The 66488-nt window shown below is 40.2% G+C and overlaps 3 protein-coding genes and 1 non-coding gene across 7 annotated transcripts; 2 read left to right on the top strand and 2 right to left on the bottom strand.

Moving 5' to 3' along the window:
• Nucleotides 1–25410: 25410 nt before the first annotated feature.
• On the top strand, nucleotides 25411–39512 carry klf3 (Kruppel like factor 3 (basic)). Its single transcript, XM_087841776.1, has 6 exons — nucleotides 25411–25698; nucleotides 33231–33291; nucleotides 33753–34245; nucleotides 34941–35076; nucleotides 37021–37187; nucleotides 37283–39512. The coding sequence occupies exons 2-6, from the start codon at nucleotides 33250–33252 to the stop codon at nucleotides 37462–37464; spliced, it is 1020 nt and encodes a 339-aa protein (XP_087697902.1). The 5' UTR covers nucleotides 25411–25698; nucleotides 33231–33249; the 3' UTR covers nucleotides 37465–39512.
• Nucleotides 39513–41577: 2065 nt separating this feature from the next.
• On the bottom strand, nucleotides 41578–41649 carry trnap-agg (transfer RNA proline (anticodon AGG)). Its single transcript has one exon. It is a non-coding gene; the product is annotated as a tRNA-Pro (tRNA).
• A 484-nt stretch (nucleotides 41650–42133) lies between these two features.
• On the top strand, nucleotides 42134–56608 carry fam114a1 (family with sequence similarity 114 member A1). 3 transcript variants are annotated; one of them, XM_087841775.1, is made up of 13 exons: nucleotides 42134–42178; nucleotides 44656–44982; nucleotides 45500–45581; nucleotides 46726–46958; nucleotides 48594–48728; nucleotides 48890–49042; nucleotides 49126–49306; nucleotides 50925–51010; nucleotides 52449–52661; nucleotides 52875–53014; nucleotides 54478–54550; nucleotides 55030–55083; nucleotides 55728–56608. In XM_087841775.1, the coding sequence occupies exons 2-13, from the start codon at nucleotides 44662–44664 to the stop codon at nucleotides 55851–55853; spliced, it is 1797 nt and encodes a 598-aa protein (XP_087697901.1). In that variant the 5' UTR covers nucleotides 42134–42178; nucleotides 44656–44661; the 3' UTR covers nucleotides 55854–56608. The 3 variants fall into 3 exon arrangements, with proteins under 3 accessions (XP_087697901.1, XP_006787324.2, XP_087697900.1); XM_006787261.3 differs by having other exon boundaries at nucleotides 45497–45581; nucleotides 49126–49267; XM_087841774.1 differs by having other exon boundaries at nucleotides 45497–45581.
• A 2007-nt stretch (nucleotides 56609–58615) lies between these two features.
• Nucleotides 58616–66095, bottom strand: LOC102789080 (uncharacterized). 2 transcript variants are annotated; one of them, XM_006787259.3, is made up of 10 exons: nucleotides 65708–66095; nucleotides 64853–65149; nucleotides 62787–63083; nucleotides 61918–62028; nucleotides 61613–61666; nucleotides 60122–60157; nucleotides 59999–60040; nucleotides 59866–59898; nucleotides 59733–59780; nucleotides 58616–58755 (listed from the first exon to the last, which is right to left on the bottom strand). In XM_006787259.3, exons 1-10 carry the CDS (start codon nucleotides 65793–65795, stop codon nucleotides 58694–58696), a joined length of 1068 nt encoding a protein of 355 aa, XP_006787322.2. In that variant the 5' UTR covers nucleotides 65796–66095; the 3' UTR covers nucleotides 58616–58693. The 2 variants fall into 2 exon arrangements, with proteins under 2 accessions (XP_006787322.2, XP_006787323.2); XM_006787260.3 differs by having other exon boundaries at nucleotides 59999–60037.
• Between the last annotated feature and the right edge of the window lie 393 nt (nucleotides 66096–66488).

Below are 66488 nucleotides of genomic sequence, written 5' to 3'. Positions count from 1 at the left end.
TGTGTGTTTTTTTTCTCTTTCTTTTGATGTTGTATATTTGTCTGTTTTGTAAGCTTAGAGAAAAAAGGGGCATAAGTTCTGTCAATTTGTAACAACCATGATACTTGCTCCTAATAAAAGATATTTGAAACATAAAATGAGTGTGAGGTCTAAGGATGTGTGCAGATCTATCTTAAGCAAAAGAGGGAAAAATAAAAACTATATGAGGTGAACAAAGAAAGAAAAGGGATGTTATTTTGTTTTGTTTTGTTTTTTGTTTTTTGAGATAAGGAGGTAATAGGGAGGAACTAAAAAGGTTTATCATTCATTATTTTACGAGGTAAAAGTCTCACTGAGGTAAAAATTTCTGACATGGACGAGAGGGCAGGTATCTGCATCTATCACAACCTGGACTTAAATGTAAATGTATGTGCAGTGCTGTGAATAATTATGTGCCCCCTTCTTGATTTCTCCGTTTTTTGTTTATATGTCAGACTTAAATGTTTCACATCATTAAGCAGATTTTTATATTAGAAAAAGCAAATACAGAATGCATTTTTAAAATGATGCTTAAGGGGGAAAACCTATAAAAATTCTACCTGACCCTGTGTGAAATGTCATTTTCCTCGAAACCTAATAAATAGTTGTGTCACCTTTGGCGGTAAGAACTGTTAGTGATAACCAGTGTTGGGTAAGTTACTTTAAATTAGTAACTTAGTTACATTACTAGTTACTTCTATCAAAAGTAACTCAGTTACTTCAAGTTACTCGTTACTTTCAGAGTAACTAGTTACTAGGGAAAGTAACTTTGGTTTTACTCAGAATTCTCTTGTTAATGTGTTGCTTCCGTAACTGGATACCCAGTAAGATTGCCAGTCTTCTAGCTTGCTTACTTGCCACAAGTGCACTGTGCCACCTACCAGTAGAAAGGAAAAAATAATGTGCACATTTCCACGAGAGAAATCCCACGCCTGATTCTATCCTAGCCTGCTTTTTACATCCAACACAAAAACTGCAGTCATGGTGTTTTCAATTGTACTCAGAACTCGGAAATTCTGCCTTCTGAATATGAAGATGTAGGCAACACCAGACTGCAGATGAGCTGCATACAGGGCTGGACTGGGACAAAAAAAATCGTCCCGGGCATTTTGGCTAGAGACCGGCCCACCATTATAGGAAAAATCATAAAGCCTTTGAATGAAAACAAACGCTGTTGTGACAGTGATGTACACTGTTCTGATGGTATATATGTATCAATCTATCAATCGTTTGTTGTAAGACTCAGATAATTATTTTTTTTAAAAGTGAGACATTTTAAATGAGAATAAGAAAAGTATTTCCTTGTGCCCCCCTTTCCCTTTTAATGCCCTACATGGACCCCTGGCAACACTTTGCTAGACCCGCCCCTGCACAGTTACCAGCTGTCATCTCCTGGTTTCATCTTCACGTTTCCCTCTCACCACATATTCAAACCGATATTATGACCAGCAGGTTTACAGCTGTGGCTCCAGCAAACATCAGCTGATACTTAATTAATATTAAATAAATTCTAACAACAGCTGATCAAGCTTAAAAGTGCTGCTGTTGTTTACCGTGACATCCGCTGGTTTCCTCTTTCTGGCGCAAAGTGGGCGATAAATAAACAAGAGAGAAAAGCCGATCAGCTGATCATTGATCAGTTTCATGATTGAAGTAGAAACAGGAGAGGGAGGGTGAGAGGATGAGAGAAGAAGAGGCAGCTGTGCAGCGTAAACACAGAATAACTCCAACTTTGTGTCTTTTTCATTGTAGCTGAAGTCCGGGACAAACTGTGTTCCTTTTCAGCTCACCCACCCAGCTGTATAGAAACTCCGTCATGCTAGCTAGCACGCAGTACGAAAAAGTCAGCATAACGAAAATAAACTCCACCTAAACTTGGTTCATATCTGACCCAGATGGACTGCAGGTTATAACTTCTTACCTGAAGTTCAGTTCACCTGACACTCTCGGACCAGCGGCCGCTTCGGGTCTCTCCTCTTGCCTCCCTTTTCCTTCATCCACCTGCTGCTTCCACCACTTGCTAATGTTATTGAATCTGTGGAAGCTCCGCGATAGCCACCACACGAAGCAACGAATAACGAGCCTATCTAAATCCCAGTAACGAGTAACGCGTTCCTGGTTTTGGCATAATAACTAGTTACCGTGCGCGTTACCACAATAATAACGTAGTTACTGTAACGCGTTACTTAATAACGCGTTAGTCCCAACACTGGTGATAACTGGGAAAGAGTCTTTCACAAATTTTTGCCCACTCTTCTCTTTTGTTTTTAATTTAGCCACACTAGAGGTTTTCCGAGCATTAACGGTCCGTCTAAGGTCACACCGAAGCATCTCCATTTGATTTAAGTCCAGACTTGTTTGCCACTCAGAGGTGGACTTGCTGGTGTGCTTCGGCTCATTGTGCTGCTGTATCACCAGGGTGCTCTTGAACTTCAGGGCCAGAGCTGATTGACGGGCATTCACCTTCAGGATTTTCTGGTACAGAGCAGAATTCATGGTTGTATCAATTACTGCAAGTCGTCTAGGTTCTGAAGCAGCAAAGCAGCCACAGACCATCACATTAAGACCACCATGTTGGACTGGTGCTATGATGTTCTTTTTATGAAATGCTATGCTAGCTTTACATCGGGTGTAACGGGACTCAAACATTCCAAAAAGTTCATGTTTTCCCAAACGTCATGGGAATCATGAAGATGTTTTTTTTTTTTGGCAAATGTGAGACGAGCCTCTTCTGTGGATGGCGTTTTTGCCTAATCTCTTTGTTATGACTGAATCATGAACATGAACTCTTTTGTGACTGTCAAGGCTGATTAAGCCAAGTGTTGCAAGTGGACTCAAATGCAAAGCTAATAAAGATGACAGATTAAGTTTTACAATCTTTATTTAAAGACGAGGAAAGGTTAAGCAACACGAGGAGCACAAGATGATCACAGGTGAGCTTTCCAGTCCTCCAGGGAGTTGACTGATGGGAATAAATCTGTAAATCTGTAAATGTAAAAGCTAATGTCTAATTAGTTAATCCAGGTGAATGATTTTGAAAGTATCCACAGAGACTTGCAGAGATTAAAAACCAAAACAAACCATGACAGTGTTCTTCCGGATGTGTTGTGAATGTGTTGGAGTAACGTTGGTAGGCTTGCCCCACCCAGGAAGGATCGCTATTGTTCCAGGTTTTCTTCTTTTGTGGAAAAATACTATAACTGTGGTTTATTGGAGTCTCGTAGCCTAAGAAATGGCTTTCTAATCCCTTTCATAGTCAATTCTGCAGCAACTCTGGACCAGAATCTTTCAGGAATGTTTCCATCACCTTGTTGAATTTATACAATGAAGAACAGTGAAGGCAGTTCTGAAGGCAAAACACACAGTAAGCTGGTTGCGTAAGCGTCCATATCCTTAAACTAACAGTTTGCTGAAGCACCTTTTAATTTGATCATAGCATTCAGTCTTCTTGTGTAGGAGTCTATCAGCATTGCACATCTTTACTTGGCAATGTTTGATAGCAAGACAGCAAGAGCAGCTCTTGTGCACTGCCGTCTTCAGGTCGCACCATAGACTTTCTATTTGGATGTGCTCTTGGGGTTATTGTCGTGTTTTAAGGTGAAATGATTTTTCTGTATTGTTCTACTTTCTATAAGTTACCTGACGGTTTTGGAATATCAGTGACTTGATATCCCCCCAAATTGAATGAACGTAGGCAAGAAAGCTACTGCAACACCAAACGAGCTACGTTAATTTCTGGCAAGCACTAGTTTTGTATTCTGCATATGTCTGGACTATGGAGTACATTTGCAAGACGGAAGTCTTTTCTAGGAAAAACACCTCCATCCAAGTGCAGCTACAATTTGCAAAAACAAATACACCAAATCTCCCAAAAGCATGTGGGAAATGTGTTATGTTTGGTCCACTTTACAATAAAATAACACCAGTGGTAGCAGTTTCATACTTTTGGGATCCTTTCTTCAGCTGTAACTGGGGCTTTAGTAGCTATTAAGGGAATTATGAATGGTACCAGTCACTTTTTGTCCTGTATCCCTTTCACAATCAGAGCAGATGTGAGGTTTGGTCACAAAAATCAATCATGACAATGTTTGCATGGACGTTTAAGAAATATGGCTTTGTAAAACAGGGGGTAGTGGGACCATGAGTTTATCACTGAGAAATAATGACATTTTATGGGTTTTCTACACTGTTGAATGACGTGGTCAATACATGTGGACTAACTTGTCTGATATTTGGCATGCTATGTTTGAATCATATTCCAAAGACAAGTCATTTATTAGATAAAAGAGCAGAAAACAAGAGGTAAATAAAGAAGGAATGTCTATAAGGTCATGCAAAAATTGAAAGTGAACTGGGTGCACTTGAGGATTTGGATTTTCTAGTGTGTCTTTGAAAACTGCCAAACCGAACCAGGAAAAAATACATGAACAGTCTAATACACACGGAGGCTGTGACTGAGCTCCTACCTCATGTAAATATGTTTTAACAAGGACATTTCCCGTTCCCCAACTCATCTCCTCAGTTCATCCACTTGCATTTTTAGCCCCTCCCCCTTTTTTTAAGCGTGCGCGTGTGTGTGTTTTGTATGCATGGTTACATTCTTTATTTGGGCGGACCGACTTCCCTTCAGGCTGACTTCATATTTCAGTTAGTGATAGTTTGAATGTCTTATGGCCACAAGGCAACCTCACTTTCAAATAACACCCAGACGCACATATACACACCCTCCTGATACACCTGCACCTGAAAAACCTAGACAAAAAGTACATAGGAACAATTACAGTGTTTGTTCCTACAACGGTGTGTGCAATTACGCCATGTCTCCTGGCTGCCTGTAGTGAACACAGAGATGTGATTGTTCCCTAAGTTGCCCAAGGAGACGATATACCATAATATATCTCAAAGTGAGAGTCACCACCTGATGGCACACACACGCGCGCGCGCACACACACACACACAGTATGAGTCTAATATGAGGCTGGAAAACAGACATCATAATGAACGTAGATCAGATAATCATTCAAACACTTATTGTAATTTATGGCAGTTAGAGTGCTACAAAGCCATCTAAGAGCTGGCAGATAAGGCAGAGATTAGATCCATGTGCTCCTTGGTTTGTACTGGAACTTTTTAAAAGATGCTGTAAACAAAAAACTCATAAATGTCTCTTTTACATAGCTGGCAGTCTGTACTTGCATGTCTGCCAGTTTAAATCAGAGGCATCAATATATGTTTTTGTCATAAATCATAATTATCCATATCAGTCTGCAATCAGATATAAATAATAACGCAGGGACAGGTGGAGAACAAAGACAAAGGTGTGTCACGTCGGGTACAATTAATGTGGTGCCTCGTAACATTTTTTGCGTAATGAGAGACAGCGAGCAGGTACACTTGGAGTGTGTTTAAAGTGTGACTTTTGCTGGGTTTGATTTTGAAATGAAAGGCCAGAGGAAAGCAGCAGCTTCGCGCCTCTGCTCTTTCTGTTTTGTGTCATTGCTGCGAAGGGAGCGACTCTTCACAAAGAGAAACCTCAGACATACAAACTGTCTACAAGGATGCCAAAAGAGAAGCATGTAACACAGCAGACTCTCCGAAAATCATTGTTTTCCATAACAACCCCAGTCTGTGTGTGTCTATTGATACAGTAATGAACCCACAGTGAAAGTTCAACAAAGTGATAATTATGGTTTATGTTTTTATTTCTGTCTGAGCATGTCATTGCTTTCCACAGATCACACCCTGCACTAAAATTTTGTGTGTGTGTTTGTGTGTGCGTGTGTGTGTGTGTTTGTGTGTGTGTGTGTGTACTTTTATTGCTCATATTGTGGGGATATAAATCTGTTTAACTACAGTTCCACTGTGGGGATCTGCCTTCATTTTAGGGTATAAAAAGCAAGTTGTGATTATATAAATCATTACAAATTTTTATTTGACTAACAGCTCCACCTCGTTGTAATCACCTTTTTCTAAAGAAAGACAAACAGTGGAGGAGCAAAATGCGGCACGTCTTTGAATAGATCGTTTTTATTATGTGTACTTTCTCCAGAACAAAGAAATACATTTCATTTCAAAAAACTTCTACCGCCCAAACAAATCATTTCATAATGGAGTCAGAACTGATACACATGATGTCTAAATATTTATAATTAAATAGAAAACAAAAGGGCTATATTATGTACTAAACTACATACATTTAGTTAAATTAGTTTGTGAACCATCTATGAACATCTATGAATCTGGATATGAGTGTAAACAAACTGCAGAGCATCTATAAAGGCTATAAAATTTAAATTGGTATTTGTAACATTTGGTTAAAAGAGCAAATAAGAACACTGCTTTGGTGCCTGGTGGTGGAAATCATGAAATTCTAAAAGTTTGATTATTTTTCAACATAATCAAACAGTTTGGTGGCTAAACTGTTTGATTATGTTTAGCCACCAAAACTTCAACATTAACCCAAAATGTTGAAAAATGACACTTAACCCTTTAAAGCCGGTCAGAGCGGGCACGCTCTGTTTTGCGTAACTATTTTTAAATCCCGGTAGCTCTGCAACCATGTGAGCTAGCGCAATAATTTTTTTTGCATATGAAACCGGAGGAGTTGTACTTACATCTTATGCCATCAGCTTGTCCTCGGTCACGGTTTCCTTCCACATATAGTTTTGCAAAAACTGCATAAAAAGCACTTGCAGCAACAAAAACATAATATTCCAGAAACACGCTTTGCTGATCCGATCAGCTGTTCATAACACTTCCTACGGCCATCAGCGTGAACTATCGCATGTCCGCCATGACCTGCCCGAAACCGGAAGTGACGTCATTTTCGCGGAAATGTCGTTTTTTACCGTCCGGGCCTCAATGAGCCTATGCTGGTGTTTTTAAAAGTTATCTTTGACTTTTTGACTTTCTGTGTCGTTTCTGGGATGCTTAGGACTCATATTGCACTGCTGGAAATAGTTTATTTTGATGCATATGCTGCTTTTTTGCAAATTTGCATTATAATATTTATTTCCGTTTTTCCTGCAGTGTATAAAAATTGGTGTATTTCAAAAATAAAACTATGAAGACACTCAAAATAAATTTCCTGTGGTGGGAAACTATTTTGTGCACCTTTTTTGTATTTACAGTTTTGAGGGATAAGCCTCTTAAATTTCTCTAAGTAGAAATATATGTTTAAAAAACATAAACGATTTTCAATTTTTTTGTAGTTTATTGCACTTTTTTGCAATTTATGTAATTACTATGCACTTAATTCATACATATTATTAAAATCTAGGCTGTAATGGTTGTATTGATGTATAGCAACTTGAAATGCTCCCAAAAATGGCTCCACAGCATGTAAAAATATAATATAAGCTCTGGCGGACTTGGTTCTATGGTAGGTCTTAAAGGGTTAAGGGTATCAAGTGCATGAATGTGATAACATAGGGGTTCCTGATCAATTGTGTGCTGCATATGGGTTGGAAATGTGTGCAGAATTAGGATGACTGAGCAGTAGCGAAGCCTTTATCTCTCAAATAATACCGATCTTTGGTAACTGTAAACAAAAACAGAATATAGATTCATTGGCCAGTTTATTAGGTGCGCCTGTTTGAAAATATCAGCCAGTCTCATGGGAGCATTTTAGTACGTAAACATGCTCAAGGCGACGTGCTGATGTTCAAACCAAGCATTAAGTTACTGGGTACCACTGTGTCAGCTAGCAGCAGGAAACTGAGGCTACAGTCAGTTCACAACCAAAGTTGGAAAACAGAAGACTGGAAAATTGGTCTGACGAGTGCCAATTTCTGCTGTGACATTCAGATGGTTCGGACAGAATTTAAAGTAAACAGCATGAACACATGGATCCATCCTGTTGTGTGTCATTGATTTCATGCTGCTGGTGGTGTAACGGGTGGTCAATTTTCTTGGCACACTTTGGATCCTTTTGTACCAACTGAGCATTTTTTAAACACCACAACCTACCTCTGTATTGTTGCTGACCATGTCTGTCCCTTTATGACCACAGTGTACCAGTCTTCTGATGGCTGCTTCCATGTCAAAAAAGCACAAATAATCTCAAACTGGTTCTTGAAAATTTCGTGAGTTAGTTCATTGGCCTCAAATGGCCTCCACTGTCACCAGATCTCTGTCCAACAGAGAACCTTTGAGATGTTGTGTAACTAAGATTCAGTCATGGATGTACAGACAAATCTGCAGCAGCAACATCAATATGGACCAGAATCTCTGAGGAGTTCATACCATGAAATATTATGGCAGTCCAACCCAGTACCAGCAAGTTGTACACAATAAAGTCACTGGTGAGTGGAGTACATCCAGTGTTCTTTGTGCCTGTGCAATTCTTTGATGTAACACATAATGTAATATAGAATTACTAAAATCTCATCAGTAAACATTTTTTATAATTGTATGGCATGTTATGGTAAATTTGTTGAATGACTAAAAAATTGCTGGGGTCTGTTCCAGCTTGCTATTTTACTGCTGAACTAGAGCTGTGACGCTGCAGTGATCCATATCTAAACTGCACGCACCATCCAAGAAAGCAGTCGACAAACTGATTAATGTACTCACCAACAACCAATTGGAGAAGGTGTATGGGTGGCGCCTGGTGACCTCACAACTCCTGTTGTATTTATAACCAAAGATAAGGGAAAAACATGTTGTTCCCCGTCATGTACTGGGATCATAGTCATTATCAATGTCAGGGTGGATTGATGCCACAGCAAGCCAGCAGCAAGTCGGAGCATTTAAACAAGCATGCAACATATGAGGACCAGTGGTGATTGAGCCTGCCAAAGTCTGTTTCATCACAGAGAAAGATATAAAATATAAATCTAAGTTGTTGCATAGCGAATGAACCTATATTTGGCAGTAATGAATATCACACCTAGCAAGAGCTCCATTCGGTTGTTTACTTTGGCAGTGGAGGAATGAAGTATGTATCGCCATGTTTCATCTCACCTGTGTGTTTTGAGAGGCGTGTGATTCCTGTGAAATCTTAACAGCCATCTGCCCACTGTCAGTCTCTGTGCCTCCATCTGCTTCCACAGAACTACCTTTCCTGTTTTTTTTGTTGTTTTTTTTAATCTATTGTGCATTTTTGCCATTGTTTACCTTTCAAGCTCTACCACATTCATACAAGTGATGGTATTGTTATTGCTATGGCACCTGGTTGGGCAAGTAATACAAGGATATTTTCAAGAAAATACTAATAAGGTATTAAAACACATCCCTGCATCCACTCCATGAATTCTAACTCAACATTTGCTCTAGTGAAAAGGCCATTGTGAGATTTGTTATGATTCTGACGGTCTCACGCTTCGATTGCCAAGATGTCTCCAACTACAGATAGTGAAAAAGTTGTTATGACTCTGCGAACTGACTCACCAGCAAAATAAAATAAAATAAAAATTGTAAATGCTTGCTGCTGCATGACAGAAAATGAGCTGGGCGTAAACTACTTTTTAAATTCAGTGCAGCTGTAGGTGTTAAAGATGCTTTCTTATTGTTTCTCTTTGAACCAAAAGAGACATGTTTCCAATCCTGTGCAAACAATGTGCGATCCAAGAGTTGCATCAGAGCTTCTTTTTTTTTTAACTTTGGGTGTGACCTGCACTGGAGGTGGGGGGGGGGGGGGGGGGGGTCAAGTTTTCTTTGAGTTCAACCCAGCCCAGTGTTGGTATGTGTGTCTCTGTGCCTTCAGGAGTCAAATGCTTCATGCATGAACAACTTAGGCTATTTTTTCCTAGAATTCCCCATGTCAAGTGCAAATGATGCCAATAGGAGGATTCAGTTTTACATATAACAGATACACATAGATATAAGTGATGGACAGCATACATTTGTGGTCAGAGGTTTACATCATGGGGACTGTTCTTTTTCCAGGGAGGAATTATTTTACAGCATGCATCTTTAATGACTTTAAAACACAAGAATTCAGTGGACACATTTGATTTTAGTTTGGATTAAAGGATACATACTGTACAGGCTCAAATATATCAGTACACACCCACTAATATTTGGTTAAATGTTCCTTAGCAAGCTGAACTTGAACCAGGTGCTTTTGGTAGCCATCAACAGGTTTCTGGCATAATTCTGAATATGTAATTACTCTTCTTGGCAGAAGTGGTGGAGTTCATTTAAATTGGTAAGTTTTCTGGCACAGACCCGGCTTTTGAGCGTAGACCTCATATTATTAATAAGGTTGAGGTCAGGACTTTGGAAAGGCCATTTCAGAAGTTTAATGGACCATTTTGATCACCAGTTTGAACAACTGTACGTAAGTACAAGATTATTATTATTATTATTTTTTGCCAAGGTCTAGAAGAAAACCCAAACTGTCATCCTCAGATGAAAATAGGCAGTGTTGGGAAGGTTACTTTTAAAATGTATTCCATTACAGAATACAGAATACATGCCCCAAAATGTATTCTGTAACGTATTCTGTTACGTTACTCAATGAGAGTAACGTATTCTGAATACTTTGGATTACTTAATATATTATCATGCTGTTTACAACTACATGAATGTACTGTTGCTGTGATTTATTACTGTAACTGAAGGTCCGCGGCTCCGAACCCTAGTAAAGGGACCTCTGGCTAATACGGTGGGTTCTGTGTCGGGCTTGTAGCCGAAAACTAGCTTTACTTTGTTGTCTGGGTCAACTTTGCTTGAGACAGAGAGAGGCGTTGAAAGGCTGCTCCAACGGAACTTATTGTTTTTGGAGGAAAACACGAACACGGCGTACAGTCGAGTCTTAATAGCTTACTTACAACTGGGCTCGTCAGGCTCTCTTCTTGGCTGCAGTGGTTATTATTATATTTGCATGCTTTCAGCTCCCGTTTTTGCTCGATGACAGCTCGTACTTTTCCTTTTTCTCCCTCCCTCGCTCACAGACACATAACGTGTATGGCAGTCCATTCTCCCTGCAGCACGGACTACACTGCCTATGATGCTACATTCTTTAGAGCTATACCGGTAGCATTCTGCCTATTAGCTTAGCACAACAACAACAAAAAGGCCTCTCTCACCCAGGAAACACGCAGAGAGAGAGCGTCACCCTGTAACCATGGCAACCATAACGCTGCCACCTGGAACAGCAGAACATAGCTATCAAACAAAACCCAAACAGTCCTGACCCGTGACAATATGAAACAGGGAAGTACCACCGTGTAATCCATTTATTTCAACAAAGGAACTGTATTCTAAATACCACCTTTTTAAACGGTAACTGTAATGGAATACAGTTACTCATATTTTGTATTTTAAATACGTAACAGCGGTACATGTATTCCGTTACTCCCCAACACTGAAAATAGGTTAGGGTTTTCAGGCACAACCCAGGAACCACCAAGGCTCAAGCCTGTCATGAGACGGAAACTGCTGGAATACAAGCGTCACTGTCCACAAAGTAAGTTTTACATCACCATAGACTGAGAGGATGGTGATTAAGAAAGACACTCTTGCTTTCCAAATCAGTATCTTCAAGCTCCACTAAGGTTTTTAGCTGCCCACATGGACAGGCCAAATACCTTCTGGAGAAAAGCTTTTTTCAGACGAGACAAAGAATGAGCTATTTGGCCACAATGACAATGTTTGGAGGAGTAAAGGTGAGGCCTTTGAACCCAAGAACACTGTACCAGCTGTCAAGCATGGTGGTTGACAGGTGTGAGCACTGGGGCTGCTTTGCTTCCAGTGATACTGGTACACTGCACAAAGTGTTTCCCACTCATCCCACAGACACAAAAAAGGAAGTTTTTGCATTTGTAACTGTTGCTGATCATTAACATGATAATGAATACATTGTTTAACACGTGATTTGCTCATCGTATCAGCATTCCTGCACTTCAGTTACATCATTTAACGCACATTTAGCCGTGACAAAAGAAAAAGCAAGGTGACGAGTAGATGCCATCTTTTGCCAGCTTTTTTCTAATCTCTGTGTCTTTGCCATGCACAGCCAGGTGTTTAACACGTGTGGACCAAATGCATTTATTCTTGTGCAACTTCTCTCACACCCTCACTAAGTAAATGTAATAAGCATTAAAGAAAGGCAGAGGGTGTTTTTATGGTTTTATGCGTCTTTGCACAGACGTAACCACTCTTTTTCTATTGCAGCTGCAGTTTTGTCAGTCTTGTGTATCCATAGGGATGCAACCACTGGCAGCCTTTGAAAATGGGAGCTGTGATGTTGTTTGGATTTGTGGGATGAGGGGTGGCTGATAAAAAAGCAATGAGGCCACACATAAAGCAGAACACCTAAACACCTTAGACAGAACTATCCTTCCGGTAACAAAAAGGGAAATAACAGTAACACTCATTCCTCTGTAAATGTGTGCCCAACAGGGTTAAACACAATCTATGATCAAACTGGCATTCCTGGAAACAAGCATTCATATGAGTGTAGCCAGTTCAGACCCTCTAGGGGCATGATGGTCCTCCTCATAGCTGCATTACTTATAAGTTTTTCTATGGTCACAGTCATGGTTTAGTTCCAGCTCTGGACAAACGTGGTAAAAACATTGCTGGAGAGCAATGGATTGACAATGTTACTGATTAGATGTTTGATTTAAATAGCTGGCTGACAAATTTGATAATAATCTCTCATCTGTGTACAAATCTTTTTATTGTTTGAATGACAGATAGATCAAACTGTTTCAAAGGAGCAGGCTGTCGTTGTGTTGCAATGATAAGTGGTTTTCCTGGCCTCATACAGGCTTCTGCTTTTAATGTGTGTGTCTTGTTGCTGGAATTATTTGTTATGGCTTTTGGCACGGGATGGGCTTTCAGAATGAGCAGTGAGCAAAACAGCATATTGTTTAGTTTCTGACACCTATTAATGACACTTTGTTGAGGCACAGGGTTACATTTATCTGCAGGAGTAAACTAAACTAGCCTGAGGTGTCAACATCAGGACAGTTGGGGTTTTGCAAGGTACTTCTGTCTAGTCCTCTGGTTTTAGTTTCCTCTCTGCTTTCTCTCTCTCTCTCGCATCCATTAGCTTAGATACAACTGGGAACTTTATGTTGTAAAATTTATGTTGCAACCAGCTATTAATAGAAGGCCCCAGTCACACAGGTGCAGAAACCAGTCAGCATCCATCAGGCAACCATGTTGAGGGAAAATGTGTGTTCCTTGATCTGTTAGTGAGAGGCTGTTGGAGGTTGTTTGTGGCCACTTGAACTGGTAAAATTAGTCACAAAGAAGTATACGATGCTGCACCAAAAATCTGCTTATGATTTATGGTGGCCCATAGTTCCCATGGAAGATTGTCCATAACCACTAAAACAACTCACTATTTGAGATGGAGAGCATTCACCTTAATAGTAAAAGTTGCCCCTATGCCTTGCCAGCATAGTGTTGACTATGCTGGCAAGGCATGTCTTTTACTTTGAAGGTGAACCTTCTCCATTTCCAGTTTGATTTGCTCTTTTTCGAGATTTTGAAGCCAGTATCTGCTGAGTATTTGCAGTCAAGTCGGCTTCCGTGCAAACCACAGGCAACCACAGCAATCTGCTAGCAGAAGTTGGTTTTAGTTTTAGTTGCAGAGCTTGTTAAGGAAGCCCATTTTAGTAACAGTAAATTTATTATTAGCTAATTTCACAACTCCAGAAAGTTGGCATAATTTAATATTTTGCCAATCATGTGTGGCAGCTGCTAAAATGGCATCACAAGGCTAGATTAGCTTCAACTAATTATTATTATTATTATCATCATCATCATCATCATCAGTATTATTCAGTTTGTTTTCTTTTATTTGATTTTATTACCCTGAAATCCAGTGACTGTCTCTTTGTGAGCTGTCCTGTGAAATTGAATGTTGAAAAAGAAAAAGAAAATATTTTTACTTTATTAATCAGGGAAGTGTGTTGCAGCCCTTCAAGTCAGGACTAAATATGTTATCAGTGATTAAGTTGATGGAGTATTTTTGCACACACTGGAATAAAGGACCAAACTTTATTTATTAATTTTATCGATCAACTTATGTTTCCATCACTTTACACTGACTCAGCCTAACCATACCTACCCCTTATCTTATCTTACGCTAACCTTACACCAAGTCTGGACACTGAAATGTAATCATTTTGAGGATTTCTTTACTTTTTGTAACTAAACGGAAGAGGACTAGACTGCCCACAATCATAAAGAGACTTGTTTTTCCGCTCTATGAATAATGACTATGTGCACTTTTGCTTTCTCTTCTTATTCTTGGGAAAGAGATGTTAGGTAATAGAATAGCCCTTTATTTTTGTACATCTGTAGCGAAACTGTGAGTGAGATCAGTTGTGGTGCTTTAGTAAAGAGATTCATGGTCCTGAGCTGATGAACCTTTACCGCTAATCCTCTGAATTTATTTTTAGTGTAACACTTGAGATGGAAAGTGCGTTCATGTTTTTGCACTGATTTTTCTAAACTCTTCCACACTAACTAAATACAAACATTTTTAAATAGGAAAAAAGTCTTTCTTTTCAACAGGGGAAAGGAAAATGTTTTCTTCTCTTTTGGTCTAATTAGACTTTGTCCATCCATGCAATTCATGTTTTGGTGATTCAAAACTCAACTACAGTCAGCTCAAAATAAAGGAGTACATTATGTCACTTTCTATTCAACTATTCATGTCAGAAAACATATATACAGCTATAGTACCTGTAGACATCTGATATAGATGTGTCATATGGTATTCCAAACGCCAAAAAACAGGAACAAAAAAATGACATTTCAGAATGAGTTACCTTTCAATATATATTAATATTAAATTTAGGCAGTTTTTTTAAGGTAACATGCAAAGCAATATTGCTCAACAAAACAAATGTGTGTTTAAACATATAAAGACCCAGCACACCCCTGCGGGCGGTTTATCCTTCAAGCTCGGGTCCTCTACCAGAGGCCTGGGAGCTTGAGGGTCCTGCGCAGTATCTTAGCTGTTCCCAGGACTGAGCTCTTTTGGACAGAGATCTCCGATGTTGTTCCCGGGATCTGCTGGAGCCACTCGCCTAGCTTGGGAGTCACCGCACCTAGTGCTCCGATTACCATGGGGACCACCGTTACCTTCACCCTCCACATCCTCTCGAGCTCTTCTCTGAGCCCTTGGTATTTCTCCAGCTTCTTGTGTTCCTTCTTCCTGATATTGCTGTCATTCGGAACTTCTTCTGTTTGTCTACCACCACTATGTCCGGTTGGTTAGCCACCACCATATATATATATATATATATATATATATATATATATATATATATATATATATATATATATAAATATATATATATTAGGGGTGCAACGATACACAAAATTCACGGTTCGATATTTTTTCGATACAAAAAAAATGTTCATGCCTTTTTAATTTGTCATTTATTAAATTTTCACAGCACATTCTGCACCACATCTCTGTGCGTTCATCATTTGTTTGAAGCCAGCTCACCTCCTGCAACCACTTTTCCGAGAATACGAGCTTCTTTTGTGGTTCGGACTCCTTCTGACATTTCTTTGGAGGTGGAGGAACATCAAAGTAATTACTTAAAGGAGCTTGCTTCTTCGACATCTTTAAGAGTTCTAAACAAATGTCTGTCCTCCTCCTTAAAATCTTATGTACGCAAACACGCGTTGCAACGTCTTATCTTGTGCGTGTTTTTTATTTTGACAGCGAATGCGCACCTGCGGACCACTTATGTGCAGCCCTGGTTATTTAGCTCGTCATATTGCAGCCACAGAAATTCTTTTGTCCATGAAACCATAAAGCTGCACTTTCTTTTTGCCTTATAGTCTGATTTGTCATAACTTTTCCGTTTTGTGGTAAGCTTTTCTTTGGTTGTCACTTCTTCACCCTGACCTGTCTTATTTGGCTCAGCAGAACTAAAATATATATCCTGCTGCTTTTACACACGCACTCACATAACGCTCAGCGATTCTCTGCACGATCAACCTCTCACATGTTTAAGCTTGCTGCGGGAGATTTCACTTGTCATGTTTGCATAGTAAGCTAACGATTGATAAGATGATGTCAGAGGAATTGGTGCGCAAATTATCATCACTCACCAATCAGTGCTGTCGCTCTCTATACACAGTTCGCGCGATTGAAGCATTGACATATATTTTTCCTTCCTACGATAGGCTGACGGGCAGGGCAGAGATAGATTTTGGTAGTCCGACTGGAACGCTAGCCCGGGGACGTCGGGCTAGCGATTTTGCGAGTCCTGTATCTGATTGAGGAATCACTCATCTTTGGAAAAGACAGTTTATTACAGAGAAATGGCTCTTTCCAAAATAAAAGCTATACTATACGCTTCTTCTGGGCTATATTCTCAGCAGCATATTAAACATATCAGGTCCCCATAAGGAGAATCATGTGCTAATGGCTGTCTAAATGACTCCGGTAAAGTTTGTAGCATGCGTGCTTGTTGTTTTTGTCTGCTTCCACTTGTCTTTGCACTAGGATGATGTCGGCGTAAATGTGCAGTCATATTTGTTGTGTTCCCACTAGTGCTGTCAGCGTAAATCTCGTTGAAATGACGTTAACGCCACAACACGGCAAATCTCCGTTAACGAGCTACCGCGGATCACCCCGTGCGTGGGGCTGGACGGCCAACACGTTAACGAGCTAACTGTGCTAACACACTAGTTCCCACCAATGTAATTGAGCATTGCTGGCACATCCAACATACTGTTTTATTTTAGTCCATGATGCACTTACCTTCAGGGTCATACGTCACATGAAAACCAAAATAGTTCCAAACGCCACATCTGAATGAGGGTAGGGGAGGTTCAATTTGCCATGTTGCAAGGAGAGCTTAGCTTCTGTCTCGCTAGCTTGCCCTGCGCTCAGTGAATCTGCGTTCGACTACTCCGCCTAGGCTGCACTGTCGAGCGCAGATCCACTGAGCGCTCAACACAGACAGCACCGTCAGAAGGAAAGTTGATAAAATAAATTAAAAATTTTGTATTGTTCGATATATTCGACATATGCGTACCGAACCGAAAGCACTGTATCGAACGGTTCAATATCGATACGAGTATCGTTGCACCCCTAATATATATATATATATATATATATATATATATATATATATATATATATATATATATATATATATATATATATATATATGTAACGCAACAAAGATCACAGACAATATATACACAGGTGAAATGAAAACACAGCTGAGCTTAATCATAGCTAATTAAACAAAGCAGCATTTGACCAGGGCAAAAAATCGGCCCTGCCATTTTTGGTCCATGCTCCAACTAGACCAATCTCTTACTTTCAAAATAAAGAATCACCAGATGAAAACAAACTCAAAATACTGAGTCAAAGATCCAGGACCATGATGCAATCAATCAATCAATCACTGTTTTTCCACTGATGTCTCATCGCATTACTTGAATTATTTAAGTAAAGAAAAAAGTAAACAAATTGAATAATTAGAGTTCTATGCAATTAATATTGTGTCAAGTCTTCACTGAAGCCTCATTCAGCAAATTTTAGAAATGAATGACATTATTAATAATTCTGTTGTAACATGCTTGACGTGGAACATGTTTTTCTGTGCCCGTCGTACAGGATCAAATATCCTCCAACCGAGACCAGCTTTGTTGGCGCAGCTCAACAGAAAAAATCCCACTCTGCCTTTTCTTCAGAAAAATAATATGATATCACACCTAAAACTGTTTACGTGGTATACTCCCACACCCACGATGGACAAAGAGTATCTGCTGACTGATTTCCCTTTTTTTAAATACCCGAAACCTAAACAATGACACATCTTCAGTTAAAGACAGGCAAGTACCCCTTTTTCAAGCACAAACACACACACAATGTAATTGACAAGGTAAACGCTGTGGATCTCAATTTTTCCACCTCAGTGGGAATTTTTTTTAACTGTTTTTTTTTTTTTAGTGTGACACAAATTTAGAGGCAGAACCTGTGTACTCTTTTGGTTTGTGTTTTTCTTACTCCAGTCAAACCACAGAAACTTACTGGTCGAACTGATGAAATTTCACAGATTGTGGTCCAAGTGCTAGTTTCACTGAAAGCACAGATTCCACTTTAGCCATGAATTTGTGCCCGAAGCAAACCGCTGCTCTTATTTGTACTTGTTTTCTAACAGTAATGTTGAAAGTACAGTAATCATGTATTATTATTATTACTGTTATATGTTTAGTGCATTTCATTTGGTTTCATTAACAAAATTGCTTCACATTGTAATCGATCAATAAGAAAGCAAGAAACATAAAGCCGTCAAAGTCTGTGTTTGTGAATCTAACACCTGGAGCATGTCATTGACTAAAATAGCTTTTTCATTATCTTATCACTTCAAGATGACAGCATGCTGTCAGGACCATTGAGCCTGGCCTTTGCGCTTACTTAAGCTGCTGTTGATATGGATGATGCACAAAATATATGCATTGAGAATTGTATGGGAAGTCGTTTCCATCGAGGCCAGTGAGGTCACATTGTCAGTATATTTCCTAGGAATTTGCGGGAGGATTTGCAACCTAAGGGCGGGGCAAAGAGAGGCATGTCAAGTAATACTTCCATTGAAAAGCCACAGATTACTTTTTGGTATGTGGTATGTGCATTTTCACTATGCAACACTTTTTTTTCTAACTAACAGTTACATAAAACCTTTTATAAATGACTCACTGAACTGGACATTCATTCAAATAAAAGATTTTAAATCTCCGTCATATTGCTCAACTTTTACGGATAAAATAAATGTTTGCCTTTACAATAAAGGCTGCAGGTTGCTTAAGTGCTAGTGTGTCTGCTTGCAGATACAACATGGGATATATGCAGTGTAGTTTCACATAAAGAATCCATTGTCATGCAGGAATGCTGAAACACAAGAGACACAAGAAGTAAACAAGAAATGAAGAATGTGACTGTAGATTAATGGAAGCAACAAAATCTTAATCAGGACAAAGACTTACTTAACTTATTAAAAATAATGTGTCTATCATTTTAAAAAATCCCTCTCCAAAGCAACTTTGAGATACCGTTTTATAAAAGTGTTATATAATTTTTGTTGAGATTTTATTTTATTTTTTTTTTGCTTCCTACTACTTATAAAAAATTTTAAAAAATAAAATGTTTCTAGTAACTTTCTAGTAGCTGGAGTTCTACTCTGACTCCACAACAGATAGATGGATTCTTTTGAAGAATAAACAAACAGGTTCCCTTCAAGTTCCCCATCTGATATGTATGTATTTGTGTAAATGCATCTGAACTTGATGTTTTAGTTTTGATTGATGTGACCAAAAACAAAGATTGAGAAGGAACAATTAGAAATCAAGCTGTTGCCCCTCTTTGACAATTTCCTGGAGACTGATGCAGAGGTGGAAAACTTGTTCCAAGCAGTATTTGCATTGGCAGTTTGCACAGAAGATCCCGTCATGTGCGGAACTCGCCATGTGCAGTGCCTTTGTGACACAGCGGTCTAAAGGTGTGTAAATTTTCAAATATAGAAAATTATACAAATCAGAAGATCTGGTCTAGTGTTATTTGGAAGAAGATGTCTTATGAATGCCACATGAATGTGTTGTAAACAAATTCCACAGTTTCCATTTTAGAGTGGGTTGTGGAGTCAAACACACCTACTTTTCCCTGAGTCACTTTTGATTCAGGAACACACTTACAACAGCTCATCCTGCCTGACCTGCGCTGTAAGCCACCATCATGTCTGATGCGCCACTTGTCATCATGCTGAGAGAGCTAAGTGAGCGTATGCGGATGTGTGTTCAGACTTGAAAGCCTTGCACTATAACAAATACAGAAACCATCCATAAAACATAAATTGTCATATCAGCTATGCCTTGCCTCAATGCATAGGGCATAGATCATGGATGACAGAAGTGATGACAGATGTCACAGTGTGTGCGCATTACAACTTCTTTGTTTACAAGACAAACTTTATAATCCTTTGCTCCGTGTCGCTAATTCTGCTGAACTCTTTAAAAATTAGTACAGGCAAACGCATTTATGAGAGCAAAGCATAAAAAAATAGAGATGTGATGGAAAAAGTGGGGGGGAAAAGTGTGATTTTGTAAACCACACTAAGAGCTGTCTTAGAAAACTGATCAATCAAAAGAAATATGAGGCGTGAGGCCAAAATATAAAGTATCGCATTTCTGATAATGAAAAAGCCTATTAAAATTTTAAAAACACACTCTAATGAACAACTGGCTGCACTGTGTTATTGGCTTGGCTCTACAACAGTAGGAGTGCTTTGTTACAAGTGCATATTACAGTGACACTGAGGATTACTGAGATTAGGACTGAGAAAAACCTAATGAACGACACCTGCCACCTGATCATCCGCGTAACACTCATTCCGGTTGTGGTGTTGAACTGTTTTACATTATTCAAAGTGTACACTGTAGATGCAAATGAAATGGAGAATCAAAGATTTCTAAAAGAAAAAACATAGATGCTGATAAAGTTTCCCTCTCAGGATGATTCATCTTTCTATTTTTTTTTCTTTCTTCCTTGGATGCCTACCAGGAGCAACGTTTGTTTCTCATTTCTGAACTGAGCAGTTTTTGGTCATATTTCAGGTCTGCTTCCAAACAACAAGACTGGGTTTGCATCAGAGGTTAATGGGTGGGATCTCTGCCTGCACAGCTTACCAAGGCTACTCTTGAAAAAGAGTACCCGGACCCTATTCTAATGCTAGTTGAACCACATCTTTATTGACATATATACTTGTTCATTAAGGGAACAGGGAAGGTTGTCGAATGTCGTTTTCATGGGGGAAACAGTTACGTTTGTGCTAACAGTGTTTGGTAGTTAGTGGAGAAGAGGTCACAGAGGTCACGTTACATGGATAGTTTGTAGTAGTGAAATACATTTTGCACTTTGAAGGATATTTCTTTTGATACATCTGTGATGTACAGTAGGTTGCACACCGAGTATTTGTCTTGGCTTGATGAAAGCAAGCTGGTTACACAATCAGCTTTACCTCTGAATTCCTGGGAAGATATCTGAAATGTGTCTGACCTGGAAGATAAATCTAGATCAAGGATTGTCAAATTACCACCATCAGATGAATGGAAAGAATGCATTTCATTTATCCACAGTTGGGCTTTGATAAATGAGCTCAGAATGTGAAACAGAGGGCAGTGCACTTCCTAAAAACTAGTTAAAAAAAATATATATATATATATATATATATATATATATATATATATATATATATATATATATATATATATATATATATATATATATATATATATATATATATATATATATATATGCATCTGGTGAATAACCATAGGAAATTAATAATATTCTATTTAAATAACATTTAACTATAATTTGAAACTTCCAGGATCACTATACTGTTCAGGTAGTAAAACTAATCAGGGCTCATTGTTTAGATCTTTGAGTTTCTGTTTGTGCCGATACTCAGTGAGTTCCGCAAGATTTATTTAGCGTTACCTTAAATACCTCAAATATAGTGTAAAGGTCTTTATTTGGAAATGAAGTGTCAAGTGTAGGTGTTGTTGGCACATTGCAGTTTAACACAAACAGCTAATCTATTGACATCGACTGTAAGTAAGTAAAACTTTATTTATATAGCACCTTTCAAGATAAAAATCACAAAGTGCTTCACAGAAGCTAAAACCTAAAAAAAATCAACCAAAAGCAAGTTTAAAAAGATGAGTTTTTAGCTGTTTTTTAAAAGCGACCACTGAGTCCACAGATCTCAGGCTCAAAGGGAGAGAGTTTCACAATCTGGGGGCCACAGATGACACTATGACTAAGACTGTGGCTTAAATTTATGTGCACTTGGCAGCCAATCAAATTATTGCATTTTCTGTCAGTGACAGAAGAATTTTCCAATTGAAACCAATTAATTTCAGTCTTACGCTCTGCTCTGCAGCTCCACCCCTGTCATCTTAAGTAAACATTTTTCTTCTTCCTTTTGGGAAGAGCTTGTTCCTTGCCAAACCCAGGCTATTGTCTTCCTCCTATATGCATGTGCGCGCACACACAAGACCGGAGTCAATTGGATTATTTCCATTTCTAATCTTTAATCTAATTTTAAGTGCTTATACATAAATATATATTGTGTAATATATGAATTACATATATATATTACACATACACACACACACACATATATATATATATATATATATGCTCCATTTTAATGTTTTGAAGCATCGCAAAATATCTGGCCCAGTGTTTAGCTTACACACAAAGCTCATGTTATCTAAATCCAATTTAAACCTTCCACTTAAGATGCCAGTATGCCAAAAAAAAAGTGATGCAAAAGCAAAGAAATTAACAAACACAAATTTTGCTGGGAGGTCTTTATGTTAATGATAATGTCTAATTTTAAATCAGCATTGGATTTATTCTTAAAATGCACACACTACTTACTGTGAATTATTGTCACACTAAAAACTAAAGTCACTGTCAGATGCTTTCCAGGTGCTGTTCCATGTTGGATCTGATGGCACTACAGTGCTCATAATTCCAGCAATTTTGACAAGCTCTCCAACACCACTGGCTGAAATGCAGCTCAAAACCATGACAGAGCTTCCACCGTGTTTTGTGGATAGCTGTGCACTAACTGTAACTCTCTCCTGACTTACCCCATTGATATTGATGTTTCGAACCACAAGAACTTAATTTTCAGTCAAGTTCTTTTGTAATCTAGTATACCTCAGCATTTTTGCCATGTTTCCCTTCATTACAATGGATTCTTGACAGCCACTGAATGGTAAATTGATCAACAGAAGGGCCAGACGCATCTTTCATGTCCCGCGTCAGGTCTTTGTTGGATTTTTTTTAAGGATAATGACTCCCTTACTGTTCATCTGCTGTAGATAGTTTTTAGGCGTACACTTGTTCAGTTTCTTCAGATTTTTTAAGGACGCACTACGCAACCTGCTGGGACATGTCAACTTTTCTGTAAACAGCTCCTTAGAAATCACCCTGTTGGGTTTTTTTTTTTTTCATAGATTCAACCAAAGAAACAGGAACAAACCATGTGTTTTTGTGACGGGCTAGTAAAGAGTTTCTAAAGCTATAATTTAAACTTGGTTTCTTGCTAAATTGTTTGTTATGTGGTTCATCTTTTGTTTTACAGCATATGTGCCTGGAATGATTCATAGGTCACTGTTGTGTCAAGTGGCTTAAACAAAAGTTCCCTGAAAATGGTCAGGTACAAGGACTGAACTAAAATCAAGTGAAAAAGAAGCCAGTGTCCAAGGAAAAACTTTGAAAGGCCTTCAGAAAACCTGGAAAACAAGCTCACTTTAAAAAATACAAGAAAGTCTTGGAAACAAACTATAGGGGAGTCAGTAAATCTTTATTAACATCACCAAGGAGGTTGTATTTTTATGTTTGTGTTGCTGTTTATTGATTGGCCATGCTGATTTTCATGAACCTTGGTGAAGAGGAGTGGAGACAAAGAAGGAATTGTAGAACTTTTCCAGCATCTCTAGTTTTGCCTTAGAATAGTGTCATACCCTTCGACTTTACTAGTTTATACTTATTATTTTTAACATTATTATTTTCGGGACAGCTGTTTCCATGTAAGTCACAATTAAGTAGAATATTGAAAAAACCTTTATTACTAACCACACCTTAGACCATATTTTTAAACTGCGCATTATGTTTTATACTCTTGTAACTGTGAAGCATGTGCAAAAAGAAGATGCATTTACATTTTAGGACTTTTATAGAGTATGTTTTCAGAAAAACAAAAAGTTGAGATAGGCTTTCACAACAAGCACAACTATAGCTTGTGGAAGTGAAATATTAGCAGTTTCTTATGATCAAATTATAGTCAAATTACAGAAGTAATGTAATACCAGGCTCTGCGGCAGCAACAACCTTTAAATATGTTGTAATACAGTCTAAACACTTTACAATTTATATAATAATAATGATGATGATGATGATAATAATAATGCCTCACCTTTGGTAAGATAAACATGCATTTAGGGATGGGAATCGAGAACCAGTAGTCCAATTCCTTGGAGTTAGTCTACCTGCCTATTGATCCCGCTTAGCAGTTTTTGCGCTTGTGCCAGTCATCTGATTTCAGCTTAACTGTGAGAGGAGGAAAATAGCAACACAGTCTAGAGCATGGATATGGACATTTATTTTATTATTGCACAAAAGGACAAGATAAATGGTAAAGTGGAAAACTGCATCCAGGACAGAAACAACCGCATTATGCTGCTAACACAACTTGTTTTTTGCAAACATCTCCACAGATAGCATGCTAACGCTAAGCTAGCTAAGAACCCAGAGGGAAAGCTGAGTGAATGCTGACCCCAGCAGCCAGACCCTGAACTTCAACGGGTAACAAGCAGATAAGCAGTCAGGCTGCAGTCTCACTTTTTACCTGTTCACGTTTCTAAAGCAGAATCACTGTGACAATCGCTTTTTTGTGCTGGTTTTCATCTTTGAAAATTAAGTAATTAAGTAGCTACTGCATTATTTTTTAAGAAGAGTGTTCTGTGTAATATGCGTAATAATTATTTTTTGAGTAAGACTCCAACACTGATCACAACAAACATGCACAAACATTTGACCCACAGCATAAAATTAATTCACATGAATGTAATTTCTTTATTGCTACTTAGAAATGGTGGTGACCTTAAAAAACCAATGATGACTCAATGAGAATCGATAAGTGATATCGATATCACATCATGCATCCCTACATGAATTAGTTAAATACAACATGTTGCAACACTGAGGAAACTCTAGTGTGATGGCGTGTTTTGCAACAACAGAGCAAAGTTGTGACAACATCAAATTGGGCTTTGCAATTTTTGTTTGTGGGGTTAGTTTAGGGTGCACACAGTCTCAGGTCTTCTACTTTTCGCATCCCCTACAAAATAAAAGCACAAAGCTAATACAGGACAAATGCTCAGAGATGGTAAGAACTTAAAGTAGTAATAAAATAAAATAAAATTAGATTATGAAAATATAATGAAATGAAAATTGTAATAGTGGAAAAGCTTTATATATTAAGAAAATAATATTTAACTGATAGCTGGAAAAATTCTTTCAGTTTACAATTAAGTTTCATACTTTAAGGATTTTGTTATTTTTGTACTTTTAATTATAAATAAAAATGTGTTCTTTCAAAGTACACTTTCACGTGTTTCTATTCTGTCCATTTCTGAAAAATACGCTATTCAGTCTTATATAAAATTATTCAGATACATTCAGGTTGTAGTAGGAGCGTCATAATCATATCACATTGTTGTTTGTTTGCGTTTAAAACTTGAAATTAGCATTACACACACAGAGAGAGAAACACACATAGATACATAATCTGGACCACCCCGCCCCGGTCCCGCCCAGCGGCCCGACCCCACGGAGAACAGACGGCGGGTCATGTGACAGCAGCGGTTCGTGAACGACAAAAGCGGACTCACACAAATGCTCTGCCACAGTGAGACACACACACACACAGAGGAGTTTCGTAACTTGGGGAAGTTTTACGGAGCCATCGATCACAGAACCGTCTTGTTGTTGTTTTTTCCTTGATGTCAGTGACACAGCGGAGCACCGAGCGTCGCCTGCGTCACCTTTTCAGCGGAGAGTCTAATTGAGTTTCTCCCTGGGAAGGGAACCTGTGCCCTTCAGCAAGGCAGCCGTGAAACCACCGTCTCTCCTTGCAGGAACAGACCGTATACCCCATCTGAGAGGTAAGTCTGACTCGGTGACTTTCTTGACAGCATTGTGTCCGCCGGGCTGCCTCACAGGCTGACCCCGGCACGGTCTAAATTTCCTATCGGATGTGCGGTAAAGTCAGTAATTGCAACGTGGTCTTTTAATAAAAGCTGGATGTGGTAGTGGGATTGATGTAGACTATTATTCCTAATAGATTACAGCAGGGAGAAGTAGTCCATAAATTAAATTTGCGGGTCGGGGTTTTAATGAGAACAGACGGCTCGTGAGTAATTTGAGGTTTGATTAATTAATTAGTTAATTACTCACAGCTGTTTTCGGTTCCGTGCCTTCAAATTTCGGGGATCAGAATGTTTGCTTAATTTATCTTCCTATAAGACTGACAGTGGTGAACGTTGTTCTTCTTAATTTAATGATTAATGAGCTCAACACTGGCTGTAACTTATGTAACCCGACTTTAGGCTGTTACAAGTCACGGGGAGACGATGCTATTTTGGGCTTTCAGAGCCTTTTGAAAACTCAGGCTGTTGTTAATTAACATAAATGTGGGTTTATTTGTGTATGTGTCTTTTCCCCCCATCATCAAATAACACGATATGTTATTTCTTTGTTATATAGATGTAGATTATAGTAGTTAGTTATTAGTTAGTTAAGTTATTACTTGGGGATCCTTTTCTATCTACTAATTACTACCTCGTTTTTTTATTTTGTTACATTTTAGTAAGTTTGGAGAAGTACATTTTAGATAATTTAAAAATGGATTCACCTTTTTTTTTTTTTTTTTTTTTTTTTTTATGTGAGTTGGGGGGAAGAAATATTTCCATATAAGGAAAACGGCAACATTTTGAGAAATGGGTGTTTGCTGGGCTCATCAAGTGAAATGAATCATAAGGACTATCATATTTATTGCTGATTATTGCGCACATGATTCATTTATTCATAGATTGTGAAACTGTAGAGGCTGACGGTGATGCAGAATAGAGCAGTGATTTGAAAGATGAGCCTCAGATTTTGCTGTGTGTCTGTGCTGAGTTCAGTTGCAGATGGGAAAATATGTGACAGGTGTGTGTGTGTGGGTGAGGGTGACGGAGAGGGCATCTGATTGTTTGTTTTTTTTTCCCCCAAACTGTCACACCTGAGATGTTGTTTCAGTCCTGTTGTGTCACTGCATTCTTTACAATACACATCTCTCTTGTACTCTCCCTCTGTGTTTCTGTCTCTCCTCGTTTCCTGTGCTTTGTTTCAAGGCTGAGGCTTGCGTCACACATTCCACTTGGCATATGAAGCCCTTATCCTGTTTAGAGCCTGGAGAGAGAAAGACGGGAGGAGAGAGGGAGAGAGATGTGGGGGGTGGATGGGTGGAATGAGGGCGACATCTCTCCCCTCCCTGTTGCCTGAAGTTTGTACTTTTGTTTCACTGTAGAGCAGAAAAAAAAACGGATGAGTCGCTGTTCCGTTTGTGTGCTACCTGTTTATTTGTCTGGCATTAGCGCAGTTAGGGCAGCACAAACACGCACACACGCCCCAAATACTCCACCCATCCCTACGCCTTTTTTCCTGAATCAACATGCTGATGTTATCTGGTGGAACAAAATGCGCAAGACTGTGTGTACACACGCACACACATATGCACGCGCACACACTCTGCTCAAAGGGCATGTCCTAGGGAACATTAGGGCTAAACATTAAACGGGTGGATGTTGAGTAGTTGGTGATTCTCCATGAGAAGTTGAGGAAATAAGGACACGCTGCTCCACAGGCGGCCATAAACGTGAAAAGCTGTGACTAGTTGCACAAGTTTGCAGAGTGACAGGACATGGATGCTTAAACACAGCCACGTTAGAGCACAAACACACACCGAACACTTGTGTGTTCAAACCACTGGATTGAGCCACTGTGACTGTGTAGCTCCTTCTTTACTGCCCCCCCCCCCCCCCCCCCCCAATGTTTGAGGTTCATTGAAGTTTTGTCATATTTTGGTTGAAACCCACTTCATTTTCTTCCCCATTTCTCTCTCTGCCCTGTTCTTTCCACTTCCATTTTGACATAGTTTGGTCAGAGCGGCTGTTTTCTTTGCCCTTTCTCTCCTTCCAGCCCCCCACCCCACCTCTCTTCTCTCAGACTAGGGAGGTGTAATATGTGTGTGGAGTCAAACAGGAAACCGCAGGCCCCCTGCAGCAGCACCCCCCTTTTGGCTTCGCTCTCCTCTTCCTCCTCCTCCACCTCCTTCTCCTCTGTACACCCCCCAACCCATCACGCAGTGTGGAAATAATAACAGTCAGACTAAACTCTAAGGGCTTCCGCTTCTCTCCCTCTCCTCTTGTTCTCTCCTTCCCTCTGTCCTCAGTTGTCTGGAAAGCCTCAAAACGCTGCGCACTCTCTCGCGCACCCCGTCAAGTTCGACTTGAGGTGCGCGTGTGTGTCTGTCAGTGTTTGAGCCTCGCGACCAGATGAGTCTGGTGTGTCTTTAAATGTGTGTTTCTGAGATGATGGATCCTGTTTCCTCTCCCCTGCTGATGGCCCCCCTCTGGCTACCCCACCCCACCCCCCACCCCGAGGTCTGCAGGCCTGCAGCCTCATAGTGTAGTTGAGAGGAGCTCAGGGGGACTACATGCCCGTGTGTGTGTGTGTGTGTCTTTGGGGGCGTAAAAATACGAGAAGTGGGCTGCGTGGCTCAGATGAGGGAATGGGAAGCCAAAATAAGAGGAATGGGGGGGGGGGGGGAGGTTGGGGGTAAGCAAGGGCCTTAAAGCGAGAGGAGTCAAAATTGGAGCATGTGCTGGGTTATTAGGGGAGTCATGAGCAGGAAGTGAGGTAAGGGTTGAAAGCAGGGAGCAAGGGGCTACACTTGGGAGTGAGAGCTTGAAAGAGGGAATAAATTGGAATGAGTGAGGGGCAACAGAAGAAGTGTGGCGCAATGAGAGAGTACTTTAGGGAGAGGTCAGGAAAGGGAAAAGTTAAATGTTGGAATAATATTGGATGAGTACCTGGATGAGTCATGCAATTAGGATGTTAAATTAAGACTAATGGGTGCCTTCCCTGAAGAGTGTGAATAGGTAGTGAGTTTGTATGTGAGGTTCTCCTTGAGTCGACTGATATCACGACATGAAGCATTACAGGACTGTCACAAGGTGAGAATGACTTAGGTGAAGACGGGGTAAAGATTTGGAAGAGGCTAGAAGACGCTAGGCTGAAAATGTGTGTGAGTGTATTGTGGCATGTTCTTGGACAAAGATGTTGTCTGGAGGTTTTTGGTCTCTCTGGTGATCTCATCATCTCCAGCCTGTTGCCATTAGAGAGAGACTTTGTGTGTGCCGGCCAGCTTTTGTCTGCGTGTGTTCCAGTATGTGTGCGTGTCTGTAATAATTTAGTCCTTTTAGTGATTTAGTGTGTGTATTCTGTTGAGCTAGCAGAAGTGTGTGTGTGTGTGTGTGTGTGTGTGTGTGTGTGTGTGTGTGTGTGTGTGTGTGTGTGTGTGTGTGTGTGTGTGTGTGTGTGGCCAAGGAGTCCAAGCCACAATATTTTCCCCTTCAGTCATGTTGTTTTATAACATTCACAGAGGGGGAGAGAATAAGAGTGTGGGGTGGTGTGCGGTTCAGATAAATACAGTAGTAAAGACATGAGCGATTGCTGGGGAGCGAGTGGAGTGGAGTGGAGAAGATTCCAGGGGTGGAGACGCAATAGAGGGGTGTAGAAGGTGTTTGCAGAGTGGGTTGGGGCTGAATACACAGTAGTTCCACTGACCTAGAAGGACAATATTTGCGGACATGCACAAACTCAAACCCAGTAGCAGGAAAAAAAAACTAGCCCAAGTAGGGCGACTTATTTATCATGATGATGCAGGAGTTTGGTTGGTTTGTTTGTTTGTTTGTTTGTTTGTTTGTTTTTACCTGGAAAGGCAATAAAGGAAAAGAGTGCTGACTAATTCCTGTCCTCGAGCATGTCACTTCAATTTCTTAGAAAATAAGAGCACATTCAAGTGAGAGCTATAACAAATGCAATCAGCCTGCTGCTGCGTAGAAACAAATAATAGGAAAAATATCCAAATTAATTAAACCAAAGATATTCAGGTTTATGTCTTATAAGAAAGAACGCTTCACATTTTCACCATGGAATATGTTTTTGTTTTGTTTTTTTTTTAAAATTTTTTTTGGGGGGGGGCTTCCTGTGGGAACTTCTTAAACGGTTAATTCAGTTATCAGAAATGCTGCTCCAGCTGCAGTTTATCTCTAATCTGCTGAGGCCTTGTGGCCACTGAGGAAGATGCTGCACGGCTGAGTGAAATTTCTTTCCTGTGATTGTTACATTTGTGCGACTCATTGTGCTTATTCTTTCATGAGACACCCAGAGGGAAAGTTTCTCCCTCCTCTGCTTGCCATCCTGCTGTCACACGTTATCTGATGACTCCTTTCTGTTCATTTTCCTGTGTGGTAAAACCCAACCACTAGGCACACGCCTGTCTTTGGATTAAAGCAAATAATGTGAATTATTTGCCGTCCCTGCTGCACGACACCGGGCTCTGACACCATCGGCCAAATCCTCCCCTGCGTTTACTCGTACCTGTGGCCAACTAACCAGCTGCCAAGAACTCGTTTTCGCGTCTGTCGTGCAAAAGTGTTAATGAAAGGGGAAATGCAAGACTATGTATAACAGGTGAACTCTGAGACCAGCATGTTCCTGTCACTGCAAGCATTCTTTCAAAGAATTTAACATGCACTGAGCGATGCACATTTTGTTCAGTGAGAGATGAAGCCAGATAAGTGAGGCTCTGAACACTTTGCTTGTGAATATACATGTTCTCACTTACAGGCGTACACAGCCCACACCTGCCCAGCCCTGAAGTCAAAAGATAATTAACACTTCCTGTATGACAGAGCCTAAAGGAGCCTCTGAGTTACTCGTGCCTGCCTTGCACTGGTGACAGCATAACATTTTCCAGTTTTCCGATCCATTCTCATAAATTAAATATCTCTTGAGCGCCTTGAGGGAATTTCTCCAAATTTGGCTCAAATGTTCACTTGGATTCAAGGATTTACTGATTAGAATTGGCAAAGATTGAGAGTACCGTGGCCCCCGACGATATCCGAAAAACACCTGACGGAGATTTTGTCACAAACATAGACTTGTACTCGGGGATGAACTGATTAGACTTTGGTGACCTTACACATTTGGTGAGGTACTGATAGTGACGCTAATCACTGAAACCTGGCTCTGTGTTCGTCTGCTCAAGATCCGGAGGAGACACGAACTCAGCCTCATGCACGCGAGTGTCAGTCCAGAGCTCGGATAAATAGGAGGGTTACGTCAGGAACGGCATCCGGTGTAAAATCTGTGCCAAATCAAACATGCAGATCCATCTGCTGTGGCAACTGCTTAACAAGCAGCTGAAAGGAGCTTCTTCCTCTATTAAGTACATCTATATAGTTTGTATATAACAGGATATAACTGACAACTTAACTGGTATAGAATTACAAATCTACAGTAAGTTTAAAGGAAAAATAAAAACAAGGAAAATAAGGTTTGCTTAATATTGTGGTGATGTGGACATGGCATGAGACAATAACTATTTTAAAATGTCATCTTGGACTTTGGGACATTGTCGTGCATGTTTGTGACGTTTGGGACCAGAACATTTTCTAGTCGCGGTTTCTAATGTTTTTCATCAGTGACACCTTGTTCGCAGATGGGATTTTGTTTATTGTGTGTGTTTGTTTCTGGCAGACCTTCTGCTTCTTTAATACACAGCAGGTATTTGCTGCTTTCTTTTCCTTAATCTGTCCTTCTTTTGGGGGGTTTTGTCAGTGATTTTGTTTTTCTTCCTTCTTCTGTTTGTGTTTCATACTTGGTCTCATTGTCACCTTAATGTGTGATTTACAATGACAATAGAACAACTGCTTGACCTCAAGTTGAACTACAGTACAATACAAACCCAGATTAGAAAACACGCCCTCAAAACACACACAGTTCCCACCTGACGGTAGGCTCTTTGTTTCTTTGGAGCCGGGCAAAGGGTGAGGCTTCAGTCGTCATGTTCACACCCTTCCTGAGCCAGCTAGTGAGCATCCTGGTTCACCATTGGTCTGCTCACCATCTGGTGTGTGTGTGTGTGTGCGTGTGTGCATTCCTATATGTGTGCGCTAGGGTGTAATGACTTGTTCTTGCCCATTTGTTAATAATTAAAGGCTAACTTGTCTTCAGACTGTGGACTTTAATCAGGTCACACACACAGAGACTCCCTCAGGGTACATTCTTTGACAGTTCATGTTGCCTTAATGCACCAGCAGACGCGCACACACACAAGCACACAAAGAAGCTAATAAACACCCTCATGTAGCACAAGCAGAGTCATCCCAGCTGCACCTGGCCATTCAAAGCCAAGGTAACTGGAAACACCTTTGAAACCTCACACGCTTTTGATCCAAAATACTCGACAAGCTTTTGTGTGTGTGTGTGTCCCATTTCTCAGATACGGGGCAGTTTCTAGCTGCATCACACCTGCAACCGGTTGCATTCCCGTTTAAAAAAAACCCAATCCCTTTAATTCACAAGTCTGAATGTCGAGTGTTTTTGATTGACATCGGCAGTGCTATCTGTCAAACGGAGAGTACCTGTTTGAAAACATGACTGAGCGGTGAAAAAAGAGGAGATGATGTGTCAAATTTGACAAGAAAAAATATGTCTGGGGCTGAACCAACGTTGATCGTGCCCTCGCGGTCTCCGTTACTTAAATACAGACCCTGTCACATCATTCCCTCTACTTAATGTGATTTATTTTTCATTACGTCACAAAATGTGTGTTTTGGTGTGGCAGTGTCTTGCCATAAGAAGAAGATACACGAACAAGGTGGACGTTGGGGCTATATGTAACTAAGGGTATCTGCTTATCCGTTTTCAGGCGCTCTGACCACAAGATCCGTCTTGTGGTCAGAGCGCCACAAGGTCTCCTGAGGCAAATTGGTCCTGGGTGAGGGGCATGACAAAGTGCGATTCAGAAAACACTCCACCTTGATGCCAGACTTGGGCTTGCTGGCCAAGTGCCTGGCAGATGGACTTTAAGCCCGTGGTGCAGCATGGTCCACCCTCCTGTGGAGGAGGACAAGCTGCAGTGGTTGGAGTTTTGTCAGTCAGGCAGCAGACAAAGGAAAGTCTGCAGCTGTAGTTACTCGTTAGCATTCATGTTGAGACTGTTCGCACATGGCTATATTTAAAATTTTAAACTGTGAGAGAAAATAAAAAATTTGACAGAATTATTCTTCTACTTTATTCTGACCATTAATTATGACCTCAGATTTAGGTTCTCTACCGTTTTTGTGTTTTTCTTTTTTTGGGGGGTCACTTATACTCACACAGGGGAGTGTGATAGAGGTGCATTATCTGAAGGATGTGTCCTTTTGCTTTTAGTACTTTAAGTAGAGAGGTGACAAATGTTTGAATAAGTGTTTCTACAATGTTGCATTGGTGCATAAAGTAAATTATTATCAAGAGTGTGAGCTTAGTGTGTAAATGTCTTCCCTGTATATTGATTTTTGGTGCTGTGTGTATTCTGCAGGAGTCTGGCGTGTGCAGCCATGCTGATGTATGATTACCCTCCGAAGACAGACATTCAGCCGGTAAGGTGTGTGTGTGCGTGCGTGTCTGTGCGTGCGTGTCTGTGCGTGCGTGTCTGTGCGTGCATGTCTGTGCACGTACGTGTACTCACATTATCATGCCTGGACATGTTTTTGATACCAAACAGCAACCCCTACACACACCTATACGTGTCTAGACAGACTGGTTCCCACATTCCAGCTCTTCCTGGACAAACAGGCTAATGTACAGTGGACATTTGCAAACAATATCTACGCACCCTGCCAGGCAGTGGGCTAATGAACACACACACACTGTATTCTGAGACAAAACAGTTATCTGCTCCCAAACAGAGCGGTGTTTAAATTTTTTGGCTGGCTGTAATTGTTTGTGTGGCAAAAACATGTTTTCCCTGCCATTCAAAGCAGAACGGAAATTTTTAACCCTCTGCTCTTTTGTCCTCCTTTTACTGCTTCCTCTTCTCTCTACATCCTCTCTTTCACAGTCGTTCTATCCTGGAGTGATCTTCCCCCATCCGCCGCACTTCTACAGAATGCACCCCCTGTCCCACTCTCACACCCCGACCGGGCTGACACACACCCAGATGGAGCCCGTGGACCTGTCTGTCAACAAGCACTCATCTTCCAAGTCCCCTCCCTGCTCCTCTGCGTCGACCCCAGCGTCCCCTCGCAGCTCCCCTGCCTCGCCTTACAGCTCGGCGAGCCGCACCTCTTCCCGCAACTCACCCCCACACACTCAGTTGCGCTCCTCGCCCTCCCACCCTCTCCCGCCGCCCACTTCCTCCCTTCCATGTCCCACCATTGTGTCTCCGGGGGGCCCAGGGGTCATCCCAAAGTCCCAGATCATGGTTTCTCAGATCGTACTGCCTCTGCCCATTCTCCCCTATTACTCGCCACATTTGCTGAACCAGCCAATAATGATGAACTCACTTGCCAGCAGCGACGATGACCGTTTCAGGAGCTGGGAGCCCAAGATAGGTGAGAGCTTATTTTATGTTTTTGTGCCTGCAGTTCAGTGTTTGTGTTGCAACTGTACATGAAGCTAAAAACAAAACAAGAAGTCATTAGAGACTCACATTAAAAACACATCAGTGCAGGAGTCATCGTGAAATGTATCCATTTCATGTTGTTACTGCATTTAAATCACATCACTTTGTGGCATTTTCTTGTTAAATTTGCAAAAATCGTTTACTGATAAATTATCAGTAAACGATTTTTGAGAGAATGATGATTGATTGATTTCAGAGAGAATGAAAAATTATCAGTGATAATGAGGAAATGTTTTTCATTCCCTCTGTTCTTAGAATAGCACCTTTTTTTTCTTTTTTTGGAGGGTGGGGGGAAGTAATCAGCTGTTTGCCACTGTGATCCGCAGAAGTCTTTGACCTGTCGCAGAGACAGACACACAGCATACGGCTACCAGTTTGTTTGCCGTGGCCTTTCCTAGAAGGACTTCTAAAGTAGCAAAAACACAAAAAATATAGCGGAAGTGTTTAAACCTGACTGGTCCAAAAGGCTGAGAAGAAAGGTTTCAGTCTAAACTTGACCTCGTGATGGTGCTAGAAGAAACTTTAAGGAAAAAGCCACACTGATAGGATTTATCCTCTTGGACCTTAGATGCCTGATTTATTTATTTATATTGTCAGTTCACACATTGTTTCATCCCTACCCAGTTCACCCAACGAAGCCTCTTGAGCCGCGAAGTGATACCCACGACCTGCACAAGCCAATCAAAATCGAGACTGAACCCGCTCATGACCCCAGCAGTCACGAGAAGTCATCAGTCAGAGTGATGCCACGCGAGTACGAGTAAGTAAACCCTCACGCTGGTGGTGGTGGCCACACACTTCACGTCCCCTGACTCCACACTCCTGTTTCAGTAGCATTTTTGACTCACTCCCTGCTGCCGAAACTCTTATTCTCTGCTCCCTAATCTGAGCTTTTGTTCCGCGTGTTTAAAACAAAAGCATGTTGTCGAGATCATTACATATGCAACGGAATACAACCTACAGTCTTGTTATTAGAGAGTCCTGTCATAAGATATGACTGTTCTTTGCATGTCACTGTAGTTTAAACCCTGTCGGTTTCTGGGGCAGTCCCGGGATCAGGGCGGTGTGGTTCTTATTAGCGGGCAGCCAGTAAGAGCCTTGTGGGATTAGGGGGGGAAAAAAAGAAAAACACTGACCGAACTGCGTGAACTTAGTGGTTATATCCGATATTTTAGAGCTTATCTCACTCTGATGGAACATAATTGTTAAAATTTTGCTCCATTTCCAAGTCATAAAACAAACTTTTTGTTTCCAAATGTATTTTATCATCAGCTTGATAACACATTAGAAAATGATCTGTCTCCAGCCTAAGTCTGGACACAGTTCTGTTTCCTTCATGTTTGTGGAGCCATAATTTAATTTATTTATTTATTTTGTCTTTAAAGTGTAGTGCTCTTCACAGAAGCAAGAATCTAGAGTGTATATTTGCTCGGGTTTGTGTCACCATCAGGCTATTTGTTATTGTCTGTTTTATTCTTTTGTCCCACTAATAGAGTTTCAGCCACTGGGGAAGTACAGAAGAATATTTATCCTTTTATTTTCCATCAGGCCCAATAGCCATGCCTCACATTAGAAGCTCTTTTCTTTCTTTCCTTATCTAAGACGTCACAAGTTCATGCCAGCCATCTGGGTCCTGTTACCACCTTCATTCTTCTTCCTACTGTTTATGTTTGGGTTATTTCTTCTTCTTCTGCTTCCTCCTCCCCTCATTCTCCCTCATTATTATTATTATTATTATTATTGTTATTGTTATTATTACTGTTATTATGATTTATTTATTTATTAAGCTTTGTGTTCATTGTCCAACATCTCCCCTGCACTTTCTTACCTTCCTCTTCCGGTCCCCTCCCCTCTGCAAAATATGTTTTTCCTCAGAAGAAATAATTGCAAGTTGGATGCACATGTAATAGTCAGCCCTTGCTGGCAGCTAGTGTATGTCCGTGTTTGTGTGTGTGTGCTGTGAAGTAGACCCCGTTTTTTTTACTTTGGCTGTTAGGGCGGTTCCCTTTACAGGCTGCTCTTGTCATCGTGCCAAACATGAAATAATTGGACCCTAAAGGGAAAAAAGAGGGTGCGTCTTTGTGTGTCATCACAACTTGTCAACAAAGCACACACACATCCTCATAAACAATATGTACGTACAGTTGCTATACGCTGCAGTGTGTGTGTGTGTGTGTGTGTGTGTGTGTTTTAGGGGATTTTCTGCACATTCCTTTATGCAGAATTGATCTGTGTGGAATCATGTTTCAACACTCAACACCTGCTCTCAACTGACACACACACACACACAGAGTGATGAAAGACAACTCCTTCTCTCTTGTAACTGTAAAACTTGTACATTTTGTGCGTTTGTTTGCACACACAAAGAAACAGGACTTAATGTGCTCTGACTGGAAACAGTGTAGCAGATTCACCTGCCGTTTGACAGTTTTCAGTCTCCTGGAGTTGGTCAAGGATAAATTTATAAACATTGATTGACAGAGGTTGACAGGGCAAGGCAAAGGTGTGGCTGACTGGAAAAGGCGGGGTTTTCAGCTTCCTGCCTGGCAGAAGTTGTTATTGCATTGAAGCCAAGTTAAACTGTGGGTTTCAGTGTCATAAGAGAGGGCTTTTGCTCCCTCTGCTGGCAGCATTAGACAAAGATGGACAAAGCACCATCTTTGTGCTTTAAAATCTTTTTCTACCCTTTGTGTGTTTCTTTTAGAGGTAACAACCCATCAGTAATAGTCCACTCGGGCACAAGGCACCCTTTCCCTGCTGATTCACCTGACACACTGAAAAAACGGAGGATTCATCGTTGTGACTTCAGCGGCTGCGACAAAGTGTACACCAAGAGCTCCCACCTCAAAGCACACCGCAGGACACACACAGGTGAGCCTTCATTCATATACCAGCCGTGCTTTTCCAGAAGCCTTAAACTTTTTGACATTTTCTAACAAACCTCGTGTAATTTCCTCTCTTTGCAGGGGAGAAACCCTACAGGTGCAGCTGGGAAGGCTGCACATGGAAGTTCGCCCGTTCAGACGAGCTGACGAGACACTACCGCAAGCACACGGGAGTCAAACCGTTCCACTGTCCCGACTGTGACCGCAGCTTCTCCCGCTCTGACCACCTGGCTTTACACAAGAAACGACACCTTCTAGTGTGAAACCGTCTGCCGTGCAACTTGAATGCAACTCTGTGCTGGGTTCAGTGTTGGACTACACCACTTTGACTTTAAAATGAAATGGCTGGCCTTACCTGGAGTGCGACAGGGAGTGAGGAAATGTTTCCTCAGGGTTAATGTTTAAACCCTTTCACCTCATTAAGCCAAAGAGAGAAAAAAAGCTGGTTGCCAGCTCACACATTTAAGACCAGCTCATTTTTATAGAAATATGGTAGCTGAACCAAACCTCTGATCAGCTGTGGAACGGCCAGACACTTTTTTTCTTTTTGCTTGCAGCTCCTCAGCTGGCCTGAGAGCAGCGCCCTCTTGTGGCTACACAACCAAAACAGCAGTTCAGTCTGTGCAAGCCACATGGCATGCTCACAAGCTTCTCAGCGCAACATGATCTCCAGCTTTAAAGCTTTTTGTTTCACATGCATTCAAGTGAACATTTGGGACTTGGACACACACTTACAAATACATATTTTTTTTTGCTCGCTACGCCAATACAATGTGAAACGTTCCAGAATGTATCCTATCACGCCTACTGTGCATTGTGTCATAGATACTTCAGCTTTTCTTCTTTCTTTTTTTTTTCTTTTTAAAACACTCGTGCCAACTTCCTCCTTCGGGGTCTGCTATAATTAAAAAAACAAACACACCACACACCTCATCTGCCTCTGCAAGCTCAGATCATGAAGTGATGACAGGTTGCTAACGCTCGCTTTCTCTTGTACATACACTCTCTTATTAAAAGCAGCTCAGCCTTGGTTTCGTGTACTCTTGGGTTTTAACAGTCTAGTGGGTAGTTTCAGTCAGTGAAGTGTTTTTGTTTTCATTCAGAAATGTGAAAGTTGCTGCACAGGGGCATTAATGTGTCGGTGAGGAAAAAGACACCACTCGGTCAGTTTAAGGGTAGAAGCAAGGAAATTGTGTCTTTACCGATTTCTTATGTTGAGTTTGTGTATCTATGAACTGTGTTTCGGTTTGTGACATGACACCGAGGTAGCTTTTATTATTGTGTCACACTTTGATACGGGGTGGGGAGAAAATGCAAAATGCAAGGCAGGGAAATTTTTAAAAAAAAGTTTTTTAATTTTGTAATTTTTATATTCAGGAGCAGTTGAGTTATATTCCAGCCCACTCTACACATACATTTGTTTTAAAAAAAAAAATTAACTTGTACACAATTAATACTTTATCATTCCCCAAAAAAGTCAAATCAGGGATTATTGTTGTAGCAGATATTCTGCTACCAAACCTTTTTTTTTTTTTTAAAGTGCCATAAAGGTTTTTAGAACACAATTTTCCACAGCTGGAGAGCAATACACTTTCTCTCTTTTTTTAAATGGCGCCTTTGTACATCTCCAATGTGCACTTTATATATATTTTATAAATATATATATAAATAGTATGTATGAGTACATTATTTAACAATCCCAAAGCCAGACATTTTAAATCACATCAGGTTTTTTTTTGTTTTGTTTTTTTTCTATCACACATTTGCTTTTGGGTTTAATTGGAAGGCGTCCAGTTCAGCAGTTGTCTTGGGTTTTTTTTTTTTTTTTGGGGGGGGGGGGGTTTTGTCATTTTCAAGTCATGTATACAAGAAGGTGTAACCCCGCCATTTATTCGCATGTACACGTTCACACACCCCGAATGTAGCAGCTCAACTGATCTGCATTTGCTCCTCGATGCCTTTTGCAGTTTGTGCTTTTGTTTTTTTGTTTTGTTTTTTTTTCTGTTTGTTTTTTTGTATCTTTGCAAATACAATTGTAATATTAATATCTATATTTTATAATTCATTATTAGACTGAACGGGCAATTAATGGTTTTTATTAAGCATGATTTTGATACTCTATTACATATTTCTAGTGTTTATGATAAACCCTGTCCCTTTTTTTTTTTTTTTTTTTTTTTTCTTTCTAATTAAATCTTACCGTTGGCAATTCAAAGGGAACTCATTAAACTGTGAACGTATGGTCTTTCCGCAATTTAGCATTTTTAAACAAAATATTCATACCACTTAATAAAGTTATTGCAATATTTGAAGCATGTATTGTTGTTTGTGATTCTGTTTTTTGTTCAACTGTTTGCTAGTGAATTAGCTTATTTTAGAAGAGACAAGTGTGTGTGCATGTCTGTGGATACTACGGAAGAAGAAAAGGACTTGTATTAATTGGCTAGGCAGAGATTTTCAGCTGGAAAGGATGTAGACTGATTAAGGGTAAGTGAAGAGTGTGCTGGGAAACCAGTACTTTGAGGAGCTGCTGAATGAAGAACATCTGAGGGAGGAAAATAAATGGAGAAATTTTAACAAATCAGGAAGTGTGGGCAGCGATGAAGAGTGGAAAGGCAGGAGGTCCATAAGACATACCTGTGGCGGTATCAGTCGGAAAACTTTACATAATTTCCTCAGGGAATCAGTCACAGTTGCTCCAAGACAGTAAGAACAATAACTAAATATTTAATCTTAAATAATACAGTATATTACAAAGTTATAAAATATAACTAATAGATACAAATGACTCTAATTATAAATATTCCACCATATAACACAAATTACATAAATATATAAATATGGTTGATATTAAGGTGCTGTTGCCCAGTGTGTACATTTGTTTTACACGGAGGAATTGTACAGATAGCCACAGGCAGGAATAAATGGTGCAGATGTCTAGGAGAGAGGGACTTTTCAACTAGATTGTTTAAAACATTCTTGGAGTATGAGAGGATGTGGTGTAGTAAAGACAGAGGTATGATCTGGGGTGATGATCAGTGAGCAGCAGTGCAGCTTAATAGTGAGAAAGAGCGCAACGGATGTTATCTTTGCTTTGAGAGTGATAATAGAGAAGCACAGAAAGGTCAGAAGGAGCTGGACTGTGTGTTTGTCGATCTAGAGAAAGCATATGATAGTAGTACTTCATGAGGAAATCAGCAGTAGCAGAGAAGTATGAGCATGGCTGAGAACATGTATGAGGCTAGCGAGACAGTGGGGAGGTGCATTGACAGATGGGTTCAAGCTGGAGGTGGGATTACATCAGGGATCAGTTCTGAGCTTCTTGTTTGCAGTGGTGATGGACAGGTTGATAGATGCAGACTATGATGTTTGCAGATGACTTTGTGATCTGTAGTGACAGTAGGCGCAGGTGGAAGACAGGCCGGAGAGGTGAAGGCATAAAAAATGCATTCATGTGAATGAGAGGGAGACAGATGGAAAGGTGAAAGTGGATGAGCTTAAATACTTGGACAGTACACAAAGAGAGGTAAAGACAAGGCAAAGTGAGTGGAAATGAGGGTCGAGGGTGATATGTGTATGAGGGTAGCAGTAAGAGCAAAAGGAAGAAATTACAAGATAGTATTGAGATCTGCTGTGATGTGTGGTTTCCAGAAGGTAGTTCCTACAAAAATGCCGCAAACCACACAAAAAGCTTATGGTGCAAAATCTTTACTCATTTGCATCATGAAGTAGTTATGGAGCATTAGAGATTTGAGCAGATTTAATTTTTTTTAAATAAAAACATCCATTTTCAGAGACTTCACTCTAAGCTTTTTGGATTCTTTATGTTTGACTGCACAGCATGTTTAGTCTAGCACTCACCCCTTGCACCTGAAGAAAGCATGAAAGGACGTTTTTACAGTCAAGTGAAATTTAATCTCTCTGTTCAGGGAACTCCCACAAAGAAAATGAAGTGACAGCACTTAGAATTGTTACAGTTGTCAGGTGTGGATCAAAAGAGGTGTGCCAGTTTATGAATGCATGATCCATACTGATGATAACCAGACAGAACAGCAGGTGAAATAATGGTTATCATCAGCTTAGTGATTATTATTTTTGGGATAAGGAGAACACAAGAGTGTTAAAAGACTGTAACATGACTTTTAATGTCACTAGATTTTCTTTGTGAGAGAGGTGGAGTAGTTGAATTCAAATAAAACACATTTGTTCTTTGTTTACTAAATACCAAACCTGTGACCTATAGTTTATTTCAAAGTTAGAAATGTTAAAATGTTACACTGCCTTGCAGCCTGCATACTCATTTCGTGCAATAGCCCTTTACTTTGGATTTTCTGTGTTGTGCATATTAGAGATGATATAAACGTAAGAAAAAGCGAGGGCTCGTCCGGGATTTGAACCCGGGACCTCTCGCACCCTAAGCGAGAATCATACCCCTAGACCAACGAGCCGCTGAGCGAGTAGGCAAATTACTATGTATATAAATCGTCCTCGTCATCATTAGTTGTACTCATGTTAGTCTGTTTTGTTTTGTTTGTTTTTGTGGGGTTTTGCGTGTAACAGTAGCTGTTGTACGGACTCTCGTTTCACTGAGCTTCAGAATAGAGGTGTTGCTCCTCTAAAGAGCCAGACAAACTGAAATGATTCACTCCTACATAGATGCAACTTCGCTGCTATTTTGACTGGCGTCATTTATTTTATGTCTGGCCTAACTTCAGCGGTCGCATTCTGAAACAGAATGCTATATTGAAACTGTGGTGTAGTTTTCTAATTATTGGAGGAAAAACACACGCACACGTACAGTTTGTTTTTGTGTGCTCTGTAGTTTTTTGCCCGTCTGTGAAGTTGTGTTAGCTTAGCTCATCAGAGTCGCTCCCGAGGCAGAGAACTCTCTTGTCAGCTGTTACTCTTTGGCGCAGTCACAGACCACCGGCCTGCCGACGTGGCGGGGCGGAAGAGCCGCTGGCTGGCACCAAACGGGTGAGCTGCACTGTCACTTTCATAAAAACAAAACTGTCTCCCAGCTTTATAATTTTCCTTTGACTATACAAGCGAAGAACTGCAGTTCAACTTGAGATTAGTCTTTCATAAATTTGCTGCATCGCTTTGTTTTTGTGTGTTTGTGTGTGCTTAGGAAGTGAGAAACATCCATTCATGTTAGCGTGAAAGTAGAGCATAACAGTGCTCTTTGTTGCCTGTCTCTAATACAGCGTTGTCTATGCTGTCACGTTGTATTAATGCTATAAATCGCCCTAAAAAGGCAGGGCAGTCTTTAATACATCCTTACTTAGGTGCTAGCATTATTGAATTATTATTTGTCACGCGCTATATGAGTCAGAGGAAAAGATGTTTATATAATTTATGTCAAAAGTGCAAGATTATTGTTACTGCTCAAAATGCAAAATGAGAATTATGAGACCGTGGTTTCCAGTATCTGTTTAAAGCATTTTTTGTGTGGGTCAAAACATATTTTTCTATTTTGTGAAGGTTTATATATATATATATATATATATATATATATATATATATATATATATATATATATATATATATAAATTATTATTTTTAACCACACCAGCTCTTCTGATTTAAAAAACAAAAAACGTTCTGCACAAGGACCTTTTTCTGGTAGAAAACTCATTTTAACTAATAAAATCACTGAGTGATAGTCATATGCATCTGAGTACAGCAACTGAACACAAGATGGCAACATCGGACATGAAATGACCAGCAGTACTGTCGCTTTAATTTTAGCACAGTTGAGTCCAGTTTTATTTAGTTGTTCACAACAACAATTCCCCTCACGGCACTTTCTACTGCAGCTTTAATGAAAAAAATCAAATTTAAAACCTCACTCACTTATTTACGACACTTGGCAATGGCGGAAAGGAAAAACTCTTTTTTTAATAGGATAAAATCTAGCTTCATTGAGGGACAGCTATCTGCCACCATATGGTGGGAGGTTGAAGGGAACGAGAAGAGGAAAAAAAGGAGAGCATAGCGAGAAAATGTCTCTAATTCCAGGCCAAATAAAATAAATAGTATCCATCGTGTTTATTAGAGAATCGGGATAACTGTTCATTGCTGCAACCGTTTAGAATAAGATAGAAACTCGACTCTTTATTTACAGATTATTTAATGCACACCTGCACCCCAGAATGCTTCAAAGAGAAAATACAAAGACAAACTGCAACTTTAAGATATGGAAATAAATAAGTTAAATAAATAATAAAGGGCTAAAAAGAAAACAAAAATAAGAATAAATGGTACTGCACCTTAAGTAAAAACCAGGGTGAGATAAAAGAGATACCCACTCAAGTGGAGTCCCTTGGGTTGTTGGTGCCACAGTGGCTAAACGTGGATCTCCCATGCACTGAAAATGGTGTGTGTTAAATAATGGTGTCAATCACTAATTCCCAAGCCAAATCTGAGGCACCAGTGCAGACCCGAGACAGGCATGCCTGAGATTATATCTCTCACCTGGCCTGGGCTGAGCTCGGTAAGGAGCAGGTGACCGGTAAGAAGGGGGTCTGGGTATGTCTTCAGGGACTGCTGCATGTGACTGGGAGGGATGGATGGATGGGGTAGAAATCCAAGTTGTCATTTTTTATGATTTTCATTTTTATTTATATATTTAAAAAAAAAAAAAAAAAACTTATTCTACATCACTTTAAACCAGGAATGTCAAACTCCTTTTACATGGGCCACATAAAGCCCATTTTGATCTTAAGTGGGTGGGACCAGAGAAACTAAATAATACCTGTGTAAAATTGCAGCAATGAAGGTGGGTGGTCTTTATCAATAGGAAAATCTGTGAAACTTATGAAAATACAGTCAAAAGTTCAAAATCTATGCACCCCTTTCTAAAGCTGTCCAGGGGACCGGATTCGAGACTTCACCCGGCCAATTGTGGCCCCCGGGCTTTATGTTTGACATCCCTGCTTTAAATGGTCCAGGAGTCTCTATATACCCCAATTTTTTAATTGTTATTGAATACATTATATATTATCAACAAAAGTCCTTTACAACATGTTCAATTGCAAGTACAGTGAGCTGCAGAAAAAAGCTCCCAGTCCTTAAAGCCAGATGTTTTTAGCCCAATCAGACCTCTTGTGACGTATGTGTGGGATACAGACACAGCTTGATTGACTTTTTCCTCAATCCTCTTTGGCACGGAACAGTTTACACAGTTGGTACTCTTAATACTTCATAATTTGAGGAACATTGTTTAGTGTCACTAAAGTTAATCCCAATGAAAAGTCTAATTCACACTAATAATTAAATGCTGTGTGAATGTGCCAGGCCTCAAGAGTTTCACACATGATAAAACATGTAAGAACTGAGTGTTTCCACTTTATGCTTAGATTTGTATAAACAGTGTTTTGGTTTTAGGGAAAGTGCATTTATACGAAAGACACAGATGAGCAGTTTTCCACTAAAAATCCAACTTTTTGCAGATCATCATGTCTCAGGCTGCCTCCTCTGATGCTGACCCCTCCACAGACCCCACCCCTCCACCTGTTCAGCCCCCCGACCCTGTCCCCGGCCTCGGTCAGGATGTACCAGCAGCCGGTACACCCCCTGCAGATCCACTGCAGCCTCTTTTCTCCCCTGAGAGTTTTGATCAGTCCAAAGAGCAGTCGACCACAGAGAACACCACCACCTCTGAGACATTAGAGGGTCAGGCTGACCAACCAGAGTCTCCTGCAGAGAGTCAGGTGACTGAATGTGACCAACCAGTGAGCCTGGAGCCAGACACAGAGGCTGCAGAGGAAGATGTGGAGGTTTGTTTCACAAGCTGAAGTTTGATTTATGTTTCCTTGACACAAAGCGCTGAGAGCAAAATGTCTCATAGATACACTTGCACACAGTTTTAAAGAACTTCAAAGAAACAAGAATTTTGAATATATTTAGGATTTTTATTCAGGAAATTGTATATACAGGCTCAAATATATACATACAATCACTGAAATCTTTAAATAAGTGACACTGAAGGTGTTACACTGTCTTTTAACTTGACAAAGCCAAAGCCTATTAACTTCTCGTTAGTTATTTTGATTGATGAAAACTGCTAGTTTCTCTGTTTTCATGATACATGAATTTCCTTAAAGCTAAGATCCAGCCTTTCTATGTATAATACAGCTTCATATTGACATTTTGAAATATGTAATAATAAACAAGCAATTATGATATGTATTTAGAGATTTGTGATTGTCATTTGTTTTGTACTTTCACACATATTATAGACCAAACAGTTAACAGTTTTATTCGTTTCCTATGATGGATATTTGCTCACAGAAGTCAGTCCTGGACAAAGAAAAAGGTTGGGGAGCTTGGAGTTCATGGGGAAAATCTCTTCTGACCACTGCCACCTCCACAGTGGGTATGTCCCAGGTTTTTCTCATCCAATTCTTTTCTTCACATTTACACCCATTTCACTCACCACCAGTCCCTCCCTGAGCTGGTTCTGCCAGAGGTTTCGTCCTGTTAAAGGGGAGTTTTTCCTTTCCACTGTTGCCAAAGTGCTTGCCCATAGGGTCATCTGATTGTTTCTCTGTATTATTGTTGGGTCTTTATCTTACAATATTAAGCGCATTGTGGCCTTGTGATTTGGTGCTGTATGAATAGAATTGAATTGAACTGAATTACACTTCACCCTGTGATTGGCCAGTTGTGCATAACTGTGGCACAATCTGATATCCCCATGTTGGTGTTGTTCTTGCGTCACCATAATAATCTTGGTTCAGGGTCAACATTGGAACTGACCAGTGATGTTGTGTGAGCATACAGTTAGCATTAACTGAGAAGGTAGCTAATGCTATTGAAAGCTATTACTAGCAAACTAACATGAGTTAAATTTGGCTAACAAAAACCTAACTCCATAGTAAATTTATTATATTGTATAAATAATAAAGAAAGCACTTGCAGTGCTTACTATTTATTCCAGGAGGGTGTTTTATAAAAACAGAGCTATTTGTTTTCTTTTTCCCCTCCATTGCACAGCTGTGACATCACAGCGACATGACTGGTCAGTTGCACAAATGACGATGCACAAGCACCAACACAGGAATGTCAAATACACCATTACTATGAAAGGACCCCCCACCCAAATCTGTACACGATTTGTGGTGCAACAATGTTTTCCAAGATGCACAATTTGAAAATACACACTGTCATCACATAAACACTTTAACAATATCTATATGTGTATTTGCTCATGTGTAGCGATTCAGAAATCGCTGGTACGGTATTTCTGCAGTAGCAGGGACCTGATAGCAAGGTGATAGTAACAGAGAAGCACAAAGTCCTTCCATAAACAAGTGAAGAAACGTTTTTTCGCTTGTCTTACTTCTGCCATCATTCTGGCGGTTTCAAAATTGGCTCATAGATTTCAGCCAGGATTATTATAGGACCATGTGTTTTTATATATGTAATGAGAAATGTTGCTGGCAAGCAGGAGAAATAGACCATCAATGTCTACTTCTCCTCAGTATGTGAGTCTTTAATTTGCTGCTTTCTGTGTGCAGGTCAAAGCCTGACCTCAGTAAAGGTGAAGGCAGGAGAGGCACTTCGTCTCCATAGAACCTCAGTTGGAGAGGAGGCACAGGAAGAGGAGGAGAGAGCGGAGGAGAAGACAGAAGGAGGAGTCGAAAGCAGAGAGATTGACCTGTCTAACTCCGGGGAGTCGTCTTCTCCTACTGCAGCCACAGCTTCTAGCAGGGGCGTTTTCTCTACAATCACACATGCCGTACAAAACACTGTGAGTGAACACGCATACACGCACAGAGAGACACACAAAAGGTATCCATCTGATGAAGTTTCCAAACCATGTCACGAAAGAGTGTTAGTGACGATTAAATCATACATTTCACCAGGCAGTCATGTACTCAGATATGAAGAGTTGTCTCGTTTTCTTAGTGCCCATAATGCCGCCTCGACAGTCTGCTGCCATGTGGTCTTAGGGCGCTCTCTTTTGCACTTTGGTGTCCACAGCAGAGCTGTCTGTGTGATGGAGTTGTGCTTGTTTCTGATGATGTGCTTTCCTGAATGTTTGGAGGTCGTTCAGTTTAATCAGAAGACCCACAGCAGTCTCCTGAGACTTTTAGACTTAGTGAGAGTTTTTTATGGTCGCCCTCAGTCGTTCTCCTTCCTCCTGGCAAAATTTTTAAATATTTAGATTTCAGGTTCTCTTTGTCTCTCTCAGGATAAGTCAGTGATCAGTATAATGCACTAGTGGTGTCACAGTTTTGCTCCTAACGTATAAGCATATAAAACTGCTGCTGAATTGCAAACATAATTGAAAAGCTTCTCTATTAACCCTGAATGCTACAGTATTAGCAGACAAGTAGATGCAAATAGAAGTAAGTACTCTGAAAGTGGGGCTTACTTAATCTACAAAATCAGGTTAATCCAAAATAAACTGTTTAATAGGATGTCTCAAAATATAAGTGAGATTTTAAAAAGAATGAACTCTACAGAGCTTAACCTATTTAATTAGTTAACCCTTTAACTAATTTAGCCTATAGAGTTACAGCAGACACAGCACAGCTCTATTATAGCCTCAGATTGGTGAGAGTGCTTGACTGTGATGACTTCAGACAGCGTCCACGCTGCAGAAGACAGTCCTTGATTTACTGATCCTCCTCTGGACGTCGCTGCCAGCTCCTCTCCTCTCCTTCCCTGCGGCGTTCCTCAATCTGTGTTCGATGGCAAGCCAAGGTCGATAGAAAAGTCGAGCTCCTTCAGTGCTGTGAACGATTTATTTATTTGTGTTACGTATTAAGTACCTTAATTCACAGTTTTAGTAAGCTGAAATATTTCTCATTAACACATGCCTCTCGATTTCCTGCTGTATGAAGGAACGGAGTTAAAGTTAAAGACATCATCTGTGCATAGAAAATCAGACTGGAAGCAGTTGTGAGCTGTTATGGATTGTAAGCAATGATCTCTTGATTTTTGGCAGAAGGCTGCAGTTTTAAAATTACAGTCCTACTTAAATATTTTGCAAAAACATTCACTTAATTTTTCCCCCTTTGTTCCTGACTGAACTGACTGAGATTTAAAGGGTTAATTAATTCATGACACATTTAATTAGTTAACAATGTATTTATTTCATTCATTTTGGCACTCATGGACCTCAATAAACCAAGAGCAAGCTCATATTTTTTTTAACTGAATTCATTTAGTTTTCAGTATGCAAACTTTCAGTATGATATTATTTAAATTACAACATTTTATAAAAGTGTGCTATCTAAATTTACAATTTTGTTGGTCAATCCTATTTTGTTTTTTTGTTTTTTTTATTGTTTTCTTTAACAGGCTACTGTCGTTTTCTGAAATGCCTTTCCCCTCCCACCCTCCCATCGCTCTGCATCTGTCTCTCTGTGTCTCTCAGGGTAAGTCAGTGATCAGTGGAGGCTTGGATGCCTTGGAGTTCATTGGAAAGAAGACCATGACTGTTCTTGCAGAGAGTGACCCGGGTTTTAAAAAGACCAAAACTCTGATGCAGAAGACCGCGTCACTTAGTCAGGCATGCAACTGACCATTTCATCTCATCTTGTCAGATAAGAAATGAATCTGAAACTGGTGTGTGTGTGCGTGTGTGTGTGTGCGTGCGTGTACTTTGGTGAGGTGTAATTGCTTTAAATTGGTAGCTCTGTTTTTTCTGATTTTTTTTTTTTCTTTTTTCAGATGTTGAAGGAAGCCAAGGAGAAGGAGCGGGCCCGTCTGAGTAACCAGCCTATCAGTGCTCCCACAGCTCACTACGGTATTCTTTTTGATGACTACCAGGGCTTGTCACACCTGGAGGCCCTGGAGATTCTGTCCAATGAGAGTGAAGCAAAGGTAAGGCGCGAGTGTCAGGAATACAGAAAGCGCTTCAGAAACACTGCCTGTTTCAAGCGGTTTACCTGCAGCTGTGATTTTAGGTTCAAGCCTTCCTTTCCTCCCTGACCGAAGAGGAGCAGGAGGAGGTGAAGAACGAGCTGATTTACATCAAGGAGATTTTCATCAAGCAAGAGGAAGAGGAGGATGTGGAGACAGAAGGAGGAGGACAGACGAAGGATAACGGTGATCTTAGTTCCCAATTACACTGTTCTACCCCCTTATGTGAGTGACCCAGATCGACTGCTAGACCTGCTGTAGGTGGAGGTGGTCCCTTAGCGCTGACCCAGGATCAGGTGGCTTTGACAGACTTGGGGACTCCTGATAATGTGGGATCAGAGGCACCTGGATGGGAAATGATAACCCAAACTGTTAGAAACAGGGTTTGGTGTTGAACACACTCATGACTGCGCTTATCTCTGATGCTGGCTGTGGGCAGCCTGCTGTTGTTCCTCAGGAAGCTTTAGCTCACTTATTTTAGTTTTAATCTTTTCAAAGTTTGTGCAGTTGTGCAGAAAGTTAGTTTGTGCAGATTCAAAGAGTGCTTTTTAAAAGCGTGCTCCATCAATTTCAGACACAAAGACAAATGCTGTGGTATTTGGTTGCTGTTTAAAGCCGTTTAAACAGCCTTCTCCAATTTCAGCAACATTGCAGGAAAAAAGTGAGGCAATGACTTTGTTTCTTATCAGGCAACAAACTTATGAAAAATGGCCTGAGTACCCCTCCTTCTCCTGTTACTGATACAGGATGATCTTTTAGCATCTTATAACAAGATGAAAGACACTGCCTGGCTTCAGTGAAAACGTGACCAGACTAACTGCGTTGTCATCCTTGAGTCAGGCCCTGTCAGCACACAAAAATATGTTCTTTTCTTTGTTTATATGGGGGTCATCTAAACTCCACGAAAAAAAAAAAAAAGAAAATCTGGACCTTTTCCTCATAAACTAGCATTCCTTTGCTTGAACTCTCTTGTTCTGACCCAGTTCAGCCTCTAATAATATTGCATTAATATCATCACTGGTCACTGGTACAGGTAACCTAACCTGACAAGTAGGTCTACCTAGGGTTATGATCAGCCACCCTTTTGATCCCAAACGTCTTATTATCTGACCTGACATTTTTGTTTTATTCACTCTCTTATGACTCTGACAAGTCACATCAATCTGTGATATTATGTCATAATTAGAGTTCAAGAATCCAAATTTTCACTTAAACATCTGCTTCATGTCAAATAATCGTATATGCTCTGCATCCTAGAACTTACCCAAATTATATTTCCTCTTCCTAAAAGCCCTGAAAACCTTAGATCCTTACGGGAATCAGCGATGACGGTGACTGTTCCTAATCTGCTAAAGAAGTAGAAAATGTTCTACTGGAGTGAAACTGTGTCAGTGTGATGCCAAGTTTTGGTCTCGTAACATCTCACCACTTTACATTTTAAAGGGTTTGTGAGAGGCACCTTCAGGGGATGTCATGGAGGTGCACAGCTCCAAGCAGGCAGGCGCCCTTTTGTTCGGAGGGTTGAACAAGATGCCTGATCCGGCGTTTGGTGTTCAGGGGCCACCGACACATTTGCAGACTCAAGAAAAGCCAACAGAAACAATCCATAAGATCCAGACACCGAATCTGCATGTTTTACAATTCCAGCTGTAATTTATACACAGGAGTTTGAATTACGTTGGCATGACAACAAGAATATACGCTTCGTGATCTCAGCATGGAGTAAATCGAATGATTCCTGACATGTGGTGTAAATGCATGTAGCATCACACTTTAACACGTGCTTTGTGTATTTAAGTAAACTGACACGAGGTGGTGCATGCCTTTTGTGTATTTTCATCAGCTGCTGACGGCGAGGAGTTTGTGAGTGTTCTCACCGAGCTGCTCTTTGAACTTCATGTTGCCGCCACGCCGGACAAACTCAACAAGGTGACTCACTCACACAGTTACCAGTAGTTTTCATCCATCTATCTATCTAGCTATCTAGCTATCTAGCTAGCTATCTAACTAGCTAGATAGCTATCAATTTTAAATGAACTGTCTTTTCTGTAAATTGTACAGTTTAATAATAAATACAATCTTTTATATTTTTTATTGGCAACACCGGTTGTTAAGTTACTGACACTTCCTACTTTACATCAGCACCATCAGTGGGTGAAGCGCCTTTTTGCCTTCTGGTAGATTGTCTGTAACGGGCCTTTAAATCACAGACTGTGTATAAAATACAGACCTTAGTTGTGTGCCTGAAAAGCGAAGCCAGTGTTGAATTGCCTAAAACCTGTATTTCCTCTAATGTCCAGAAGGAGGCGGCGACTCTGGTTTCAAAAAGAGGTCTGATTGTACAGAAGTCTAGAAAGTAGCCAGTATACTGTCTGTGCTCTGAATGTCATATCATTCTGCATTATATGGACAAAGGTATTGAGCCACATCATTTATGAATCCAGGTGTTTTCAGTCTCGTGGCCACAGGTATATAAAGGCAGCCTGCCTTTACAAACATTTGTGAAAGAGTGGGTTGTTCTAAAGAGCTCACTGAATTTGAAGGTGGCACTGTGATAGAGAAATGCCAGTGTTGCAACTCTGATTCAGCTGTTGCAACAAGTCAACTGTAAGTGGTGTTACTGCAAAGCAGAAGCATTTAGGAATCACCGCAAGTCACGTAACGTCACAGCACAGGATTGCCGAGTGCTGAGGCACATAGTGCTCTGCTGACTGAGTAACTGCAGGGTTTCGACATCAGCACAAAAACTGTGCGCCCGGTGCTTCATGACTCGGGTTTCTGTGGCTGAGAAGCAGCACGCAAGCAATACATCATCAATCTGGCTTTGGCGAGTGCCACATGAACACCACCTGCCTGACCGAATCGTGCCTGCTCTAAAGTTTGATGGAGAAGGGTTGTTGTTTTTTTTCTGGGTTGTCATAAACGCTCCTGTAGGTGTAATGCACAGATGATTCTGATTTGGAAAGAAAATCTTTGATTTTTCTTCTGTAAAGCTGTGTTATGAGTATTAGTTTATGCCTCATTTTATTATGAAATTGTGTTGAAATCATGCATTTCAAATTCCATAGTGTAGTTTAGTACCAGGAATATTCCAACAACCACCAATCATTCTTCCTAAAAACGCTCCACAAAGCTACAAAAATACACATCTTTGCATCTACACTCAACATACTAACTCTGCATCCTGCTGCAAAGCTAATTTAAAAGTTATCAGCCCCTAAAGCCATCCTGCATAATCACATTCACATATATAAAAACCAATATTAGCATATATCCACATGTATATGCATCTAATTAGCATACATCAGGATCAGGGTGGGAATGTGTCTTCATGCAGACCTGATGAGTGGTAATTATGCATCTCCAGGCTCGAATGAGGGCCCATGATTGGGTGAGCAAGGTGGAACAACCTGTCACTACAGAGACAGTTGGCAGGGAAACGCAGGACCAGCCAGGAGGAGAGGAGAACAAAAAGGAAGAGAAGAAGAAAGACGGAGAAGAGCTGGGGGAGAAGAAGGGTGAGGAGGAGGAGATGAAGGGAGGAGAAGAGCCAAAGGAGAGCGACCCCATATCTGTAGAGGTGACGTCTCATCTGCACTGTTATGACTTCTGCTTTGAAGTTTAAATTCGGTCACCTTTTCTTCCTGCTGTCACTGCCTTATTTGATTTGAATCACTTATTCTGTGTGTGTGTGTGTGTGTGTGTGTGTGTGTGTGTGTGTGTGTGTGTGTGTGTGTGTGTGTGTGTGTGTGTGTGTGTGTGTGTGTACGTACACTCACCTTCCTCTCATCAGGCTATCTACCTGTCATCGGTCAGCAGTCTGGCAGAAGTGACGGCTCGCAGCATCGAGCAGCTCCACAAGGTGGCGGAGCTCATCCTCCACGGCCAGGAGCAAGAGAAACCAGCCAGAGACCAGTCACACGTCCTCACCAGGTGTGTGTGTGAATGTATACTTGTATTACACACATACATTATGGGAACTTCCTTCTGTGGGTATCCCCTTGACAGGTTCAAGGTTATGGTACGGGTTAGGGTAAGCCTCCAGGAGATCAGTATAAGCTGTTGTTATGTCTTTGCTAAGGGAAATAATGGAAATGTTTGGGATTTGACATTTGTGATTGTTGAGGTTAGGTTCACAAGCAAAGAAGACTGAAACAGTCGCATACACTGCCTGGCCAAAAGACAAGTCACCACCTGGATTTAACTAGGCAAATACATAAGAGCTTATCATTTCTTAGACAACCGTGTCAGCTGTTACTGCGTTTCACTGAAATTATTGGCCTGTGTCAAGCAAAGAAAACAACTAAGGAGATTGTTGGAACTGCTAAAATTAGAATGAAATGATAAAAAATCAGCAGTGGAAATGTTTTATTGTGCATGTAAGAGCCTTTCCACACACACAGTGCGAGAACAGCTCAAGTGATTGGGACTAAACAGCTGTGTAGCCTTAAGAAAGCCACTTATCAGTGAGGCTAATCAGGAAAAAGGCTTCAGTATGTTCGGGAGCATAAAGATTGGAGTAAATGAAAAAAGGGTCATGTGGTCTAATGAGTTCAGATTTACTCTGTTCCAGAGTGATGGGTGCATCAGGGCAAGAAGAGAGGCGGGTGAAGTGATGCATTCATCGTGTCAGGTTTCTGCTGTACAAGCCTGTGGGGGCAGTGTTACGATCTGGGATTGGTTCAGAAATTGAGGTCAGCTTACTACCTGAAAATACTGAATGACCAGGTTTTTCCTTTAATAAATGTTTTCTTCCAATGTGGTTGGGTTGGATTCATCAGGCTCAAATTATAAAAGAGTGGTTCAGGGAGTTCAGGGAATAGGAGACGTCATTTTCACGTGGATTAGACGCAACAGACTCCAGACATTAACCCCACTGGGATGTGTTGGAGATAACTTAACAATCCAACACGCTCATCATCAACACAAGATGTTGGTCAAAAATGATCAAAATAAATGTTGCACAGTTCACGTGTGCATAAGCTTATGAAAAACTTGTGCTGTTATCAAAGCTAAAGTCGGTCCAGTTAGGGGGTCTGATTTTCCTTTTTTGTCGGCCCTGTACTAGGGCAGATGCTGCAGCTTGGGGAAGGCTTTGATAAGGATCTGTTGTACCAGGATCAGTTGGGTGAATCCCCCTGGTACCAAGGAGAGAGGAGGATAGAGAGCAAAGGGGATTGAGGGGCACTGAAATAAGAACAGTTGGCATTAGGTCTACAATTAAAGAGCTAGCAAAATCAATAGGTCTTGACTAAATGTGAAGAAATAATCCATTTGCACATAATGTGTGTCTGCATGTCTGTGTGTGTGTATCTGTGAGGTAGAGAGGTCAAGGAAGAGATAGTATCACTACTCCAAGGAGTGATGCATGCTCAAATCCACTCTTCTTTCTGCAGGTTGACATGTGCCATGTGTAAGGAGGTGGAGTGTTTGGCCAAGAAGTTCTCTGATACGCTGCTCGATGTTGGGGTAGGTGAGAGTGTGTTTGCATGTGGGTGTGTGAACATTAGGGATGATTGTGACTATTCTAATAATGTTTGCTATTGTCAAAAAGTATCCATTGGGGTTTAACTTTAGTTCAGTTGGGGACTATTTTAAGTTGTATGAACACACACGGGGTGCTCTAATGAGTATTTATGCCAACAGAGCAGTCTAAATAGAGCTGACTCATAATAAATACAGTGGTTGTATTCGTTGTAGTAAAACATTGCACCCACTACAACAACGTGACTCACTGACAGCAGAGCTGTTTAGATGTAGCAGGAGATATATCAGACAGCTGATGTGTGAGTATTTGTTTGTTGGATCAAGTCACTGTTTCTTTTGTTTGTTTGGGTTTTTTTCATTTTTTCTGCTGACAGTAGTAAAATAATTTTTGATCTTTGTCTTTGCACTTGTGTTTTTCTGCTTTTATTGATCTCACGAGTGTCACTGCCTCTCTTTTTTAGGGCCAGAGGAAAGCAGAAGAGCTGAACCCACTGGTAGAGAGTGTGCTGCTAGAGGTGAGATTTTTTTACTTTGAACATCGTGAATAAAAATAAAAATGGATAAAATTAATGATGTAGCAGTCTCATGATGACTGACAGATAAATGATCAGGATCATCATCACTAATGCAATGGGAACTGAGTTTTAAGAGGCCCTCAGACGAGATTCACACAGCGTTTAAAGACAACATTTTTCAGAATGCTTTTTTTTATACAAATTGCATCTCTAGAAACAAATCTTTCCTCATTTTTATTGTTATATCTCTGTGACAGCGATGCCAGGAGGCATTGTTTTCTTGTGAGCACAGCACCTGTTTAATGCCTCGAGGAATTTCTGGATGACCAGAAACATCCAGAGCTGTGCACACAAACTGTGCACATGTAGCATTGTTATATTCCATCCATCCCCATCATGGATTATTCTCACTACCAGTGTCTAGCTAGAGGATTTACAGCTGTTGGAGCAGAATAGCAAGAGAACAGTTTCTGTCCCCAAGCCATCAGTCTTTGAAACTCTCAATTATATACATATATGTATATATACATATATGTATATATACATATATGTATATATACATATATATTGTTCAGCACTATGCTACATCTACTGATGATGACTGTGACATGTGATGAAAATGATGGGTTGTTTCCTATCCGCAGGGCTCCAACAGCACCAACTACATCCAGAATGCATTTCAGCTGCTGCTGCCCATCCTGCAGATCTCCCACATCCAGAGCCAACACTGCCGACCCGCCACAGAGGTCGCAGCACAGATTCAGCATTAACACTGCCTGTGCAACCGCCTGCCAGTGTGTCTATTGTTGTACAGTAAAGTATAGAGAATAGAGTTACCAGAACAAGTGCTTTAATCTACACTAAGTGCCAAATAGTAACAGAACACAGAGAATATCATCAGGAAGATACCAGTTTAACTGACACACGTAGTGGTAGCTCGCATACGCTTTGTTTGTGTGTTTGTGCCACGTTGTGTCTCTGAATGTTACTTTGCCTGTTTTGCCGTTGATGTTTTGCTTTAAGAAACCAAAATGACGTCCACGCCTCAAAACCAAAAACCAGAATATTACTGATTGTACTGATCCAACTCTACATTATTGTACATTGAGCTTTCTTTGCACAACGGAAAAAAACATTGACTAACACTAGTAGAGTGTCTGTTGTGTTGACTGTTTAATTGCAGGTTAAGATAAAATACCAGCGTCAGTGATTATATATAGTAATATCATACTTATTTTGTTTTCTGTGTTAAATTATATGAAACAACACTACCTTATGTTTTATTTCCATCTTTTGTTGTGGACATTACTAATGTGATGTCGGTTAATTAATTTCTGTTTACGTCTTGTTGTTGGACTGAATTAGATGAGCGATACCACTGTCTACACTAAAAGTGAAACCACAGCCTTTTGAAGGGAATCGGCTAGTTTGGCTACACCAAAACCAAACCGTGTGAAATACAGCAACAAAATAACAATAAAACATTTAATTACCCCAGTAAAACAAAAACTGTCTGTTTTTGGGGGGGGGGGGGGGGGGGGTTATTAATTCAAACCTGCAATAACTGATTTTAGAGACATTTTTTGTGGAAGCAAATAGTGAACACTTGTGTTATGTATCACCTTTTAAACACTATCATTCATTTAGTGAATTTTGACTCTCTTTAAACTCTGATTTTGGCTTTTGCTAAATCCTAAAGGGGACATTGAGCTCTTTAGCTGGAATTACTCCATCATGTGCATCTGTTTGTTGCTAAACAATGAGCTAACTCATTGTTCACTCACTTTAAAGGTTATTGAAACACAATAGGTAGATGTGGATTGTATAACTCGCACACAGCAATCTTTGCTGAAACTGAGTGTAACTTCTGATTCTTTGGTTATAAATATGCATTAAAACTGCCTCACTCTGCAAAACTGTTGGTATAAGGGTCAATTTATCTCAAATTATTGTGGGCCATCTGCTCGACCAGCTCCAGTCTGCATTCAAATTTAAAGATACAACATTGTGCAATATTTATTTGTATGTACAAGAAAAAATCAGTATTTGTTGCATTTTTGTATATTTCAAAATTAAACATCATTATTAGACTCATCCAGTGGGTCTTGAAAATAGAAAATATGCATATACTTTACAAGATAATTTACTTACATCTGGAAGCTCCTGAAATTTGTTCTTTCATATTAAATAATGAGCTGATGTCTCTAGTGTGCAACTTGTTGTGTTTGCTCAATGCACCCAGACATTTTTAAGCATTGTTTCCAAATTACAGACCCTGATTCTATCTTATGGAGAAAGAAAGATCAGAGAAAGTTTTAGGCTTTTATCTTGGACATTTTTCAGATATTCATGTTGAAACATTGCCTCAGAAAAGAAAAACAAAACATGTCCAAAAAAGTATTTGATACACGAGCCTGAAACTTCACAGCTAGATTATAGTCATCCAAGTTTTAAACCATTAGATTTTCAAGCAATACACAGGTGGTTGAGCAGAAAATGATCTAAAAATGTGATGAGCGATATGAGGTGGAATAACCCATAAGTTAAAATATTTTTCATGTCTCCCTCTGACACCCTCCATCATTTTAAACATGTTGAGTGAGAATGTGTTTTGCATAAAGATTTTAAAAAATAAGAGCTACAAACTGTATCTTGATAGGTGGAAATTGTTACGCCATAAAAGTAAAAGAGTAGCGATTGGGTTTAATAATTCTGAAAATGTGCTGCAAATACAGATGTTTTCCAGATGGTTGAGTACCACTGACTGCAAAAAGACACAGTAAGACATGAGCCTTGCAGGTGCTGCTATCTGGAGTTAGTTACTTCCTGGCAGAGCGAGCCTGGCTCCTTTAATGTTTTTATGGTGAAATAAAACCAGGTGGTTACTCGCGTTCGACCTGCTGTACACTTTGTGTGATTCCACTTTAAACACCCCAAAGACAGCCTTACATGCACACATAGGTTACATGTTTTTACTCCAGAACAAAGCCTTCGATCGTGCGTTCCAACATTCAAAAATGTATACCACGTCGGTTTCATCTCACACATCACCGCAGAGATGTGTCAGATGTGTTGCATCTCAACTATGCTGTACATTTTTCTCCTGCTTCTGAACCGCCGTCTCTACAGAATTTGAGATGAATTACTTTATAGCGCTTAGCCAACAGTTACCTCGATCTCTGAAGGATAAATATTTCTCTCCCTCTGCTTCTTCTTCAGTTTTAGAGATACATGGATGCTGGCAAGGAAAGCTATTAAGCAAACAAGATATTAGTCAGTGCTGTCAAAATGTTTTGGCTCCTTTCAGCTATAACCAGACGGGGTAAGGCTGTTTATCAGCCATGCATCTGACTCAGAATACAAAACAATTTAGTTCTTTCAGGGTGAAAAATGTTCGAAGGCCAATCCATTTATTTAACTTTTGATAGTTTAATAATGTGTAGAGACTGTCCTCTAATAAAGTGCTAACATAGACAAAGCTTCAGAGATGACATGCTGAAAATAAGTTCACAAGCACATGTAGGTGGTTCAGATATCTTTATTTTCACCATTAGTAATGCTGGTAAATGAGGCGGCTGTTTTCCTCCAGCTTCCTCCGGCTGCTCGCCTGTCATCGAGCAGGCTCATCTTTGATGGAGCTGACGGAGGGATGGCTGCGATGATGCAGAAAACCTAAAGACAACAGAAAAAAGGCACCAAGCGCACTGTTAGATGACATTTTAAAAGGGTTCTGATGTGTTGATACTCTGTAGTAATTGTCTACTGAGGTGAATTTTTTGACGATTAACTCCGCCTGGAAGATTACGTTTTTGGAATTGTGCATGCCGTTCTGTCTGTAAACACCATAACTCAAAAAGTTTTGAATGAATTCCGATAAAACTTTACGTATTTTATTGCAGAATGGAGTCGTGTTAACAATCCATTCAAAATTTGGCTCACATCAACCACAATCCTCAATGTCAAAATAATGATTTATTGGTCCAAAATTACCAAAAAGCCTTATAACTTAGAAACTATGATTCTTATAAGTGTTGTGTGTATTATAAGGTCAAACATCATAAAATGTCTTTTAACTTTACGACTGCCTTTGTTTGTATTGGCAACATTTAGGAAATGATACTGGTGTATGTGTATTCTAAATATCACATTATAATTTACATCCAAATATCACATCACATTTAACCTCTGACCTTGTGTTTACGTTTTACGTAAAGAGAACAGCCTAATACAGCAAACAATTCAATGATAATTAGCTACACATTGGTATACTTTTTGTATTTATGCATTAAGTCCATCATATTTAAAGCTACACTTTGGAGCTTTGGAGCTCTCGTAGCACCATTCGCAGATTACCACACACATGTGATAATCTAACCCTAACCAAAATGAAGGGCGATGTGGTTCCCAACCGTGCAGCAATTTAAATAACGTATCCAGCAATACGCTGGTAAGGACAGGACTAAAGGCCGACCCATAGCATCTAAAAAACTCTGCATATAATTAATCAAACTTTGGTTGCATGAAGAGGCGCCAAGTTAAGTCTTGAATGCGTGCAAGAGTATCTGAAAGTCATCAACCAGCTGTTGGTGGTCATAACCACCAACAGCTTTCTCTTTGAACCTGTACAATTGTTCCAGTAAAGACTTTACCAGTATAGCAGTGGTCAGCATTTCCATCCATCAACATTGATATGTCATCTGAAAAGTATACGTGAGGACAATCAGAACGTGTGTTTGTGATCTGACTCATTTTTCTAAAAGGTGCATGTGTGTGTGTTCCTACTTTGACTGTCAACTTCTTTAATTGGTGAGAGCCCTATCCATTTTGGTAAAAAGAAAAAAGAAAAAGATTAACGTGGTGAAAGCAGTGAAACAACAGATCCATTAAATGATGTTGACTGATTAAAAGGACTGACCTGACCAGGTATGAAACCCGTATAAGTGGAGGTTTGTCCCTGCTGGACCAAAAAGAGTTTGTTAGAATCTCCAAACCTGTTGACGCAGATGTAAATCCGTTTTTTTTTTTTTGAGCAGTTTACCTTCAGGAGGGCTGACTTCTGTTTCTTTGGCACTGTCTACATAAAAGAGTAGCATAAGCATGTTGTAACTCATTTTATACAAGAGTACACTCTCATCTTCAGGAATACATTTTAGTTTACTTAGTATATTATTAATATATTATACTTCAGAGACAATACAGACTATTCACAGACCAGGATTTCTAAAAGTGACCATGACCATACTGAGCCAGCAGATAAATGCAAACATAGATTAAATACACATTTAGTGTTTGTAATGTGTTTGTTCAGAGATCTAACACACTGGTTTTTGGTTGATAGTTCTGGCTTATCATTTTTTTTAACCATTACAGTGAGAGGTGGCATTTCTTGACACCAGATGTATTTGTTAACATTGAATGGCTGCGTCTTATGTTTATACACCATTTAATCATTAGTTATTAATAATCTCTGTCTCTCTTCCGTAGCGGCTTCCTGTCCTCACCCCTAACTGACTGTCGAAGACGACTGTCCCTCACTGATACTTGGACTGCTAGAAGTTTCTTCCTGTTAAAAGGTAGTTTTTCCTTCCCATTGTCATCAAGCGCTTGCTCATAGGGGGCAGTCTGATTGTTGGGATTTTCTCTGTATTATCACAATATAAAGTGCCTTGAGGTGACTGTTGAGTTTGATGAATAGATTATGCTCCCTTGGTTTGGTTCTGCCTCTATATTTGATGTTATTTATATTGTGGGTGAATGAACTGCATGGTAGTGTATTCTGTCCTTGAGGGCTGCTTGAAATGTCACAGAGGGCTGTGTATTGGTACATGTGCACTGAGAAAATCCTAGTGGGGGTTGTAATTTCAGGCTTCCTGTGTTCCCTTGAGTCTGCCTCCTCTTAGTGTTCATGCCACAGTGTTAGACACTCATTTCTTTGTCATTTCCTTTTTGGGTGTGGAAGTCGGTTTTTCATGAGTCTTGCTTCAGTTTGACTCTGATCTTATCCCTCATTGGTTTCACCTTTGCTTAATTGTCATAGAAGGTTTTGTACAATATGACAAAGCCAATCACTTCAGAATTTCTCATAATAATAATTGTTTTTTAAGTTCTCTGCACTGTGGTTGAAACTAGTCTAAAGCAGTGGCTCTGACAGCAATATGTGGTCAGGAGAAAAAGCTTGTCTTTCACCATAGAAGCAGGAAGTCTCAGGTCACAGTGCTAAACGTGACTTTTTGCACTTTTGCCTTGCACATTGTCAGTCACCTTTGGACAGACCACTGCTGCTGAACATGCTACATTCAAACATTTTTCTTGTGTTATAATTAGAGTTTGCTTTTTATCTTTGTGTGTAAATGGTTGTTTTTTTTTCTTTCTTATGTGCACTTCAGTTTGCACGCTCAGTCTTGCCCTTCAGCAAAAGGTGAACTTGTTTAAAGTTGGATATTTTTAAGCACTCACAATATTGAAATCCAGTGAAGTACAAACGTATCTAGTGTACAAGAACTTCAGAATACACATTTTGCTGGCTTACCATTTAATTGCTGAGTAATTAAGTTGAAGCCATCAGGGTGCATCTTCGGCTTCCCTGGCAGAGGAAAAAAACATGTCTTAGGACGCCTGTTTCCACCACTGAAAAACAAAACTAAACCTTTTTTTTCATTCATAAGTCCAAACTTTCAACTCACTAATGCAAACTTCTGAGAAAATATCTCAAAGTTTTTCATTTTTAATTAGAAATTTAAAATAGTAACTCAAAATTTTGACTTTGTTTGTTTCTTCAGTTGTGGCATCATAAAACGAGTGATTTCTTTTGTTTGATTGTTTTTTGTCTCTTACCGCACAAACGCCTTTTCTTGTAGATTTGTCCGATCACACTCGTTACTATACTCAGCAACACCAAACACAGCAGAGCCAGCCAGACCACTCTGAGCGCACACTGCCACTCATCTGGAAAACAGAGGAACATTTTGGACAGAGTCTGAAACAATTATGTATTATTTTCATTCTATGACCTCTTTACCTAAAGAAAAAAAAATCCATCCCAGTCATTCCAGCACTAAAATTCATGCCGTGTGAAAATAAAATACATGAAAATGTAGAGTGGATGAAGGAAGAAAAGAAGGAAGGATAAGAAGGCAAGAGACCGGCAAGGAAGGAGCACTGGAAAGAGATAAAAGACATAGAAGAGGCAATATAAATAATAAGAGGAAATGAACAAACAAGAACAAAGAAAGGGAAAAGAATAAATGGAAAGGTCTGGTGGAGGTGCTGCAGAAAAATTGGAAGGAAATGGATATCCAGCTTTCATTATGCACTTTGGAAAATATTACTTAATCAATGTCTTAAGCATAAGGGGCTTTTGGAGAGCAGAGCAGAAAGAAAGAAATCAATACAGACTTAGAGATACAGTAAATTAAGATGTACTGTAGTCTTGGAAAGTATGACTGATCATGTAGTACAGAGGAAGAGGGAGAAACAAAATCACCAAGTCAGGAGAAGAACTGAAGGAAATTTGTTCTATTAAAAAGAATGACTCCATTGTGGACTGAGAGAGTGGGCAGCTTGGAATGAAATGAAAACCGAGTGGCCAATTTCCTTGTCTCCTATTGTCTCCTCTTCCCTCTTATCTCCTTTCCATCTTACAGTGAAGCCACGCTTGCCACGTGGGGATCAAAGAAGCCCAGCTCCGTCCGCCTGACACCAACCTTTCTGTGTCCGTTTCCATGGCAGCTTTTCCTTTGCTGTTGAATTCCAAACCGTTTGATTGGCGAACCAAAGGAGACAGCGGCTTTGATTGGGCGATTCAGAGTTGGGCAGGAAAGGGAGACAGCAGTAGAATGCCTTCCTCTGTCCTTCATCACCACCCTTCTCTTTCTCCTCCTCCTCCTCAGGTGGGTAGAGGTGTAAGGAGCTGTGATTGCTGCGGCCGTACAAAGTGAGATTCAGGGTCTCTGCGTTGGGCAGATGAAGCTCAGCTGACACCTCCAGATGTGACTCGTAAGCTGTGGGTGAAAAAATAGCATGAATGTATTGATTGGGGCGTAAAAGGCTTATATTGTCTGCTGAAGAAGGCATCGCAGTGCAAGCAGCTCTTTGAGGCGTTAATCGTGCACAGTTGTGCTCAGAGTTAAATAACACCAGCCTGCGAACATGCTCACAGTGACGCTCACGTTAATATGCTCGTATTTTAAAGCTTAATTAGATTCTTTAATTAGTGGAAGGCGATCAGTTCTCTCTGGAAGCGTTGCACCTCTGATGGTCTGCTGAACAACAGAAACACAAGATGAACTATGGCAAACTTCGTGACAGCTGTGCAGGGAGGTACCTTTTTTTAAAACGTACCCTTTTAAATTGTATCATACACTTACATTTATAAAAGATTCAGAGAGTGAGAGGTGACTGAAGCTGCTAATTTCAGTTAGTCAGCTGGATCAGTTGACTAACTCAGTTCTTAGCATAGAGATTGCTGTGTGTATCACTGTACTGAAAGACTGTCAGCCAAACTGACAATGCCTCTAATACTAATAAAAACTTATAATGGATACAAAAAGCAGTCCTCTGTACAGTTTTCATGAAGTTTTAGAGACCAAAAGCCTTTCCTGTACAAGGCTATAAAAAAGTTTATTTTACATGGGAATCTGTAGCAGATGACTTGCTTGTAAATCCACCCTCAAGTGGCCTCTCAAGGAATTGCAGTTTTAAGACCTGGGATGCACCGTTCCACTACTAAGCTACTAAACACTAGCTGAAAAAACAGTACAACCTCTCACCCAAATATTACTAAAGGTACAAATCTCACAACTAACAGGTAGGAGCAAATACAAAAATATACACCAGACCAAACCAGAGGTATATTTCAGATTTGACAAACTTCAGTTAGCATGTTAAATGCACTGAGAAATAGACTGAACAAATATGGCTTGCTTGGAAGAGTCCCAGGACAAACCCTCTTCTCTTTAAGAAACATGCAGCTTGGCTTTAGTTTGCAAAAATGCATCTGATCACGACTTCAGGAACAGTGACAGACGAGACCAACGTGATGTTAGGCCATAATGCATATCAGCATATCACCTCATAACAGCTATGAAGCACGGTGGTGGAGGGGTGATGACTTGGGCTTCTTTTGCAGCCACAGGACCGACACATCTTGCACTCAGTAAGTCAATACTGAGCTCCTCTGTGCACCAAAGTATTCTAGAGTGAAATGTGAGGCCATCTGCCTAACGGCTAAAGCTTGGTTCAGACTGCACACTACCACAGAATGGCTGCAAAACAAAAGGGTTAAGCTGTTGCGATCAAAGTCCAAACCTGAACATGACTGAAATCTTGTGGCAAGACCTTTAGAGAAATGTGCATAAATTAATGCTCGTAAGCCTCAGTGAACTTAAATGGCATTGTAAAGTGTGTCCAGTGTGAGTGATTGATGAAGTCATACAGAAAACAACTGCTTCAAGTTGTTGTCGCTAAACTACAGAATCATGGGATCTACTTACTTTTTCACAGGACTGCATAGAGTCCTCACTGTGACAGTAACCATAAAATGTCACTTTTAATGGAAACAATTAATTAGTTTTTAATTAGCTTAAACTTTTCAAATGTGATGGATCCTAGAGTCATTATGATTCACCCTGGAAGTCTTAAGAGCGTACACAGAGTACGCTAAGAGTCTAACTGAAGCATGCCCTGAACCACCTTTTCGGTGTGGACTTCAGGCAGTAGCAAGCTTTTCTAAACAGAAAGCAGATGTTGTTGAGTCTCTAGATGTGAATACCTGAAGCTGAGATATTTCTGTGTACTTCTGCCATTTCCATGTCTGTCTCACACATGAACCACCTCGCTTTTGGATCATCTCTGCCTCGCCTGACGTCTGAAGCCGAATCTGTTGTATTGCTTTGATCTTCTCGTGTGCACGCTTGCTCCCATTTTTCCTGATCTGGAGTCTGAGATGGGTCACACACATGGCCTCTCTTAGCGTCATCATTTCCAGCCTTTGCATTTTCTCCCTCTTTCACCTGATTTCCTTGTTCGCAGGGTCGGTAGGGAAGGCAGAAGAAGTTCACTTTTGTTACTGCAAGGATAAAGAGAATGCACACGGCAAAATTCAGACTGATTTCTCAGCAGAAGCAGGCATAAAGAGGAAAAGCAGCAAAGAACGAGCTGTCAAGCTATAAATCATAGCAAGATCTTGAAATGGAAGCTGTTGCCTCCGGTTTGTATCTGACAGAAAGAGACAGACGAGGAAAGACACAGATGGAGAGACAAAAAAGAAAAACCACTGAAGGCAAAAACGGCAGGAGCACAAGGGTAAATCGAGATGCTCTCATAAAGAAACGTGTTTTCAAGGCAACACAATACGGAAACCTTTTCAAAAGGGCTGTCAGTCAGAGTTGTATGGAGCTATATTTGGGTCTGATTTATAATCTTAGACCGACACAGAGAGGTCTTTTCACAGACAATGTGTGTAAAGAGGAAGCAAATCAAGCGAACGTTGTCTAAAGTTTTACTTTGATGCAAAGTTTGAACAAAAGCTGGATAACATTCTAACATTTACACAATACACACACACACACACACACACACACACAGAATAAACTAATGTGGATCTGAAGCTGTTTGGGTGACCAACCTTGGTAAAATGTGAAAAATTCCGGGAGGCAGATGATGAAGGCAAGAATCACGAGGAGAAGAAGTTTAGTAAGTGCTGCTCTTGCCATGGTTGTACCATAAGATCACACACACACACACACACACACACACACACACACACACACGCTCGGGCACAGGTACTTGTTCACACTGGCACAGGCATGACTCGTGGCTCGTGGTGTCTTCTTCCCTCTCGAGTTTTCAGCAAACACATCCATTCACACTCGTGCCGCTGCCCATCAGAGAAGCCGTCGGTGGACTTTAAGATGTTCTCACGATAGAGTTCGTAATTTAAGAAGAGGCTGGCCGCAACATTTCAAAACACGTACACAAAGCGAGAAGCAACTTCCCTTCCTTTTACACTTCCTGTCATTTTCTGAGTAAGCGAGAAAGAGAGAGAAATGGAGCGCTGCACAGACAACAAAGAGTTTCAGTCAACAAAATGTAAGTACAAAGTGTGTTTGTGTTTGACTGTGGATGTGTGTGTGTGCGTGACCACTCATCCTCTCGTGAAAAAACAGACAAACTTTATCGGACTATTTATGAATTCAGGTCCTGTGTAAACAGCAGGTTACAGACATATGATTATGTGTTGGATGTGTAGTCTCTTTGAACTGTGTTTTACAAATGTTAAAAACAGAGTGAAAAAAAGGTCATTTAAAGGTGAATGATCTTTAAAAAGTGGAAAACAACAGTAACATGTGGTAACCTGCCTCTGTCACTGATTATTAAAATTAGGAATGAAACTTTACATGATCACA

Source organism: Neolamprologus brichardi, chromosome 6 (assembly GCF_056152115.1).
Source record: "Neolamprologus brichardi isolate AB-2024 chromosome 6, ASM5615211v1, whole genome shotgun sequence".
In the NCBI taxonomy this organism is placed as follows: Eukaryota; Metazoa; Chordata; class Actinopteri; order Cichliformes; family Cichlidae; genus Neolamprologus; species Neolamprologus brichardi.
This window is presented reverse-complemented; position numbering and strand designations above follow the sequence as displayed.

Coding starts and splice junctions, on each gene's coding strand:
- fam114a1 (XM_087841774.1), top strand. CDS start 44,662: ATGTCTCAGGCTGCCTCCTCTGATGCTGACCCCTCCACAGACCCCACC. Junction 48,729..48,889: donor AGACCGCGTCACTTAGTCAG/GCATGCAACTGA, acceptor TTCTTTTTTCAG/ATGTTGAAGGAAGCCAAGGA. Junction 51,011..52,448: donor CGCCGGACAAACTCAACAAG/GTGACTCACTCA, acceptor ATGCATCTCCAG/GCTCGAATGAGGGCCCATGA.
- LOC102789080 (XM_006787259.3), bottom strand. CDS start 65,795: ATGGCAAGAGCAGCACTTACTAAACTTCTTCTCCTCGTGATTCTTGCC. Junction 63,084..64,852: donor CAGAAATATCTCAGCTTCAG/GTATTCACATCT, acceptor TTTCACCCACAG/CTTACGAGTCACATCTGGAG. Junction 59,781..59,865: donor TAAAGAAGTTGACAGTCAAA/GTAGGAACACAC, acceptor TATACTTTTCAG/ATGACATATCAATGTTGATG.
- klf3 (XM_087841776.1), top strand. CDS start 33,250: ATGCTGATGTATGATTACCCTCCGAAGACAGACATTCAGCCG. Junction 33,292..33,752: donor CGAAGACAGACATTCAGCCG/GTAAGGTGTGTG, acceptor TCTCTTTCACAG/TCGTTCTATCCTGGAGTGAT. Junction 34,246..34,940: donor GAGCTGGGAGCCCAAGATAG/GTGAGAGCTTAT, acceptor ATCCCTACCCAG/TTCACCCAACGAAGCCTCTT.